General features: G+C 42.9%; 3 protein-coding genes across 3 annotated transcripts; 2 read left to right on the top strand and 1 right to left on the bottom strand.

The window, feature by feature from the left end:
- Positions 1 to 15020: 15020 nt before the first annotated feature.
- On the bottom strand, positions 15021 to 19926 carry LOC124691226 (survival of motor neuron-related-splicing factor 30-like). The gene is made up of 8 exons (XM_047224500.1): positions 19763 to 19926; positions 18582 to 18659; positions 17989 to 18051; positions 17774 to 17856; positions 17586 to 17661; positions 16214 to 16393; positions 15683 to 15811; positions 15021 to 15426 (listed from the first exon to the last, which is right to left on the bottom strand). Exons 1-8 carry the CDS (start codon positions 19826 to 19828, stop codon positions 15256 to 15258), a joined length of 846 nt encoding a protein of 281 aa, XP_047080456.1. The 5' UTR covers positions 19829 to 19926; the 3' UTR covers positions 15021 to 15255.
- Positions 19927 to 36451: 16525 nt separating this feature from the next.
- LOC124683296 (acyl transferase 5-like) lies at positions 36452 to 37573 on the top strand. The gene has a single exon (XM_047217845.1). It carries the CDS (start codon positions 36452 to 36454, stop codon positions 37571 to 37573), a length of 1122 nt encoding a protein of 373 aa, XP_047073801.1.
- A 20568-nt stretch (positions 37574 to 58141) lies between these two features.
- Positions 58142 to 60389, top strand: LOC124655801 (obtusifoliol 14-alpha demethylase-like). The gene is made up of 2 exons (XM_047194645.1): positions 58142 to 58680; positions 59275 to 60389. The coding sequence occupies exons 1-2, from the start codon at positions 58198 to 58200 to the stop codon at positions 60274 to 60276; spliced, it is 1485 nt and encodes a 494-aa protein (XP_047050601.1). The 5' UTR covers positions 58142 to 58197; the 3' UTR covers positions 60277 to 60389.
- Positions 60390 to 72089: the final 11700 nt, after the last annotated feature.

Genomic DNA, 72089 nt, shown 5'->3' with positions numbered 1-72089 from the left:
GCTTGTCAAACTTGATGACCGCCACGAACTGGTCGCCCTGCTCCGCGTCCCGGATTGGCTCCACCTCAATGTTGTAGAAGCCTCCCCCGGTGATGGCGAAGCCCATCGCCTGCAGCCTAAGCTCTTTCCCACGGGTTGGACAGTTGGCGGAAATGTGGCCCTCCTTGCTGCACAGCACACACAGGGGGTCAAACTCGCACTCCGACTGGAAAAGCCCGGCGCGCCCGCACCGGAAGCACTCCCCGCCACTGCCCTGGCCCGGCTGACCGCCAGCTCCCTTAGCCTTGTTCTTGCCTTTGTGCTGCCCGGCCACTCCCTGCGCCGGTAGCTTGTTCCCAGCAGCCGTCGGTGCGCCGTGGGAGGCTCCCTGCCCACCCCCGGCGCCGCCCCGCGCCCCCGCCGGCTGTTGATGACTCCTGTCGCGTGGCCCCTCATGGGAGCCCCTTCTCCCGCCATCCCTCACCGGAGCCCTGCCGCGCTGCTCCTCTTCACCCCAGCGGCCGCCGTCCTGGCGACCCTCAGAAGATTGCCACCGCCGATCCCCCTCCTCGAGACGCCGCTTGTGCCCTCCCTGGCCGGCGCCGCCGTGGTTGCTGTAGTCGCCGTAGGAGCGCTGGCCGCCATTGCCGGAAGGGTTGTTGTTGCTGCCATAGGATTGGCGGCCGTCGCCGCCGCCGCCGCGGTCCGCTCCGCGCTCACCGCCCGCCCCGCTACGCGCGTCGCTCCGGTCACCCCTCCAATCGCCGCTGCCTCCGCCGCGCCCCCCGCCCCGTCGATCCATGCGGACCACCTCCGCAAACGAGCGCGAGAACGGAGGAGGTGCAGGAATCTTCCGCAGTTGCCTTGCCCCTTTTCGCCGCCGCCGCACTTCCGAAGCTCTTGCTGGAAAACCTAACTCTGGCGACGTGCAACCCCTAGCCAACCAGAGCCACTTAACCCCGGAGGACTGGGCCAGGTGGGCTGGGCCAGGCTCCGCCCGGGCCGTCGTCACCGAAGCCACTCTCCCCACGGGCCTCGGCTGGCCAGAGCATTCCCCCTCCGGCCCAGACACAAAAGGCCTTAGGAGCAGCAGCGGATGGGCCTCAGCATCCAGCTCCAGGCCCAACACGGGCGCTTCCTCTGGAAGGCCCACTGCAGCGGCCCGGCCACCAGCGACCGTCGTCTCCCTTGGCGGCGCCGAGCACCGGGCAGCCGCCAAAGGTTGGCGGCACTCCCTGACCGCCGGAGCCGAGCTACGCGCCATCCCCGAGCACGCCCCGGCCGCCGGCAAACGTCGCGCCTCCGGCCGTCGGCCCGCAGCATCGCCCAGGCGCCAAAAGCGCCCTGCACCCCGGAAAAGGGATCCCTTCCCGCCGGGGGCGAAGGCCGCCCGCCGCCGATGGCGGAGAGAGCCCCCCAGCTCTGCTGCCCGCGCAATGAAACTCCCCAGCGTCGCCCGCGCCGGCGGAGAGGACGGCGGCGAGGCCAGAGCAGGTCCCTCCTCCCCGGAAGCACCCGCGAATTGGTCCGCCTCATCCTCACTCTCCAGATCTGAAAAAGAAGACCAGAACCTTCCCAGCGGCTCCTTCCGCACCAGCTCCGGCGTCCCGCCGCCGGCGACCCAGACCACCTGCCCCGCCGCGTCCGGATCTCTCGCCGGGGCGTCCCCAGCGCCGCCGCAAAACTCAACGCCCGTACCGTCGCCATTTGAATCACCCACACCCCTACGGACGGGTGTAACGGTTCGCTCCATGATATCTACATTTTCCCAAATACAACATACAAAGATGTGGATCTGATTATCTACAAATGTCAAAATAAAAAAAATTACAAAAAAAAGTTGTGTAAAATGGTGAGATGAAGCTACTGGTCTAAGGAAATTTCAAACGGTCAATAAAGTACGGTAAGTTTAATAAAATTTGTATAAAAAAGCTTAAGACATGACCAAAAATAGAACCTCTCTTGAATGGAAGAATTGTTGGACCCAATCTTATTTTCTTGGGAAACATTGCATGCATGCATATACGGGAACAGATTGCATGATCATTGTCCTCGCAAGGACTGGGTCCATTTAATTTAAACTCGAGATTTCTTCTAAATTTATAAAAAAATTGAACAAAAATGCATCTGAGGCCCTAAAAGTTCAGGTTTCTCAAGTAGGTGCTAGTTCTATGAAAATGCATATCTAAGTCCTAAAATCGGATGTCACATGGCCTACCTAGGTCCGATATTAATACATGGAAGGCTGAGTCAACTCCACGTAGGCACTATTCAAAAGAGTCTCTAGATCGAACAGCCTCTCTTCTATCCCATTCACTCTCGCCATCATAGCCCCGAAATAGTTTTAGGACATCCAATGTATTTAGTTGAAATTAAATGCATAATGTAAGATCAAATAACGTGAATTATGAACACTTATATTCGATATTTTGCTACTATGGGGTTTAAGTTATATTTAAAATTCAACTATCTTTTTTTAAAAAGAGGGATCCTATGCTTTGCATCGACTAATGCACACAACCATATTTGTTGCGATGTATGAAGTATTGCAAAAAAAAAGCAACATATATTGAGTTTAAAACCCATCATATTTCAATTAACTTTACCAACTTTTAGTTTTATTAATTAAGCATTGTACTAGCTAAGTAGCTAGCAGGGGTGTACCTAATCCTCAAAGGAATAGGATCATACTCTACGATTCACTAGCGAAAAACAAGTTGCCTATCAAAAAAAAAAAACGTATGATGGGTTTTTTTTCTCAAAAAAGAATTGGAGATCGTCGACTAGAAGTGCGGGAAGCAAGCGAAGAATCAAACCGATCGAGATTCATGTATGGAAGCTTTGCTTCCATTTCTTGAGACGTCGTTGGGGTCGGTCGCTAGCTAGGCGAAAATGAGCAAGTATAGGTAGATAGACTCGAACGGTTGACATTGGTCGATCTACCAGGCAAAGTCAATCAAAGCTAGGTACCTGTTCTCGCTAGCAACTTGTTCGATCGATCACACATCGGCAAGGAAACTTGTTAACGCGTGCGTCAACATTTGTTGCTGGATCGTAGCGTTTCCATTTTCTACTGACCAAGCTTCAACAAAAAGTGAAACGGTCCGTCCCTTTTGTATAGGACGTACGTACCGTTCGACATGTGTGCTAGTTGCCTAGTTTGTCAACTGTTTGACATCGCAGTCTTGAGCGCAACGTTTACCTGCTACCACTCATCTCCAGGTTCACATACATACATATGTGTACAATGTGTATATTATATGCTACGTGGACACGCACGTACGATTATGTATTCCGGGGACAACTTTATGGAGAAATAAGTTTTTTATTCATTGGCCCATTTTTTCTTCTTTTTCTTCTTACTCTTGAATATGCCGTCCCTATGAGCCAAGCAGCGGTGGTGTTACGTTGTTGTGCTCGACTAGCAACAGAGTTCGTGAAAGCAACCTCATGTCTTAGAGATCTAAATAGAGTGGCGGATAAACTAGCTAAGCAAGTACAAAATTATAATTGTTGGCTAGATGAGCATCGATCCCCATTTATTCTTGAACACCTTGTTATTAGAATATGTATAGGATACTGAATTAGACTAAGACTCTAGAGATAACATCTTGTACTTCAAGTCTCCTCCCTCTTGTACTTCTATATATACCCATGAGAATCACCAAATAAACAATGAAACAAAATATTAGGGTTCTATACTTTCACATGGTATCAGAGCGGTTAGCCTCGCGGCGCCGATCCTAGGTTCCTCACCACTTCCGCATTGCGCCGCCCCCAGGGAGATCTTCTCCTGGAGAGAGTGACACCCGATCAAAATCATAGATTAGATTAGTTCTTAGTTTAGATTAGATCCAAATTTCGAAATTTCCAATTTCATAGATCAGATCCAGTTTAGCCAAATAAATCCCTAAATAATCAGGACTACAACTTTTTACATGGTATCATAGCCAACGCCAACATCTGCACTGCACCGACCCTCCCGACATCAAGATGTAGGATTACGCCAGGCTACGAGCCCAGATCATTGTCGAGCACATCTACGAGAAGCGATATCAACCACACACAAGCCGTTGTGGAACATGACTCGCCTACTTCTCCAGCAGCACGGCATCGACAAATCGTCGCCACAAGGGAAGCCTTGAGGCGACGCACTACATCACGCCAGCTGCTCCGACATCACCGACACAACATCACCAAGGTCTAGATCAACATGGTCTTATCTCGTCAATATGCCGCCGCCGTACAACATCGTCCACATGATGGACACAAAACTACGACGGCCTCTGACAGTACAATTGCAAGGCACGACGCCGGCATTGACCGCGTTCCATGACACGACACGGACGCTGGCATTGACCGCGTCCGATGGCTAAGTCTGCATCAAAAAGGCGGCGTCACAATTGTGATGCCCCTACAACCGCGCATACGGTTATGTGCCCGGTGGGTTTCCTCCAGTTCTGGCAAAACTGGTGGTCTCACTTATGACCGCGTCCTCTGATATCTGCAAGACGCCACCGACAGTACCTTTCAAGGTGCAAAACGTTAGCCATGACAGCAGCACCATCCAAAAAAAAATCAGCGCATTTTTTTTGCGCCTCCGGCGAAGGCGGCTACACCGCGTACGACGACTACATCATCGACCACGACTACCTTGACCACGGCTACATCATGTTCGACTACCTCGACAAAGACATCACGACAACATCTACAACTACACATCGGCAACAACTTCAGCCGACAGCGTCCGTGTCATCACTTGCATCCATGACACTTCCGTTGTGACTGCGGGAGGGAAGAGAAGGAACCAGAAGGAGATACCGATGATGACAAGAAGGAGAAGAAGACGGAAGCGTGAGACTTCAAATCCAATCGCAATCGTCTGTTTCACTCCCGCTAGGACTGATGATGAATGTTAGAATACGTATAGGACACTGAATTAAACTATGACTCTAGAGATAACATCCTGTACTACAAGTCTCCTCCCTCATGTACTTGTATATACACATGAGGATCACCGGAATAAACAATGAAACAAAATATTAGAGTTCTATACTTTCACACTTGTATCAGACTTAACTATTATTGAGTAATAAACGTTTGATTTTCATTGTAAAAAATCGCCCGAGAACAAGCAATCACGCCAACACAATACCTAGATATGTGAAGGAAGTTCAGTGTGAACACCTACATCTTCATAGCATGACTACAGGATCTCATATATCCACGTATTAAATTGACACGATACATCTAGCATAAAGCCTGCCAAAACCATCAAATAACATCTTCTGCGCTGTGAGGACCTGATTTTTTTTTTTTTTTGAATTGGCCCCGACTAATGAGAAATAATCGCCTGACAAGCATATATAGACATGTGGTACGGTGCAGTTTAGTATCTGTGACGTGCAAAGGAATGACATGAAAAGGAATAAAAATTTAAAAACAATATCATGTTTATGGACAAGGGAAACTTCGTCCACGATTCAGGGAAAAGCTAGCTGCTACAATTGCGTGTAGTGTATTTCTCCTGCTAAAAGCTAGCCAAGATTCATACGTAGACAGTGACAGTGGCACTGACAGACGCGCAGCTAGCCCCTGCACCCTGATCCGTTTAGTGAAGCTGCAACTGCTTCGTACTGCCAACTTATAATTTTCGAGCAGATGTATCAGCGATCAAGCTTTGGTTATTAATTTTATTTGTTTCAGCTTTCTCCTTGTAAGACTGCTCAGACTGGTCATAGTGGGAGTAACATAGCAAGTAACTAATAGGAATAGACAGTTTGTATTACCAGGGTTCCAAGGCCACAATATATAGTACATTTACATGCGCAAATATGCAGGAAGCCCCCTAACATATGGGGAAACTACAATATACAGATATATACTCTAACAAGAGAATCAAGCTGACGCCAAATAGCAGCACTCTGAGTGTAGAACTCATCAATAGTAGAATCACCCTGCTGAAGGGCATGCTCCTGGCGGACCACAGACAGGTAAAGAGCATCCCCAGACGGCTGATAGCGCTGACGAAGAAAAGCCCACTGAGCAGACAGCGGTGGGAAGACACATAAACTCAGCAGACATGCGAGGCGGAACAATGGAGGTGAGAACAAGCAGCAGCACGAGCATCCTCATCTATCCACTGAGTGTACTCAGTCAGATCCAGCCGGTAATTCGCAACGGCAGTAGAGTGGTCATGGACCTTCCGGTCATAATCAGCCAGAGTAGCATCATCAACACTCTTGGCTGCATCCTTATCTGCCTGAGTAGCATCAGGGGCAAGGGCAACAGGTGGCGGTGCAACAGGCACCGTAGGAGCAACGGGGCGCGGCGGACAGGAGACCTCGCCAGAAAGCACACCCCAAAGACGAAGACCGCGCATGTGGATGCGCATGAAGGCAGCAAAATCAGGGTAATTCGCGCCATCAAAGATCACCGGGCAGCGAGGGGTCGCAACATAGCCCGAGGAAGACATAGTTGTATCTTTTTTTTCTCACAAACTCAGGAGATCAGGAAATCAGAGGGCCTGACGTGGGCTTGGCGGGAGGCGGGCAAAGACCGGGGTGAGGCAGGAGGCCTGACGTGGGCTTGGCGGGAGGTGGGCGTCGACCTGGAAGGAGCGAAGACCAGGGCGAGGAAGATCGAGGCGTGGGGCGAGGCAGATCGAGGCCGTGGGAGCGTGCGACGAGGACTGGATCTTCGGGCGAGGCAGATCGGGCGTGGGGCGAGGCAGATCGAACCGGACGAAGCGCCTGCGTTTCTTGCTCGAGATCGGAACAGAATTCGGCGGCGGAGGAAGAGCGAGGCCGGCCGTCTGGTTGTGGGGAACAAGGAGAGCGGGGCGACGGGGCCACGAGGCGACGGGCGATCGAGGAGAGCGAGCGGGCGACAAGGCAGGTAGCGGGCGGCGACGGGAAAAGAAAAACAGCGGCCAGATCGGGACCGGCAACGAAGACCGGGGCGAGGTGGCGGCTGTGACGAGGAGAAAAGAGGGGCTAAACCTTCAGCTCTGATACCATGATAGGAATAGACAGCTTGTATTACCAGGGGCCAAAGGTCACAATATATAGTATATTTACAGGCGCAAATATGCAGGAAGCCCCCTAACATATGGGGAAACTACAATATACATATATATACTCTAACAGTAACATCACACGTCTCAAGTCATTTTGGTGACATGGCATGTCAATAAATGAAGAAAGAGAGTGAGATGGTAACTAGCCATGTTACCATAACATCACACACCCCAAGGCAAGATGAGTCTACAACATAATAAATGACACAATGCATGACACCACATATAAGTTACTACCCACTATGAAGGTAGTAACCTAGACTAGTAACATGGCATATGTTACTAGTCCCCACTATGACCAGCCTCATAGTGGGAGTAACATAGCTAGTAACATCACACATCTCAAGGCATTTTGGTGACATGGTATGCTAATAAATGAAGAAATAGAATGAGGTGATAACTAGCTATGTTACCATAACATCACACACCCCAAGGCAAAATGAGTCTACAACATAATAAATAACACAATGAATGACACCATATATAAGTTACTACCCACTATGAAGGTAGTAATCTAGACTAGTAACATGGCATATGTTACTAGTCTAAGTTACTCCCCACTATGACCAGTCTAATACAAACCGCACGCTTTTGGTGCGTGTTGTGTTGCTCCACCCGATCAACAAATATATTATTGTAGAAGAAAAGATGTACTTTTCCTAGAGGGGCGCCTAGTTTCATTATACTTGTGCTATTTGTATGTGTATAGGTAGATACGAAAAGTCACTCTCCCTTCTGTTTACAGCTTGTTGTAGACAACGCCTGACCTGCGGTCGTTTGTGTTGTTCACTACTAGGGTTCACGACGCTACTACTATAACTGCGGAGAGTGTTAGTGATATTTTAGGTAGCAAGAGATATCACAGGATTTTTATCTTTGAGAGTGTCTTCCTAATCTCCAAACTTTTTACCCTGCATATACTCGCTCGTGAGGCTTAGTACAAGATCCATCGCATTACGTTAATTCTCGTACTGTTTCAAAAAGAAAGAAGAGTGAATTCCACTTTGCAACCTAGAGTTGTGCATTTGGCACATATTACTTCATTTAGTGAAAATTCTACCAAAATACCCCGTTCTAGTAAATTTTAAACACAGGTTTACCCCCAATATTAGCATCATGCATGTTTTGCTAGATACCACCCTTCTCTTCACCATCTGTTGCATTCCTCGTCAACGTCCTAACATTTTCGAGTCACAATCATAACTTTGCATTTTTTTTCCTACGGACATCCATCAAAATGGAGGGTCCAAAATATCTGAAGGGGTAACCTAGGCGATGGGGGGTGCCTAGTTTCGTTATATTCGTGTTATTTGTATGTGTATAGCTAGATACGAAAAGTCGCTCTCCCTTCTTTTTACAGATTGGTCTAGATACAATGCCTGACCTGCGGCTGTTTGTGTTGTTCGCGACCAGGGTTCACGATGCTACTACTACAACTGCGGAGAGTGTTAGTGATATTTTAGGTAGTTAGAGATATCACATGATTTTTATACGATTTGTAATCCATCTCCAACTTATCTCTGAGAGTGTCTTCCTAATCTTCAAGGTTTTTACCCTACATATATTCGCTCGTGAGGCTTAGTACAAGGTCCACCGCATTACGTCAATTCTCGTACTCTTTCAAAAAGAAAGAAGAGTGAATTCGACTTTGCAACCCAGAGTTGTTCACATACTACTTCATTTAGTGAAAAATCTACCAAAATACCCCGTTCTAGTAAATTTGGAACACAGGTTTACCCCCATATTAGCATCATGCATGTTTTGCTAGATACCACCCTTCTCTTCACCATCTGTTGCATTCCTCATCGATGTCCTGATATTTTCGAGACACAATCATAACTTTGCATTTCTTTCCTATGGACATCCATCAAAATGGAGGGTCCAAAATATCTGAAGGGGTAACCTAGGCGATGGGGAGGGGGGGTCTTGGTTTCGTTATATTCGTGTTGTTTGTATGTGTATAGCTAGATACGAAAAGTCACTCTCACTTCTGTTTACAGGTTGGTGTAGATACAACGCCTGACCTGCATACGTTTGTGTTGTTCACGATCAGGGTTCACGACGCTACTACTACGACTGCGGAGAGTGTTAGTGGTATTTTAGGTAGTTAGAGATATCACAGGATTTTTATACGATTTGTAATCCATCTCCAACTTATCTCTGAGAATGTCCTAATCTCCAAGATTTTTACCCTACATATACTGCTCGTGAGGCTTAGTACAAGATCCACCGCATTACGTCAATTCTCCTACTTTTTCAAAAAGGAAGAAGAGTGAATTCCACTTTGCAACCCAGAGTTGTGTATTTGGCACATATTACTTCATTCAGTGAAAACTCTACCAAAATACCCCGTTCTAGTAATTTTGAACACAGATTTACCCCCATATTAGCATCATGCATGTTTTGCTAGATACCACCCTTCTCTTTACCATCTGTTGCATTCCTCACCGATGTCCTAACATTTTCGAGTCACAACCATAACTTTGCATTTTTTTTCCTACGGACATCCATCAAAATGGAGGGTCCAAAATATCTGAAAGGGGGTAACCTAGGCGATGGGGTAATTAGTGTCACAGATACATCATTAGGAGGTAAAAACTGAAATTCACTTAAATGAAAAACAAGTACGGTGGTGAAATAGGTGATCCATTGTTGCCTAGCATGGCTGAAGGATTGTGCATGCATTGCTATCATGGATGATGTTTAATGTGTGCTGGGCATGGTGTAGTCTTTTTCAGGTTAGGAAATGACGAGAGGCGCTGATGTGTTTATTTTTGAAGGAAAACATTAGCATCCTACTGCTAAACCTTGGATGGAGATGGTGACCAATTTGTCAAAGCTAATTAAATAGACATCGTCATTGGTTCTACCTTCTTTTTTCAGATCATCATTAGTGCTACCGCTGATGCACGCGTTCAAATTCAGTTTCTCTCTACCTGTTTCTATCAGAAACATAAACTTGTTGTGTTTTCGCATGACTTGGATGCGCGTGTCTATCATCCATAGAGCATGCATTCTGAAAGGAACCATGCAGCAGAGCACAGCCATTTTCATCGATCCTGGCATGGGGACAAACTCGATGGCTACATGTTAGACTTTAGCTGGCGTCGTTATCACCTATAATTCCTACATCACTTGTATAATTATGATAATATTTTTTTCAATAAAGAGTATATATTAATATCGTGGAGATACCAATTACATCTGGCCTCTGCAACAACGCACTGTCCTAGCGGCATTACGGATGCACACAGCATAAAAAAGAAAAGAAAATTACAAAAAAAAAAGTCCCGCTGCAGTGATCTAATCCTTTAAAACAACAACACTAACACCACCAAGACAGCATTAGAAATTCAGCTTCTCCAAAAGAGACACCTCCAAGAAGGTAACAGTGTACAAGCGTTGTCGTCACCCGATCATAGATCTTAGGTTTTCACCCTGAAGAAAGTCATCACTCTCAAAACAATGTTTTCAACAAGGATATTGCCAGACACAACCAATTAAAGGCAGACCTTGGATTTTCACCCTGAAAGGTAAGACTTTGAACTTCTCATGTACAGTCATCCCCACTCGCATGCCGCTGCTCCAAGTCACTGATCACCAAAGCCGATTCCTCCTCGGCACCAAGACTCGATTCACCATTGCAAGACCTGAGATCTTGGCTTCCATGTCATTCTCCGCCAGCACCACGGAACGAGAACGTGTTCCATGATAATAACCGCCAACAGAGCTTCGAAACGCTCCCTCTGGAACCAAACGGCCAGAGAAAAACATGGGTGCGCACGACCGAATTCCACCCGATCCGGAAATCTCTAGGCTTGATTTTCCCAGCGGAGCGCCGGTGGAGCCTTCCGGAACACGACTCATCCGCCATATTGATGAGGACAGGCATGGGAAAATCAACATCTTGGCGCGAGAAGAAGTCTTAGGACCGCCACCATTATTCGCAAGACTAGCAGGTCCCCACATGGCTGGTCCTCTCCTATGTAGAAAAGGCAGAAGAGGGAGAAAAGGGGACCAATGCAGGACCGGCCTAACCCGACGGTCACCGGATTGGGCCGCAGCCCACCACCAGATCTCGCGGGTCAGGGCGCCGCCACAGGTGCCTCACCCCTCCTCCTCGACGCCTCCCGCCGGAGAACCTCAAGCACCGGCCAGGAGCAGCCGCGCTGCCCTGCGCCCCCGAGCCGATCTCCCACCTCCTCCCGTGAGAAAGCCCCCAGGATGCGCCTCCCCTACCCACCATCGGGTGGGCGCCACCACCGCCGCCGGTGATGGCAGCAGCGGTGGCTAGGAGGGCGGTGGACGGCGGCCTTGTAGGGCGGAGGGCGCGGTCCCCCGGAGTCGCTCGAGAGGGGAGCGACTCGGAACGGGAGATAATTATGATAATATATGTGATGTCATCTCTATCTTGTTCAGGGGTACACTTTTTACTTAATAAGTTAATATTTTTTTGAGAATACACCTTGAAAATGTGTATCAATCATATAAAAAAGAGCCAAAAAAAAAAGGCTAAATTTGTGCCGTCAACAAGGGATGGCAGCTCGCTACATAAGCCTACTCTCTGTACTGCCACGGTAAATCGAAAGGAAAAAAGGATGCCGCGAAAAAGTTTCGTCCGACGCCAGCTATCATACTCCACCTGTTTGGGACCGCAAGAATCCATATACAGTTCTTAATCTGTTTGGGGTACTCAAGTTCTTCCAAGTTAGAAGGTTCCACTGTTGCCATCCAGGAGTTGAGTTCAGACATATGTATAGTACTAGTGCTATAGTAAGTTAGTTGACAAATCTCAGAAATACAAAGACGTTGCGTTGATGTCACATTGCAGCTGCATTGCATCAGGATATGGATGGATGGATCATGATCCATCCCAAGTCTGAACCCTGAAACGTATAGTACTATACTGCATGCGTCCTGCTACCGTGGAAAACAAGTTAATCCATGCGACTTTGACTTGATTCTTCAGCTAATATAATTGACGATCCATTGGACACGCGCTACGAATTTTACTAAGTAAACATATATAAAGTCAGTAATAGTGGCTGAGTCATCGATGAGGCTCACGAAGCTAGTTGGCCACTTGATTCAGATTACATAAACCGGAAGTCTCCTTCCAGAAAATTATAAATACGAGGCAAAGCTACGAGACGACCATGTTTGTGGTTATGTCTGTGATCAGTGTGTGCCAACTAGAGGTTGCGTAGAGTTGAGATGAAATTGAATGGACTGATCTTGCAACTTCATGCATGGCATGATTAATTGATCAACTAATACTGCCTTAACAGCAGCAGGCAACGAGGCTCTGTCGCATTTACTTGTGCAAATACAATTTCTGCTGAAAAAGTGCATCCATCTATATATCCATGGGTGGGCTTACGTAGCACATGCTACTTTCAAGGATCAACAAATAATCATTACTATTTTGATTTTCGGCTTCATCACTGAAACTGCTACCGCAGGAAATTTTGCACCAGCATGTTCAATCAATTTGCAGAACAAAGAAAAGGCTAGCCTGGTAATTTCAGTGAACTGAGATCAGTTGTCATGTTTTTTTACGGAGAAAAGCATGCAATCTTTTCCCCCGCAAGAAATAAGACAACATGTTGTTTCAAGCTTTCAGATATGAGCAGAGATGGTGAACAAATGGGCATAAAGGTAATGTTAGGTAGGTTGAACCAATGCAAGTTCCTGGCGGCACACGCTTGTTGGGAAATGAGCACACGATAGCTGCACCTGTCAAGCATCCATCTGCAGTTTGAGAAAAAATAAATCCTCACCAAACTAAGACCTATCAGTCCATCTATCTAAATCACAGCTTTTCCCTGCGCGGCCGTGCACACATGCAAACAGTGCATGGCGACCGGCCACCCAACCAGTCAGCCAGCAAATTTCATCAAACCGCTACCCAAACCAAACTGAAAATAACCTCCCTGATGAAGTTGGTGAATCGAGCATCATGCATTTTTACACATGTGAAATATGAAACGAAAGATCGAGAGATGGCCATCGTGTGCCAACAAGCGACAGCTTTAGTTTTAGATCAAACCGGTGGTGGACTCCCTTTTTTCTGATGTCAAGATCATGAAAAGATTTGACGGACGGGAGCAGCATGATGGGAAAGTGGAAAAGTTTCTCTAAGCAAGTGATGTGTCTGTGAAGTTTCTTCTTCGTGTCAACTCTTGAAACACAGGCATCACCAAAACAAACCAGCAGCATTTCACAAGATTCATATGGCGGACAGTGATCGAATTGCATACATGGCTATCAAGCTTACTGTGGGTGTAAGTTGACAGCCAAGAGAAACAAAATGAAATGAAATCAATCAATACATCTATTCTAGAAGCATGGGGCATATATGTTACTAGCACATGCAGGAACTAATCAGCACTTTTTGTTTGTTGAAGAAACTGAAAAGGAAAGTAATGCATCTTGTTGTGAGGAATACATGAAAGATATCACTTGCCTTTTTTCAAACTAACAAAGTAAGCTGAACCTGAAGAAGATGCACGGCCCACCAGCAATTGATCTAGAAAAGGGAGACAGAAAAGAAAACGCTGCTGCTAAATGACCTGGAAAAAAGGGTGCAAGTGGCGTAAGATGAGAAGGAAACAAGGTTTCAGACAACTTAACTTTCCAGGTTATTAGGAGGGTCACATCTCAAGGGTAGGTGATACTCCGGGATTGCCTTACCACCTCATAATAAGGGTAGGTAAATACTAAATAACCTTCCCTGATCTGGAAGCAATGCACGAGTAACTCGTTGATAATAACCTAGAAGGAAATGAACCAAGCCTCACAAAGATATTTGTTTATCAGAACAAGCACCTTGACCACTTCAGGTTCCATCTTTCATTCATAGCCATATAATTCTTCACTGATGATGCATGGCCAGAAAATAAGCAAGTAATATCGATACTCTGTCACCTGATCAGCATCCTGATTTTATGTATGCCAACCGACATCATGTAAATAATGTTAATCTGAGATACTAATTCTTCCTCGAAGCTAAATCAGGGACTGAAGACGTTTTCTTTCTTTCCTCCCTTTTTCTCTGCAGCATATCTTAATCCACACGGCCTCCTGAATTGACATGCCAACTTCTCAAACCTTTCATGGGGATCATGTGTGCGACCAATTTAAACAGGAAAATGGGAACCTTTTTATTTTCCTTTCACGACATCATCAAGTTCATTTTTTCGCCGAATTTGTGGGGAGAGCTGATCTCAAGCTTGACAGCATCAAACGTGTGCCGCATGCGGCAACTTTTAGTTGTTCTGAGACATCATCAAGTTCAGTTTTTCGCCGAATTTGTGGGGAGAGCTGACCTCAAGCTTGACAGCATCAAACGGGTGCCGCATGTGGCAACTTTTAGCTGTTCTGATCGGTAATTACAGCTAGAAGTAATAAGCTGCAAGTTGGCTTGAAACGGAAGAAAATTCAGAACTGTATAGTGCTTCCTACGTTCCATATTAGCTCTTCGATATTTTATTAGGAAAAAAAATCAGGAACTGTATTATACTCCCTGTGTTTCATTTGTCTTCAATATTTTATTAGAAAAACAGAGTGAAGACAAGACATAAATAACACCTGCTGAGGAGAACAAAAACGAAGATAAGTAAACAGTATGGATGACAAAAGTCTCATTTCCAGATTTGAGCAGCAGCAAGGTTAAGTGCTGACGAATTCTCTCACAAGAAAAGGAAAATTAAACATTACAAGGCATCATCATAAAAACTTTTTTAGTTTTGTCTAGGAATTGCTGGAAAAAATTTATCGTCTTTGTTGGTTAAGACATTTGATTTTTTTTTTTCTAGACACCTCCAAGCCTAGTATGATGACACCTTTCCAAGTCTAGTATGATGACACCTTCCAAGTTTAGCATGATGAATGTTCAGAAGCAGCATTTCAACGTAAAGAATAGTCTGGTTCAATGTACACAGACATGAGCCCACGACAGTTGTGTGACAAAACTTGTTCTGCCAATAAGTTTTTTGTATTAAACTCCACCAAGGGCTGAATAGTAAAACCGTAATGAAACTGTGGTGTAAACTTAGGCAGTAAAAGACGACATGAAAACAACATTCATATCTATGTGATTTCTAGCCTCAACAGGTTCAGCATACAAACTACAGAGCCTCTGGCGGAGGTCAGTCCGGCATTAAGTGACGGACATGGCAGCATCTCCGAACCCTGATTTATTCCTCATCGTCCAGTGTATCTCCAGAACCATCCTTGAGATGCAGGTGCTTCTCCCTCCTCTGGAAGTCAGTCAGGCCTTTCCCGCTACCTGTGACACCAACCTTACCTCTGTGATCCTCCGGTGACTTGAAGATGCTCTCCTTTTGGCGGCCAGAAAAAAATCCAACCTGAGAGCAAAAAAAGAAAAAAAAAATCAAAGGGGCCTAAGTGGCCAATCTGATCAATAAAAAGGAAGCAGCTCTAGACTAGGCTAGTTAGTGAATCATTAGAATGCTGTGACCAAAATGTAAGGGTCAGCAAGCACTTCTGAGCATATGTTCGCCATTATAATAAGAATGTTTTGAAGGATGAGCTGGTAGATTCACTTGCTTCTAGGGTAATTCCAGAGGGCGCCCTAGTAGCAGGTAGGAGCAGAAAATGTACCTTTTTAGCTTTCCCCTTGGTTGTTTGAAACTGTTGCCATGCATTCTGCCGCTTATTCTGAGCAAATTCTAGTTGCTCAAAGCGGGCTTTTGACTTGAAAGCATGGATCTTCTTACGTTTCGCTGTTTTCTGCAGATACAAAGGTCAGTCAGAAAACATGACCCAATAGAAGTAGCTTAAAATATACAAGGCATTCTATCTGCATGTATAATACTTTGCATGATAAGGTTGGGTTCAACATGTGAAAGCACAAATGAGCCGCTAATTAAAACAAGACAAACTGAGCAACACTAGCTGTGGAAACTCCGAGGTTTATCATAAGCTATACCTGAGGATTTCGTGGACATGATGTACATGAGTGTAAACAATATTAGCATTCAATCGTCAAAGTGAGGAGCAGTCAACTTTATTCCATTAAGCGCAAAATGTAAGGTACATATTTGTAGCACAACTGGAACAACACATGCTGAATGGTTGTACATGGAGATATTCAAGTAAAAAATATATTGAATAAAAGTCTAATTCACTTACCACATCTTCAGGATCGTTTGGATCAATCTTAAGTTTGGTGGGCAAGGTTTTAATCTGATAGTCAGATGTTGCGGCTTGCTCAATTTTTCTCTTTAGTGCCATTTTGGTTGCTTCAGCTTCCTTTTCAGCTTGTCCCAAAGCATCAGCAGCTTCAAGTGGTCTGACATTAGCAGGGTCCACCTACATATGGGAGAAAACTTAACACTTTAACAGTCCGCGCACTGACATACAGAAAGAAGTGAAGGGTAATTTGGTTTTCTTCCACAACTGAAAAGACTGGAATACAACATTGAAGCCTTCACACACCAGGTTAAATTTCCCAGTGGCGATTAGGCCCCAAGAACAATTGGTCAATGGTTATTGAAAGTCAAGAAAATGAACACGAAATAACAAATTCATTTGTAGGACACTAGGACAACAAAAAGGATTCTGAACAGGAAGAAACATCAAAAGGTGATAGGTTCATGGATTTAGAGTCCAACGACTAGTCGAAACTAGTCAACGACTAGTCTACGAGTCCCATTTGCAAGGTCGACTCGGCCAGTCAACTCGACTTGATGAGTCGATCGACTAGTCTTGACTAGTCCAGGTTTGTGAGTCGGTTGACTTAAAAAATGACCCCACATGTCATATTTTTTCCCATTCTTTCCTCCCCTTCCCATTTTGTAACTACTGAATCAATAGAGAATATGCATTCTGGCCAGATCTTGATGATAGATTGAAGTTGGAATGTAATCTGTGTGGCAAAAAAGTTGGTTATGGGCCTTATAGGATGAAGAAGCATCTTGCTGGGGGGTTTACAGTGGTCAATATGTGCACCAAAACAACCCCTGCAATTCAAAAAGAGATGCATGAATTGCCCAGGCTTTTCCCAACTCCCCTGTCCCCACCCAGCCTTATATTATATCCTACATTATACATATTAATAATTTAGTATTAAACATGAGTCTTGCTGAGTCGAGACTAGTCTTGACTAGTCTCTGAGTCGCTACCCCAGAACGACCCGTCGACTCGAAATCCATGGATAGGTTTGGCCATAATAATGCATTCGGATTCTTTTAGCTGCAGGGAAGGTTTGCAAATGGAAAGCGTATATGATGATGTATTGGTGACAACTCAATCACTTGTGCACAAGGCAATAATATCATGTTGGCAATATATATCTACTTTACGATAATCACGAATGTGCGCAATCCAATTTCTTTATGAAATGCAAGGACACCCTGCCTTTTCGAGCTTCTCGAAAAAAGAATGAAGCCCAATCACATTAGTACTATATGAAAATGACATGTTTTGCTAGGAAAGCTGTCAAAAATAGGGACTTAGTCGTAGAGAAATAGTTTTAAGCCATAATATGGTCAGATGAGCATACCTCCTCCTTGTTTCCCCAGTTATCATAGGTTACATAATAGCCAATTGGTGTCAGACCTTCAATTGTTGCATTGTACCTAACAATTCAGCTAATCAAACACACTGCAAAGGAACTACATATATGGAAGAAAACAGAAGAATATAATGTATAATTGCAACCATACAAAGGTACATCAAAAAGAAACTTACCACTCTCCATCATCACTATACACAGCTTGCACTTTGGTACCAACTGCAAACTTTTCATGGGACTGTGAGAGGTCATCCAGTGCCTAGAACCAGGTAAAACATATTCGTGTGATGATACGGTTAAAAAGAACAAAAGTGCACTTCTAACGTCGAGGTGAGTAATTCAGATGTGAAACAAAACTATATCTAACTGCACTCTGGCTTGATAGACCTACATCGTTCTGGGCACTTTCACTTTGATTTGCAGTTGCCAAAAGCTCTTCAGTCAATGTAATGACCTGAAATTCATGCAGAAAATACATTTAGCACATTTAACAAAACCAGACTCCCGATATGATTTAAACTGCCCAAATTTTGGGATTCACTTAGAACAGCAGCATCGACACCCAAAATCTGAAGGAGGTACTCTAGCATGACACACACCTGCAATGAATCAAGATAAAGGGTAATGGACACCTTGAAAGCCATGGAATTTCATATTTAGTGTTTCATTACTTATATGGTTGCTCAAACTGTCCCTACCATTGTCATAATCAACCTTCTCACCTTTCAAGATTACAATAAAATCTAAATGGCCCAAAAACATAGCCACTGTTCCAAGCTGCCTTTGCATGGCTCCTTGTAACAAAGAAGAGAAAGGGATTGATAGCATAGGCCCCAAAATAGAAATAAGAAAGCAAACATTCTTTTCAACAAATAGTTACTACTGATATTACTAGCATTGGAGTAACAGAAACAGCATCTGGTGATAAGCTGGCACCAACATAAGCACACAATAGCATAAGATAGAACATGCAGGATAACTCGCCTCTTGAAGCTCCTTTTCCATATCAACATATTCAGAAATTCCAGCATCATCCTTTTTCTCCTTGATAAGCTTCCTAACCTGCAATGAGACGGAAAAGATTACCCACAATGCACATGGATTAAGTTTCTCAAAAGCTTCACAACAACAAAGTGAATTTTGTAATAGGTAAAACTAAAAGGAAATATCTCAAAACTGCAGTAAGAATAAGGAATGTCAATAGCAATTGGCTTGCCTTCTGCCATAGTGCAAGCTCTTGGCTGTTCAATGATCAATTGATCACCAATTGCACGCCTTTGTTAATTTTCAGACAGATCAAAACATGTATCTTATTTATTTGTCGATCATGCGCTCCATTTTCAATCTAAATCAATCGTCTAAAACAGAAAAGGATGGCAAAAACATTAATAAGAGTAGGTACAATCTAACATTAAGCATTTGACTGCAATGACAAAAGATCAAGATTGGAACATACACCAGCAATTCTAGAGTTAAATTTCAACCACCATGTACGTTCTAACGAGATAACCACATGAATATATAAAGCAGCATGATTTGATTTGCGAATCAGTGAACTATTTGTATGTTCAACAAGCAAAAGCACTTAGTGAATCAAATGGGCTGATAGACATGAAAACATTTTCATCCACCAAGCAGCACTACATAGTCCAAGAGAACTCTTAAATACACCATGGAAATCAAACTACAAAATGCTATCGAATATGTACCTGTACCTCTAAGAACTACCACTACCAGAAGCCTGAACTGAATCAAACAAAAGGAATGCCTAACAGGATTTTCTGACTCTAAACTTCAACCTAAATTAGTACCCGAGTACTGGTTTTTTCCAGTACCCAGTGTTCCTTCAATGGTTAGAAACCTTATTTGCATGGGGGAAATAGGGATACGAGCATGTGATTCCGGCGTCTCCGATGGATTTTAGTCCCGAAACCGCAGTAGACGTTGTCCTCCCCAAACCCTAGAATCAGAAATACTTGCGCCAAATCCAAAACCTAATCCCCGAATACACCAGCATCCGAAACTCGGGAATTAAACAGGACGCAGCTGCGCCCCAGTTCTGGCCCTAGCACATAAAACAATCCAGAAACAACGAAATACAGAGAGTAATCGCTGCAGAAAGCAAAACGGGGATTGGATGAGAAGCCGAGATGGGGGAGGGAGACCTCGCGGAGCTGGTCCTTGTAGGTGGTGAGGTTGGAGGCGAGCTCCTCCACGCTGAGATCGTCCATGCCCGCCGCCGCCGGCTACTCTGCTCTCCTCCGATTCGAGCTCGATTCGTCTCGTCTCGCGCTCCCCGAAGTATTTTTTTTTCTCCGTTTGTTTTGGGGATTTTTTTTATTTGCTTGTTCATGTGGGGTTTTTTATTCGGAGGAAGAAGAGGCCGACTCGATTTGCTCGCCACTTGAGCCGGGCCGTAAGAATTGGAAATTTCAGCCCGTTATTGATTTGCCCCACCTGATTGATTCTGGTTGATGAGCCTAGTAAGCCCAACAGTTGTTAGACCACGTTCTTTCCCTGATTTATCCTTTTTTTTATCACAATGGTGTCATTCACGTGCACATGAAGCCGCACTTTTTTTTTTTTTTTGAATTTGATCTGAGCTGAGCTTGTTTAACAACCGAGTCTAGATTTGAAACTCGGTTTGATTCATAAACTTACGAGTAACTCATTAAAACTGTCAAAAGAAACATTTTATAATGTATGATGTAGTTTTTCTAAATATTTAGGCAAATAATAATAATAATAATACACAACAATAATTATAAAATGTTACCAGAAAAATACAGTCCATAAACAACAACAATCAACAATTGTATCACAAAAATAATATTGATAGATCATTAGATAGGGATGTAAACTAAAGTGAAATAAAGTGGAGGTGCACTTTTGTGTATGGAGAGCCTAAAACACACATGAGACATCTAATGTGGGACATGGTAAAAATATTAAAACCTATCTTGAACCTTCCTTGGCTTATGATAGGTGACTTTAATGAGGCCATGTGGCAATGTGAACATCTTTCAAAAAAGAAGAGAAATGAAAAACAAATGCTTGATTTTAGAGAAGTCCTCTCTCACTCTGACTTACATGATCTAGGTTTTAAAGGAACACCTTGGACGTTTGATAATAAACAAAAAGGTGTAAATAATGTTAAAGTTAGATTGGATAGGGCAGTAGCCACACCTAGTTGGACTCATTTGTACCCAAATTGTAATGTTACTCATCTTACTTCTTCCCGGTGAGATCACTGTCCAATCCTCCTGGACCTTTGCAAAGAGGAGATAATGAATGCCGATGCTAAACCTAGAAGATATGAAGCGGTATGGGAATCTGAAGCATCTCTGATGGAAGAGGTTAAAACGGCGTGGGAAAAGCACTCCAAGCCGAAAGACCTGGATGTTGTTGCATCAAATCTTTCTGGTGTAATGGATTGCTTGCAGGCTTGGGGAAAGAAGACGGTTGGGCCGGTAAATGGCAGAATTGGGAAGTTAAGAAAGAAGGTGAAGAAGATTAATATGAGAAATAAAACTGAGGAAGAAGAGAAAAAAAGATTGAAAGAGAACTTTATAAATTGCTGGGGCAAGAAGAACTGTACTGGAGACAGAGACCAAGGATTAGTTGGCTAAAAGAAGGGGATCGTAACACAAAGTTCTTTCACATGAAAGCTACTTGGAGAGCAAAAAAGAATAGTATCGAAAAGCTTCAGAAATCTGATGGGTCTAATACAGATGACAAAGCACAAATGAAGGAGATGACGACTAAATTTTTTGAGGAGCTTTACAAAGCAGATCAAAATGTGAATCCGGATATCATTTTGGAGGATGTTGAACCCCAGATTTCATAGGACATTAATGAGAGATTATGTGCAGATTTCACTGACAATGAGATTGCAAATGTGTTATTCCAAATTGGACCCTTGAAAGCTCCTGGCAGAGACGGGATTCCAGCGAGGTTTTTTCAAGAAAACGTCATTGCGGCTGTTAAAAACTTCTTTGCAACTAAAAGTATGCCTGAAGGTGTCAATGACACGGTTATTGTCCTAATTCCAAAAAAGAAGAACCCTGTTTGCCTTAGAGATTTTAGACCAATTAGCTTATGTAATGTCATCTACAAAGTGGTATCAAAATGTTTTGGTGAACAGAGGCTGATTCTTGAAGGTATAATTGCACCGAATCAAAGTGCTTTTATCCCAGGAAGAATGATCACGGACAATGCTTTGATTGCTTTTGAATGCATCCATTCTCTTCAAAAATATCAAGATAAAAAAGATAAATTTTGTGATTATAAGCTTGATTTGGCCAAAGCTTATGACCGTGTTGATTGGAATTATCTTCAAGGTGTTCTGGGTAATCTTGGTTTTGCGGATAAATGGATTAGTTGGATTATGGCTTGTGTTAAAACAGTTACCTACTCTGTTCGGTTCAATGGTGACTTGCTCAAGAAATTCTCTCCGTCTAGAGGATTGAGACAGGGTGACCCTCTATCCCCGTATCTGTTTTTATTTGTTGCAGACGGACTTTCAAGACTTTTACAGAAGGAAGTAGATGAGGGAAAAATAAAAGAAATTAAGGTTTGCAGAAGAAGCCCAGGTATCTCTCATTTACTGTTTGCTGATGATAGTCTATTATTCTTTGAAGCAAATTCAGACCAAGCAAATAAAATTAAAATTGTTTTGAATAAATATGAAGGAGCAACTGGCCAATTGCTAAGCTCTGAAAAGTGCTCCTTGTTGATTGGTAACAAATGCACGTTGGAGGAAGGCCAATGTGTGGCTAACATTCTGGACATACAAACTGTGGGCTTCGAGGAGAAGTACCTGGGTTTGCCAGTGCCAGGACGGCGCATGAAAGATGGTAAATTTTAACCGATTAAAGAGAAGCTAAAAAGGAAATTCTCTAACTATGCTGAAAAATATGCGTCCAGCGGAGCCAAGGATGTGCTGATCAAGTCGGTGATCCAGGCTATACCTACCTATCCAATGAGTGTCTTTAAATTCTCTGAAGGCCTCTGTGAAGAGTTGATGAAACTAACAAGAGATTTCTGGTGGGGAGATGAAAAAGAAAGAAGACGGATGCATTCGATGAGTTGGCAAAAAATTACGAGAAGAAAAGGTCAAGGAGGAATGGGGTTTAAAGACCTCTATCTTTTTAATCAAGCCTTATTAGCCAAGCAGGCCTGGAGGTTGATCGCTTATTCGGATAGCTTATGCGCAAGATTAATGAAAGCAAAATACTATCCAAATGGGGAATTAATGGACATTGCGTTCATCCAAAATACCTCTCATGGATGGCAAGGAATTATGCATGGGCTGGAGCTGTTGAAGAGAGGTGCCATGTGGCGAATTGGTAACGGGGGAAATGTGCGGATTTGGAGGGACAATTGGATTCCAAGAGGGAATCTAAAAATCTCATGCAATATAAATAATTCGAGATTGAGAAGGGTGTCTCATCTTATTGACCACCAAAACCACACTTGGAAAGAAGAGTTGTAAGAAGTATTTTTCTACCACATGATGCGGATATTGTCCTAAGCATCAGATTACCATCTTACAATGAGACAGATTTTATCTCCTGAACTTTGGAGAACCATGGCATGTTTACTGTCAAGAGTGCTTATAATTTGGCTATAGATTTAAAGCTTGCGGAACCTCCTAGCTTGAGTGTTAGCACAAATAGAGATAGGAATATTTGGAAGGTGATCTGGAATACTAAGGCCCCTCCGAAGGTAAAAAAAATACCTGGAAATTAGCTACTAATAGTTTAGCTGTGCAGGCAAATCGAGCTAGAAGAATTCCTAATGTCCTTCCTACTTGCTCGATTTGTGGTATGCAAGACGAGACAGGTTACCATGCAACTATGGTTTCACAAGGGCTCTTGCTCCAAGACATGGGCTTAAAAAAGTGTGAAGCCTGCCACCTGAGCCAGTCTTGGCCCAATCTGGTAATGACTGGGTTCTTGTTCTGTTAGACAGGCTTGATCATGACATGAGGTGCAAGATGATGTTCTTGTGGTGGAGAGCATGGCATCACAGAAACAACATTATTTTTTATGATGGCCTTGCGTCTGTTCAAACCTCTATTTCCTTTCTTCAGAACTATTTAACTACTACCCAAAGTTTAAATGCAGGTTGTGGTTCTGTGGATAGGAAAGGAAAGGCTTGTGTTTTCCCAAATCAAGACACTAGAAAAAGAGTCTTTGGCTAGCTCTGATAACAAAGTGAATTACTGGGAGAAACTGCAAGAGAGCTGGGTAAAATGTAATGTTGATGCTAGTTTTCTGTCTGATACCAACAATGGCTAGTGGGAAGCGGTGATTAGAGATTCTATGGGAGCCATCGTCTGTTCTGCGTGGGGATTGATTCCTCATTGTCGGTCTGTTGTGGTCGTTGAAGCAATTGCTTGTCTCAATGGGCTTCATCTTGCGATTGATAATACTTCTTCACACATCATTGTTGAGTGTTACTGCTTGACAGTGACTGAAGCTCTAGAAGAAGAAATCCTTAACATATCATTGTCAAAGAGTTTAGGAGGAAGAAGCCTCCGGACAGATTTATGCAAATTTCCAAAGTTGACCGATGCCTTAATGAAGTGGCTCATGGGCTTTGTCAATTTAGTCGTAGAGACTTGAGTTGTGGCGAGTTTTGTGGCGTGTTGCCGGGTTCAGGCCCGACCTGCGTGTCGAGGACGGTCTGGAATGATTGTAATCCAAACGTTATTGTTTAATCTATATATTTAAAATTTCAAAAAAAAGATAGGGATATAAACGGATCATATATTGCTCTTACCATATCATTTACCATATTTTTGTAACGGATTCGGATTGGAGCGAATAATGGTTGGATGTAGATTTGGATGCGGCTTATATCGGATTACGGATATGTAGCGGATTCGGACCAGACTCGGATCGAAAGCGGATTATTAAGAAAATATACACATAAAAAAATAGAAGTATGCTTTTTTATGTAAAATACGTTTGTAATTATAGACTATAGTTAAATGTACACACTTGTTCATACAATAAAGCAAATTGCGTCCTAGCATACATATTTTGGCCGATGAATTAACTATATTGTCTAAATATTTAGGGTTGGGCTAATTTTCTCGGATTATTCTCTTTGTGGATCTCGGATAATCCGCAAAAACTGATGGATAATCTGTATCCTTCGGATAGTATCAATACCATATTCTCTACTGTATTCACCGGATATCCGCTTGATCACTATCCGTATCCATATCTGCATACCATATCCTCAAAAATGGATACGGATCCGGATTCGGAGCGAAAATTATCCATACCATTTACATCTCTATCATTAGATAATCTTTGCATGCAGCCTACCCCACACTAGTTCTCACTCCCATTGTTTAGTACGTGGACTTTATTTTAATATTTGATTTGAAATAACCATATCTATTAGAATATATGTCGGATTAATATTTTGTTTCAATCTGTGTATTTGTTTCAACTATATTTTTTTAACAAGTTTAAAAAATGTTTTGTTTCGTTAAATTTAAAATTTAAACACATTGAAACATGGCGATACGAAATAAAACTCAATAAAAGTAGAAAAATACGTCTTCAAATTGGACTCTAAGATAATTTTCAAATATTTTCTAACTTTCATAAAGCTAGTTTGAAAAGAGTGAAACAAAATGTTTTCAAGAAAACTACCAAGTTTCATGAAGTATCAATATGTGTCATGAAGTTTCAGAAGTTGATTTTCAAAAACTATGAAAGATTATTCAATATTGATGTCATTCTGAAGCTCCTTTCACTAGGAATTTAAATATGCAAATGGTTTGCAAACTGAATTTGCGATACATAATCCAGGAAGGTTTTAAGTTTTAGAAATAGACGTAGTAGTATTGATGAGAGGGAATCTAAAACTAGAAAAAAAAGGAAAAAATGAAGAGAGAGGAGGTTGGAGAGTATCATTTCTCATAACTTGTGAGACCCTAGAAGGGGAGCACCAATTAGAGCATATCCACTCGGGCGTCCCATATAGTGTCCAGCCCATGCGTTTTTTGGTCTATATGGGGGGTCGTCCATGCGTTTTTTGGTCTATATGGGGGGTCGTCCGCATTCATGGAAATGGGGGTCAGTTGGCTCCCAGCCGTAGCCCCCATACAATCGAAAGAATAAATAATATTTTATTGCATATGACATTTTTAAAACTAGTTGTACTGTAATACATGTCTTTGAAGTCGTCATACTCGCCGCCGCCATCGTTGTCGTTGTCGTTGTCGTTGTTTAGATGTGCATCGCCAATGGCGGGGGCTATAATAAGGAGAGAAAAGGCGGAAGCAGTGGAAAGTGTGGAAAGGGTGGAAAGGAAAAGGTGGGAACGCGGTGGTGATGCGCATTTTTGCCGCTGCATGGCCGTCGATGGGACATGGCGCTGACCACCTCGAGGGACGAGGATGTCCATCTGGCTACCAAGGCTAGCACACCTCATCTTCCAGTCCGTCTGCCGCCCCCGGCCCCCGCTAGCCCTCCTATGGATTAGGTTTGGCCAGGAATACCAGATTACTAATTGTACCCGGGTTTTTTTTTTGATAATCAATATCACATATATTCATAGTAACAAATAGTACATAGTAGAGATACATGAACTGACACCAACGATTACAAAATAAAGTTTAAAAGATAGTAACAAAACTTCGAGGTCATCAATTTCTTTCTTCTTCCAGAACATAATCTTGTACTCTTCCGAAGGCAGCCAAAGATAGATAACGAACCATAAACCTGTAGATACCGACGAAAGTACTCCCATAATTTTTTGAGCCGCAATGCCAAGGCTGCGTGCACGCACACAACCATTAAAGCAGTCATACAACATCGGCAAGAGTACCAATACCAGTATGTCAGGGAATAATAGCCGACTATCTTTGTCGTCGTCACTGGAGAGCCGATAGTACGAATCACCATTGTCGAGGACGTAGCAGCCGGGACAAAAACTGCGAGGGTAATCCTCCTCGCGGCAACAACGACAAAAGATCCAAAATCGATCTGGCGAAGCAAGATCTGAAGGCCCATACTTAGAAAATTGTGATCGTTCAACACCACCATTGACACCGGGAAGAATATCTCGTCGCCGAACAAAAGGCCGAAGATCACTTATTGCAGACGATGCCATCTCCATTGAGGGGAATCCAACAAGAAGACGGCTACCAAAATCCTAACATAATCTAATGAAAACAATACTTTTATTGGAAACTCCACGCATAGATCGGGTTCCCCACTCCTCCCGACATCGGCGAAGCCGACCGAAGAAGGGGGAACCGATCTATGGAGTAGGATGAACTGGAGGTGGCTAGGGTTGAGGCGGCGGCTAGGGCTGGGTTTCCATCGGCTTGGTTGTGGACTTGTAGCAGCGATCTAATTGTACCCGGTTGACACTAAAATAAAATTAGGAAAACCGGCTAGACGCGTTTTTTTAGCGCCGGCACCTCTATAACTCTTTGTGGGGAGCTTTGGGTGCCCGAGTGAAGATGCTTTTACTCCTTTGGATACATGCATCTGCAGCAATCGGAAATTCAGACTAGAACCTTTGGTCACCTAAGACGCGCCTCGGTCGCTCCCCGCGGGCGACCTGGGCGCTAACCGTAGTTGTCGGGAGAAGCCCCGCCTCCACCTTCCTCCCTCGCCGCCGCCGGCAAGCGTCGCCGGGCAAAGCCCGCGCGGCGTGGGCAGCGGCGGGATCTTCCTTCTCCGCTCCAGAGGCGGGCTGCGCGGGGCAACTTCGTCGACCGGAGGCGCGGACCGGTGCTGGCTTTGGCGCAGGGCGGCGTGGAGCTCCCGATGCTGCGTCATGGGCGGCCACGCTCAAGCGAGCGCTGGTGCGGTTGCTGCCGGCGGCGCTCAAGTGAGCGTCATGGCGGGTCGCGGTCGCGCTCAAGCGAGCGGGCGACTTCAGATCGGCGCCGCGGGAGCGGACTCGGGATGCGGCGGCTGCGGCCTGCGGTGGTTGTGCGCGGCCTCAGGCGGGCGTCGGCGTGGTGGCGGAGGCTCCAGGCAGGGCGACGGGGGGCGGCAGGCGCGGGCGCGCTGGCGTTCTTCTTGCGCCTGGCGGCGCGGGCCCAGATCTGGGCCGAGCGGGCCGTGGCCATTGCGTGGTGGCGCGAGGCCCTGCCCCGGTTCTGCGCGTAGACGCGCAAGCGCGCTGGCGGCCAGGGTCCCTCATCCCTGGCGTGGTGGAGGCGTCGGGGTCGCTGCGGCCGGCCGATCTGGGCCTTTGCGGCCCCATGGCGCGGCTCCTCGACGGCGCGGCGGCTGGGGAACGGATCTTTGACGGCTCCCCTCCCGATCTGGTGCTCCGGCAGTTGTTTGAAGCGGAGTGTGGTGCTGGTTTTGACTGCTGCATCGGGTGTGGGCGTCTGGTGGTCGGCGGCAAGGTCACATGCTCTGTTGGCTGCGCTCCTTCAACCCGAGCTTCAAGAGAGCTCGATGGCGGAGATGGCATGCCAGACGAAAGCTTTGCACCTATCCTGAGTAGGTGCCGATGACGACGATGCCCACGGGAGCCGTACTCCTTCTTGAAGGCGTCTTCGTGAGCTACATCTCCTGCTGTCGCGGGTGTCTGGTGTTCTCCTGGTGAAAACCTGAGCTCCTCGTGAGCGGGCGACGGCGAAATTTATGCCGCTACCTTCTTGAAGGCGCCGCCTTTGGAGGCCTCGACACTTGTGGTGTGGTAGGTTTGCATCAACTAGGCATGGTTGCCTTGCGGCCGAAGATGGTGGACTTATACATCTCAAACGTATCTATAATTTCTTATGTTCCATGCTAGTTTTATGACAATACTCACATGTTTTACATACACTTTACATCATTTTGATGCATTTTCCGGTACTAACCTATTAACAAGATGCCGAAGCGCCAGTTCCTGTTTTCTGCTGTTTTTGGTTTCAGAAATCCTACACAGGAAATATTCTCGGAATTGGACGAAACAAAAGTCCATGGTCTTATTTTCCATGGAGCATTCCAGAACACCGAAGAGGAGACGAAGAGGGGCCACGAGGCGGCCACACCATAGGGGGGCGCGGCCCCACCCTGGCCGCGCCGCCATATGGGGTGGGCCCCTCGGGCGTCCCCCGACTCTGCCCCTTCGCCTATATAATCCTTCCGTCGCGAAAACCCTAGTACCGAGAGCCACGATACGAGAAAAGTTACTGAGACGCTGCCACCGTCAACCCCATCTCGGGGGGTTCTGCAGATCGCCTCCGGCACCCTGCCGGAGAGGGGAATCATCACCGGAGGGCTCTACATCACCATGCCCACCTCCGGACTGATGCGTGAGTAGTTCATCCTTGGACTATGGGTCCATATCAGTAGCTAGATGGTTGTCTTCTCCTCTTGTGCTATCATGTTTAGATCTTGCGAGCTGCCTATCATGATCAAGATCATCTATTTGTAATGCTACATGTTGTGTTTGTTGGGATCCGATGAATATGGAATACTATGTCAAGTTGATTATCGATCTATCATATATGTGTTGTTTATGATCTTGCATGCTCTCCGTTGCTAGTAGAGGCTCTGGCCAATTTGATACTTGTGACTCCAAGAGGGAGTATTTATGCTCGATAGTGGGTTCATGCCTCCATTGAATCTGGGACAGTGACATAAAGTTCTAATGTTGTGGATGTGCTGTTGCCACTAGAGATAAAACATCAATGCTTTGTCTAAGGATATTTGTATTGTTTATTACACACAGTATTTAATGCAATTGTCTGTTGTTTGCAACTTAATACTGGAAGGGGTGCGGATGTTAACCCGAAGGTGGACTTTTTAGGCATAGATGCATGCTGGATAGCGGTCTATGTTCTTTGTCGTAATGCCCTAAGTAAATCACATAGTAGTCATCATGATATGTATGTGCATTGTTATGCCCTCTCTATTTGTCAATTGCCCAACTGTAATTTGTTCACCCAACATGTTATTTATCTTATTGGAGAGACACCACTAGTGAACTGTGGACCCCGGTCCATTCTTTTACATCTGAAATACAACATGCTGCAATCATTGTTCTTTGTTGTTCTTTGCAAGCAAACATCATTCTCCACACCATACGTTTAATCCTTTGTTTACAGCAAGCCGGTGTGATTGACAACCTCACTGTTAAGTTGGGGCAAAGTATTTTGATTGTGTTGTGCAGGTTCCACGTTGGTGCCGGAATCCCTGGTGTTGTGCCGCACTACGCTCCTTCACCAACAACCTTCACGTGGCCTTCATCTCCTGCTGGTTCGATAACCTTGGTTTCTTACTGAGGGAAAACTTGCTGCGGTACGCATCACACCTTTCTCTTGGGGTTCCCAACGGACGTGTGCTTCACGCGCCATCAAGCATTTTTCTGGCGCCGTTGCCGGGGAGATCAAGACACGCTGCAAGGGGAGTCTCTCACACCCAATCTCTTTACTTTGTTTATTGTCTTGCTTTATTTTATTTTCTGTCTTGTTTGCTTTCTTTATATCAAAAACACACAAAAATTAGTTACTTGTTTTACTTTACTTAATTCGGTTTTGCTTTATTTATTTTTATTATTACTAAAATGAGTAATCCTGAAGTTGAAGTTCGTTCGTTTAAGCAACAAGGGGGAGAAAGTTTTAAAGATGCTTGTTATAGAATTAGTGATGCTCATCATAGGTGCACTACGAAACACTCCACTATTATCCTCCTTAGGAACTTTTATGTTGGTATCTCTAGCTGGAATAGGTATGTTCTTGATACTCTTACGGGGGGTAATTTCCTAGGCACTCCTGCTTTAGAAGCTAGTTGTATTATTGAGAGTCTAGTTGGAATACCACCTGTTAATGAAGCTAAAATTGAAATCTCTCTTGAGGATGTCATGAAAAAGTTGGAGGCCATAGAGAAAAATCTTCCAAGCATTGAGACTAAATTGGGCATATTACTTGATAACACTGATAAACTTGATAAATCTCTAGGATGAATTAATGAAAGAATTGTTGTCTTAGAAACTTGTGCTATCCATGATAATCAAACCCATAGGATTGGTGAACTTGAAGAAGCTATGGGAACCTTGGGTTCAACTTTTTCTTCTCTTAAGTTTAAGGAGAAAGCTTATGTGGGTAAGGAGCAAAAGTTCATGTATGTCTCTAAGATGCCTAAGCCAAAGAATCATTATAAGCTTAAAATTGATAAAACCCTTAGTACCACTATGGGAAATTTAGATAATGGAGCATTTAAGATACCTATTGCGACAAGTTGTGTTTTTAAGAAAAATTATGATGTTGATGCTTCTTCTCTTGATGTTACTTGATTTACACTTTCTGCGCCTAGCTGAAAGGCGTTAAAGAAAAGCGCTTATGGGAGACAACCCATTATTTTATTTCTGCAATTTTTGTTTTATATTTGAGTCGAGGTGCTTGTTACTACTGTAGCAATACCTTTGTATCTTTACTTTATTGCATTGTTGTGCCAAGTAAAGTCTTTGATAGTAAAGTTGATACTACATTTGGATTTTTGCGCAGAAACAGATTTTTAGGTGTCACGAATTTGAGTTGATCTCTCTGTAGGAAACTCGTAAAATGCTGAAAACATTCATGCGTGATCCCCAGATATGTACGCAACTTTCATTCAATTTGAGCTTCTTCATCTGAGCATGTTAAGTGCCTTGAAAAAATTCGTCTTTACGGACTGTTCTGTTTTAACAGATTCTGCCTTTTATTTCGCATTGCCTCTTTTACTGTGTTGAGTGGATTTCTTTGCTCCATTAAATTTCAGTAGCCTTGGGTAATGTCCAGAAGTGTTGGGAATGATTGTGTCCTCGCTGAACATGTGAATTTTTGATTATGCACTAACCCTCTAATGAGATTGTTTTGAGTCTGGTGTGAAGGAAGTTTTCAAGGATCAAGAGAGGAGGATGATATGATATGATCAAGAAGAGTGAAAAGTCTAAGCTTGGGGATGCCCCCGTGGTTCATCCCTGCATATTTCAAGAAGACTCAAGCATCTAAGCTTGGGGATGCCCAAGGCATCCCCTTCTTCATCAACAACTTATCAGGTCACCTCTAGTGAAACTATATTTTTATTCCGTCACATCTTATGTGCTTTACTTGGAGCGTCTGTGTGCTTTTATTTTTTTTTGTGTTTGAATAAAATCAGATCCTAGCATTCATTGTGTGGGAGAAAGACACGCTCCGCTTTTTCATATTGAACACTGGTGTTCTTAGTTTTACTTTTAATGTTCATGGCGAAAGTTGAAAGCCGCTTCATTTATTGCTATTTGGTTGGAAACAAAAAAATGCTTCATGTGGTAATTGGTATATTGTCTCGAATAATTTGATACTTGGCAATTGTTTTGAGCTCTCAAGTAGATCATGTTTAAGCTCTTGCATCATGTGGTTTAAACTTATTAGTGGAGAACTACCGTAGAGCTTGTTGAAATTTGGTTTGCATGATTGGTCTCTCTAAAGTCTAGATATTTTCTGGTAAAAGTGTTTGAGCAACAAGGAAGACAGTGTAGAGTCTTATAATGCTTGCAATATGTTCTTATGTAAGTTTTGTTGTACCGGTTCATACTTGTGTTTGCTTCAAACAACCTTGCTAGCCAAAGCCTTGTATTGAGAGCGAATGCTTCTCGTGCATCCAAAACCTAGAGCCAAAACTTATGCCATCTGTGTCCACCATAACTACCTACTATGTGGTATTTTTCTGCCATTCCAAAGTAAATTGCTTGCGTGCTACCTTTAAAAAATTTCATTCCTTGTCTTTGCAATACATAGCTCATGGGAAAGTAGCCTAAAAACTATTGTGGTAAAGAATATGTCGCTTATGTATCTTAGTTCTTATAAGTTGCTTGTTGAGGGTAACCATGTTATCTGGGGACGCCATCAACCTGTTACACCTTTGTTGAATATCATGTGAGTTGCTATGCATGTTCGTCTTGTCTGAAGTAAGGGAGATTTGCCATGAGTTAAATGGTTTGAGTATGCATATTGTTAGAGAAGAACATTGGGCCGCCAACCAAAGCCATGTATCATGGTGGAAGTTTCAGCTTGGACATTAATCCTCAAATATCTTATGAGAATATTATCTATTGTTGAATGCTTAAAGCATAAAAGATGAGTCCATTATCTGTTTTCTATGTTGTCCCGGTATGGATGTCCTCAAGTTGAGATCTATCAAAATTGAGAGATCAAATATGATCTATTTCCTTGGACCTTTGTACAGGTGGCATAGAGGTACCCCTTTGTGACACTTGGTTGAAACATATGTAATGCAATGATAATCCATGGAAATCCAAGCTAATTAGGACAAGGTGCGGGCACTATTGGTATTCGATGCATGAGGCTTGCAACTTATAGGAGGTTTTATGCATAACACATATGAATTATTACTATCGTTGACAAAATTGTTTCCATGTTTTCAAAATAAAAAGCTCTAGCACATGAGTAATCCCTGCTTCCATCTGCGAAGGGCATTTCTTTTACTTTATGTTGAGTCAGTTTACCTACTTCTTTCTATCTTAGAAGCAAACACTTGTGTCAACTGTGTGCATTGATTCTTACATATTTGCTTATTTGCACTCATCATATTACTTTGTGTTGACAATTATCCATGAGATATACATGTTGAAAGTTGAAAGCAACTGCTGAAACTTAAATCTTCCTTTGTGTTGCTTCAAAACCTTCTATTAAGAATCTATTGCTTTATGAGTTAACTCTTATGCAAGACTTTTTGATGCTTGTCTTGAAAGTACTATTCATTAAAAGTCTTTGCTACATGCATGATTCAGTTGTTTAGTCATTATCTATTTGTTAACAAACTATAGACCATTGCTTCGAATCACTTCATTCATCTCATATGCTTTACAATAGTATTGATCAGGATTATGATAGTAGCATGTCACTTCAGAAATTATCCTTGTTATCGTTTACCTACTCGAGGGCGAGTAGGAACTAAGCTTGGGGATGCTTGATACGTCTCAAACGTATCTATAATTTCTTATGTTCCATGCTAGTTTTATGACAATACTCACATGTTTTACATACACTTTACATCATTTTGATGCATTTTCCGGTACTAACCTATTAACAAGATGCCGAAGCGTCGGTTCTCGTTTCTGCTGTTTTTGGTTTCAGAAATCCTACACAGGAAATATTCTCGGAATTGGACGAAACAAAAGCCCACGGTCTTATTTTCCACGGAGCCTTCCAGAACACCGAAGAGGAGACGAAGAGGGGCCACGAGGCGGCCACACCATAGGGGGGCGCGGCCCCACCCCTGGCCGCGCCGCCATATGGGGTGGGCCCCTCGGGCGTCCCCCGACTCTGCCCCTTCGCCTATATAATCCTTCCGTCGCGAAAACCCTAGTACCGACAGCCACGATACGAGAAAGTTACTGAGACGCCGCCGTCGTCAACCCCATCTCGGGGGGTTCTGCAGATCGCCTCCGGCACCCTGCCGGAGAGGGGAATCATCACCGGAGGGCTCTACATCACCGTGCCCGCCTCCGGACTGATGCGTGAGTAGTTCATCCTTGGACTATGGGTCCATAGCAGTAGCTAGATGGTTGTCTTCTCCTCTTGTGCTATCATGTTTAGATCTTGCGAGCTTCCTATCATGATCAAGATCATCTATTTGTAATGCTACATGTTGTGTTTGTTGGGATCCGATGAATATGGAATACTATGTCAAGTTGATTATCGATCTATCATATATGTGTTGTTTATGATCTTGCATGCTCTCCGTTGCTAGTAGAGGCTCTAGCCAAGTTGATACTTGTGACTCCAAGAGGGAGTATTTATGCTCGATAGTAGGTTCATGCCTCCATTGAATGCGGGACGGTGACGAGAGAGTTCTAAGGTTGTGGATGTGCTCGTTGCCACTAGGGATAAAACATCAATGCTTTGTCTAAGGATATTTGTATTGTTTACATTACGCACAGTACTTAATGCAATTGTCTGTTGTTTGCAACTTAATACTGGAAGGGGTGCGGATGCTAACCCGAAGGTGGACTTTTTAGGCATAGATGCATGCTGGATAGCGGTCTATGTTCTTTGTTGTAATGCCCTAAGTAAATCTCATAGTAGTCATCATGATATGTATATGTATGTGCATTGTTATGCCCTCTCTATTTGTCAATTGCCCAACTGTAATTTGTTCACTCAACATGTTATTTATCTTATTGGAGAGACACCACTAGTGAACTGTGGACCCCGGTCCATTCTTTTATATCTGAAATACAACCTACTGCAATCATTGTTCTTTGTTGTTCTTTGCAAGCAAACATCATTCTCCACACCATACGTTTAATCCTTTGTTTACAGCAAGCCGGTGAGATTGACAACCTCACTGTTAAGTTGGGGCAAAATATTTTGATTGTGTTGTGAAGGTTCCACGTTGGCGCCGGAATCCCTGGTGTTGCGCCGCACTACACTCCTTCACCAACAACCTCCACGTGGCATTCATCTCCTGGTTCGATAACCTTGGTTTCTTACTGAGGGAAAACTTGCTGTTGTACGCATCACACCTTCCTCTTGGGGTTCCCAACGGACGTGTGCTTCATGCGCCATCATGGACGTCGGGGCAACGGCTCCGGACGGTGGATGGTGCGTCAAGGCGGCGGCCTCGAACGGCCTTGCAACTACATGCACATGGGGTGTGGTTGTGGTCTAACAAGGCAAGGGTGGCGTGCTCGTGCTACGTGGGTAGCGAGTCCGTCGGCTTGGTCGGCGCGATCGGATGGTCGGCCTGGCTGGCATGTCGGGGCGGCGGCCCCGGATCTTTTGGCGCGGCGTTCATGGTCTGCGGATGATCGTCTAGTGTAGCCTGGGCTACGAGGCGTCTAATCCGTGCGGCGTTGCGGCTCGAAACCGAGCAGGGGAAGCCGGAGTGGCGGCACCGGGCACGAATGTGTTTGTTTTGTGCAATGGTGGCTTTATGTCATGTGGGCGACGAGGCCCTGCTGTTTGTGCGGTTTTTCGACCCTTTTTTCCTAAAAATGGGATCATTTTGTTCGGTTTTTGGGTCCGGTTTTCCTCATAAACTGGGTCAACCGATCGTCTTGACCTTGTCCTGTTGTTATTCAAAAAAACAAATATCTGCAGCAATCGGAACAGTAGCCTTTCCGCCCGAAACTGCACGTACGTCACGCCGGCCAAAGACTTCCAACGCGCACACTCCCGCTCTCAAGGCAGCAATATGCCTCACGTTTATTGAGGCGGCGTTGTCGCTCAGTATTTCACTGTCAAATGAAGAGTGTTCAAGCTATCAGATATGGGACAAGGATTTTGTACTCCCGAGCACCAGTGATCCTATTTTTATTTTATTTTTTTGTAAATTGCACTTTTTTGTTTCAAAAAATCATAAAATTTATTTCGTGAATACATATACATGTATGGAACACCCGTGTGAAGTTTCGACAGAAATTTCGTTCTATTTTGAGCTAGGGAAAAAAGACAAATTCTTGGCTGTATATAGAGGTACATAACAAAGAAAACTGTCAGAAATTTATCTTTTTTGTGTGGCCTAAAATAAAATGTATTTTCTCCTATTTTTTTTGGCGTGCCTTTGTAATGTACTCTCACGCTACCATATTTTTTTTGTTGATTTTTTCGAATCTTAGAAATGTGTTTTTGAAAACTTGTAATTATAGGGATCACTGGAGCTTGTGTGCTGTTACCCTCTGTTTGGTTGCATAGAATTGAGCTTGGAATTAGAGGTTTTCGTCATGCTCCATTGTTGTAATTGAAGAGAACTTCTAATGATGCATCCAACGCGAAGTACACTAGCTCGGCCGTGCTCTTTTCCTAGCTTTCCTTATCTTAGCTCCACCTTGTTCCAATCTTCCTCCTTTTATCGATCTTGTCGTCAAGGACAACCGAATCCTCACACATGGCCCGCACGCCCACCGTTGCCAAGTCGCCGCCGGAACTTATCCCGCCGGCCGGGCCAACCCCGGGTGGCACACTCCCGCTCTCATGCATCGACAGGGCATTCGGTGGTTCGGGTTTCGTGAGCCTCATCCAGGTCTTTCCCCCGTCCTCGCTCTCCGCCGCCCACGATGACCAAGGCAACGCCGCGGTCGTGGCAGCGATGCGCAGCGGGTTCGCGAGGGCGCTCGTGCCGTACTACTCAGTGGCAGGTCGCGTCGCCCCGTCCGGCCTAGCGGTGGACTGCACTGGCGAGGGCGTCTGGTTCGTGGAGGCCGCCGCGAGTTGCACGCTCGCCGACGTGGGCGGCCTTGAGTGCTTCCCTCTGCTCATCCCCGGGGAGCTCCTCCTCCCGCGCCCTCCCCCAGGCGAGAAGCTCGACGGCGTCATCTTCATGGCTCAGGTGACGAGGTTCACCTGCGGTGGGTTGGCCGTTGCGATCAGCTTCAACCACGCCGTGTTTGACGGGCGCGGCGCGGCGCAGTTCCTCACGGCGGTGGGGGAGCTAGCGCGGGGTCTCCCGGCGCCGTCGGTGGCTCCGGTGTGGGACCGCGACGCGATCCCTGACCCGCCCAGCCCGCCGGCGCCGCTATTCAAGTTCCTCACGGAGTTCAGGCTCGTGACCCAGGTGGCGGACATCTCGGCCGCGAGCATCCAGCGCGTCAAGGATGAGTTCAGGCAGGCCGCCGCGACATCGTCGGGGGAGGACTGCTCCACCTTCGACGCGGTGACGGCCGTCGTGTTTAAGTGCCGCGCTCTGGCACTGGAGGCGGCGCTCCCGGACGACGCCGAGGTCCGGGTAAGCTTCGCCGTCAGCACGCGGCACCTCCTCCGCGGCGTGCTGCCGGCGGTGGACGGCTACTACGGCAACTGCGTGTACATGGCCTGCGTCGCTAGGACCAGCAGGGCCGCCCGGGAGTTGGCGCTGGCGGAGCTGGTCGGAGCGGTACAGGTCAACTTCGCCGCGACGCTCCTATTCGTCAGGCCGCCGGCGCCCAGGCGCGAGGGGATCCGGGTGCTGCTCCGCTGCGTCGAGGAGCCGCACGCCGCCATGTTTGCTGCCGAGCTTGCCAAATTCGCCTAGGGGCAATGCATGCATCGTTCTTGGTCTTGGGCATCTCCATGTTCATCTGAGATAAGTTTCAAAAAGAAATGCTCATGTGAGATGAGACGAGACGTCTTAAACTGGAAGTTGCCCTCATCTAGAAGTACGTCTGAATAAATGAGTGAATAATACTGGGGTTATAAGAATGAGGGCAATTACATTCATGATGATTTCGATGGCAGCACTGCAGTTCCAAGAGTAATTCATGTATCTCTAAAGCTAGAAGGATACCCCACGCGTTGCAGCGGGAATTTCTCCGATAACTCTATTTTGTAAAAGAATAAAAGGATATAAGTTGATTGGAATAGGATGTTATCTGTAGGAACATGCATGATTCAATTGGCGTAAATAGTCAAGATGCTAACTTAAAAAAAAACTGACTTGAAATGGTTATGTAGTTGGCAGCTAAAAGTTGATGACGTGGATAATTGGATGGCTTAAAAATAGATGATGTGGCTTGCATGTAGAGTATTAATGAATGTTAGTGGGGGATCACATGTACAATTGGATGGCTAATAAAATGGATGATGTGGATAGCTTGCATGTTGAGATAGACAACTTAAATGACCCTCTAGTGGGGTTTTGCTTTATCAGAGATATAGATCATACTCAAGCTTGAAAGACCCATCACATAATAAATAGAGCCATCACGTTAATCTACATAAGCTTGGAATATTATATATACTAAAATTAAGATACATATCTAGTATCATAGCTAGTATCATGCATCCTAACCCCACTAAAAATGCTGATGTGGCAGGTAATTATGAATGAGAGAGGAGATTAGAGTATCATAGGTAGATACTGTATCATAGCGCATATCACGAGAAAAGTTAGCATCAAATAAATCTTGTACACAAATTTGTATTGAGATTCTACAAATCAATTAATATAGCAAAACTATGATACTAATCTATGATACTATGCATTATGAATCTAGTATCATACAAAAGTATCATATACATAATACTACTATATGATACTAATCACTATGGTCAGTCTAAAACAGAGCCATCACGTTAATCTACATATGCTAGAAATAAATACACCGTTGATTTTACACCTAACTTTTAAGATTTAATAGATCTAAGAATTGCACGAAATTATAGCACATGACAAGTCTAATCATTTAATCAAAACGATGTGTACTCGAACACGGCCTCATACACGTCTAAAAAAAACTCGGCCTAATACTCCTTTCCATATTTGGTTGACATGACTGTGAAAATAAAGGTAGGCAAATCCGTCTATCTGGCGATGGACTCCCCGGTTGGAAATATGGCAGAGATGCACTAATAAAATTGTTTATTATCATATTTTATTGTTTATGATAAATTATATATACTCCAGGCTAATATTGTGTATTAACCAGAAACATAAGACATGTGTGGTTTCATAAACAACACGAAGTGTCTATAGGCCTCATACCATTAGGAGAATGGTGCGATGGACAAACCCAATTTAACAAAGCAATAAGATCAAGTCACTATGTTTAAATTGCCTAAGTTTTAATGTCAAGTAACCTATTCATTCCACATTGAGATTATGTCACCCTACTACCGGAAGAATACTTTAAGGGCATCAAACATCGTCACTTCATACTTGGGTGATCATAAAGGTGTCTTTGCGTACATCAGAAAGTACTTGTTGGGTTGAATGAATCGAGAGTGGAATTTTTCCATCCATGACAGAAAGATATTCTCCGGGCCCACTCAGTTATGCAATATCTAAAGAGCTTGCAAGCAAGTGACAAATGAGTTATTCACATGGATATTATGTTATGGCATGAGTAAAGAGTGCTAGCCGGTAACAAGATTGAAGTAGGTATGGTGATACCGATGATCTAGTTTCGGGCTAGTAATATATTGAGAGACAAAGGGAATTGGATACGGGGTTAATTGAATCGCTGACATTGTGGTTCAACCGATAATGATCTTCATTGAATATACATGAGCCAATATGGATATCTCCGATCCCGCTATTGGTTACATATTAGAGAGATGTCTCGATCATTTCCGCATATTTTTGAACCCATAGGGTCACACACTTAACGCTCGGCGTCGCTAGGGTAGTAATGAGATATTAAGATGGTGATATCAAATTTTGATTCCAAATCTTGCATGGGATCCAGGACATCACAAAGAGCTTCAGAATGGTATAGAGATAAAAAGTTTCATATAAGGGGAAGCTATTTTTTAGGGTTTCAGAGAAGTTCAGAATTATCCATACCGGGGTACTCTAGAAGGTTCTGGAGGGCCACCAGTGGTCGCACTTGTCCCAAGCAGGGCCACATGGGCCAAGGAGGTTCGAGTTAGACCCACATGGGCTAGGCGCACTAGCCCGCTAGGCCTAGTCGGCCAATCCCAAGGGATAAGGCCATATACCTGCAAAATAGGGGCTAAACTTGAGGGGCAAGTTACCGCGGCTGCACCTTTCCTCCTACCTCCTCCGCCTGGTAGCGCTTAGGAAAAGCCCTGCTGGGAATCCACCATATCTCCACCACCACGCCGTCGTGCTGTCGGAGTTGATCTCGTCTACCTCTCCACCTTGTCTTACTGAATCAAGAAGGAGGAGACCGCATCAAGCCATACGTGTGCACATCTTGGATGTGTCGTTCGTGAAGTGCTTGATCGGATTGGATCACGAAGAGAGTACGACTATGCGAACCATGTTCAAACTAACGGTTCCGCTTTCAATCTACAAGGATATGGCTCCCTCTCATTGATTTGCATCTTGTAGATTGGATCTTGGCTCTCCAAGATTGGATCTTGTTTTTGTTCGTATCCGTAGGAATATTTTGTTTTCTATGGTACAAATCTTTTTTGTTGCGAAATACAGTACATATGTAGACGCTCACATAAACGCACATACACTCACCCCTATGAACGCGGGCACTCGCACACCCTACCTCTATGAGCACCTTCGAGAGACTGCGTCCAGAAAATTTCATCCGATGGGTCTTGAAATTGAGGAAGTCACCACATGCGCCTCGTTGTCGACGGGAACGTCGCCTTCCACTGAATAATATTCTGCTTTTAATGAGATACCAAAGTGTCAAACCTGGGGTTGAACTCCGGTGGATTGAGGGTGCCACTGCCCTCCTAACCATCCAACCACAGGTTGGTTCCCCTCTATGCTACAAATCCCATCACCCCCAAAAGCACGGACTAATGCATGTTCCGTCTGCCAAAGAAAAATATAATGTTTGGTCTCTCTCCACACAAAAAAATGTGTAACAATGTATTTTTTTCCTAATAAAATGATTAAAGACGGATCTCCCACGAGATGTCTGTTAAAAGGAAAATACTATGTACTTGTAATATCCTAGGTTTATAGGCTACAAATAGAAGGGAAACAGAAGTGTGTATTGCATTCATGCATATAAAATCCCGATTTTTTTTTAAAAAAATTGATAGAACTTGTCAAAGTGATTGAAGTTTCACTTGGGTAGATAATTTAAGACTAGCTCATCCATCTAATGTTAAAACTTTAAAATAATCCTTGATAAACTTCTACATGTTAGGAAATGTAGAAGTAAGAGTCATAAGTAAAATTGAATCAACACAAAATACGTACTTAATGAGAAGTAATAACTTGATACTTAACTTGTCCTATTTGACCATCATTTAACACAAGTGCTGAATAATCCTCTAGCACATTTTTCGAAAATAGGCACTTTATTACTTTAAGCAATAGACCCGGCCTCTGCATAACTAGGATGCACACAGCCGTACCAATATGTGTTACAAACCGACTACAATAGTTCCAAGATCAAAACACAAAACTAAGTAGGTGGACCCAGGCGAAGATCACGCTGCCACCCATGTTGGGAAAAAATATCCCTCGTTGCATCCTCCAACCGTGAAAACACCTCCGTAAAGAGGTCTCGATGCTCCAACCGTTGAAGTGGCACCCATGAGCGCAGCGTATCTGTAGACCGGTATATGACCTGCATAAGAGAAGAAGAAATATTATTTAAAATCTTGTCATTTCTACATAGCCATAGCGACCAAATAATGGCAATCGCTCCCATCCTCCTAATAAGATGCTTAAACCTAACCGCCACAGCATTGAGCCAATTACCAAATATATTGGCAACACTACTCGGGGGGTATAAGGTAGACCCTATTTGGATAGCTTACCATATAGATCTATCAAACTTACACTTAAAGAACAAGTATTTAATAGTCTCGTCTTTGTGACAGAAGACACACTTCTTACTTTCATGCCAGTTGCGTTTGGCAAAATTATCTTTAGTGAGTATGACCCCACGACAAAGATACCATGCAAAAACCTTTGTTTTGAGCGGTATCCTCATCTTCCAAATCTTTGAATTATTATCGACTGGAATATCAGGCTGAATCAAAGCATTGTACATGGAAGCCATAAAAAATGCACCATTCCCGGTGAGATTCCAACGAAACTCATCTGACCCCTGCGTCAATTGAACTATCTCAAGACGCTGTAGCAATTCATGCCAGGAGTTTTGTCTAGGACCGATGAGACTTCTTCTGAACGACACATTCGGTGGGAAAGTTTCCAACACCTTAGCGATAGTATCACTTTTGTGTCGCACAATATTGTACAATGCCGGGTATTGTTCTCGGAGCGTGGCATTACCAAGCCATTTATCCTCCCAGAAACGAATCTCCGATCCATCCTTAATAGAGAAAGATCCATGGAAAGAAAAATTTCTTTGTATCCATAAGACCTGCCCAAAAGTGAGAATCTCCCGGTTTCCAAAAAACCTGAGATAATGCCTTTGAGCCAATATACTTTCTCTTGAGAAGTGTTTGCCAAACTCCCTCCTCGGTTAGTAACATAGAAAGCCACTTACCAAGTAAGGCCCTGTTCTTGACCTGGAGATCTTGGATGCCAAGTCCCCCCATGGTCTTTGGGACGGCAAAGCACACTCCACTTAGCCAATCGATACTTACGCTTATCACTATCTCCTTGCCAAAACAATCTAGATCGGAAATAATCCAATCTTTCTAAGACTCCTTTAGGAAGTTGGAAGAAAGAAATCATATATAGTACCATATTACTTAGTACCGCGTTTATGAGAACTAATCTTCCACCCAAGGATAGTAATTTGCCTTTCCAACTACTTAATCTAATTTGTGGTCTTTCCTCGGCCATTTTCCATTCGGCATTGGTTAGTCGCCGATAATGAATCGGAATACCCAAATACCTAATCGGAAATTGACCTTGCCCACAGCTCGAATAGCTCAAAGATATTCTCGCAATGTTATCTTGGGCCTCACCGAAACAAAACAACTCGCTTTTATGGAAATTGATTTTTAAACCCGAAAGTTGCTCAAAAACTGAAAGGATTAACTTTAGATTTGGAGCCTTTTCGAAGTCATGTTCCATAAAAAGGATTATATCGTCAGCATATTGAAGAATGGACAATCCTCCATCAACAAGATGAGGAATAACCCCTTCAATTTGGCCCTCTGATTTTGTACGTTCGATCATAACAACGAGCATATCCGCCACTATATTAAATAGCACTGGCGATAATGGATCACCCTGTCTTAGCCCCTTCTTGGTATGAAAGTAATTGCCCATATCATCATTGACTTTAATGGCAACACTCCCACCAGAGACGAAACTATTGATCAACGCACACCATTCACCAGAGAAACCGAATAAAATAGCTCTAAACCATTTCCAAATAATGCTGAGGGATGTTAAATAACTATTAGTAATATTCCAAATAATCCAAGCCATTGAATTATTTAAACTCTTCCCAGATCAGAACCAAAATTCAATTGAGATTTTGAATCCATTTGAACCCCACATATAGGTGTGTGAAGAAATAAATACCTAAAACTAGTATAAAATTATTATGAGGGATGTTACATGCCTCTCAGATAATTCCAAAACCATGCAAATACTGGAGATATTCAAATAACCTACAAAACAACACTACATTAGAAAACTAAATTCAAAATTGAAGTGAAACTAATAATAGAAAGACTAGAGAAGAAAAAGTCTAACAGCCAGCCATGCCGAAGCGCAGCTGACCAGACCAACCCACGACCCAGTTAAAAACTTAACCCATGTTTGCACATAAGTTCTACGCCAATGAGGGGGTTTTGCAAAATGGCGATACAGCTGGAAGCGGTTCGCCATCGTCTTCTCAGTCCCCGGTGAGTCGATGTCGCGATATCACCTTAGTAGTGTAGAATTGATGCCACGGAACCTCCATTTGACCCTATAAATAGCCTCGGCAATGCTCGTTCAAACCCTATCATCATTCTTCTCCGAATTCGCTCTCAGTCCGAAACCCTAACCGTGGAGGAGCTCAAGCTCACTGTCGATTAGGACCGCACCGAGATACATGGAGTAGTCTAGGAGGAGCTTCGTAGTGAGGGGAGTGTTCTAGAGCAAGGAGGCATCAAGGGGAGGCGTCAATCGATTGAATCGCGCTAGTTTTCTCTGTCACCGGCATTCAGAAACCTAGATGATTAACTCATGCATCCCCGGCATAGCTGAGCATACCAATGAACTCAGGGAAAGATTGTGCATCTTCGGGTACCACTAGCTCCTCCTGGGTTGCGTAGATCATTGATACGTCTCCAACGTATCTATAATTTCTGATGTTCCATGCTAGTTTTATGACAATACCTACATGTTTTGCTCACACTTTATAATGTTTTTATGCATTTTCCGGGACTAACCTATTAACAAGATGCCAAGGTGCCGGTCTCGTTTTCTGCCGTTTTTGGTTCCGTAAAAGCTGTTCGGGCAATATTCTCGGAATTCGACGAAACAAAAGCCAAACCTCTTATTTTACCGAGACGGACCCAGAACACCGAAGGAGAGACGGAGAGGGGCCAAGGGGGCCCCACACCACCTGGCGGCGCGGCTAGGAGGGGGGCGCGCCCAGCCATGGGGTGGGCCCCTCGGGACCCCTCCGACGCCGCCCTTTCGCCTATATATTCCTCTCGACGCGAAAACCCTACATCAATCAATCATATCCAGAAAGACTCCAGGGGCGCCGCCGCCATCGCGAAACTCCGTTTCGGGGGACAGAATCTCTGTTCCGGCACGCCGCCGGGACGGGGAAGTGCCCCCGGGAGTCTTCTCCATCGACGCCACCGCCTCCATCATGCTCCGTGAGTAGTTCCCCCATGGACTACGGGTTCTAGCAGTAGCTAGTTGGTACTTTCTCTCCCATGTACTTCAATACAATGATCTCATGAGCTGCCTTACATGATTGAGATCCATCTGATGTAATCGGTGTTGTGTTTGTTGGGATCCGATGAATTGTTACATTATGATCAGTCTATCTATAAGTTTGTGAAGTTATTGTTGCTGCAATCTTGTTGTGTTTAATGCTTGTCACTAGTGCACGAGTGGCATGATCTTAGATTTAAGCTCTATAATTATTGCTTAGATTGTATCTACAAGTTGTTTGCACATGTCTATGTCCGGAACCCGAGGCTCCGCAGTGACAACGAATCGGGATAACGGGAGGGGATGGCTTAGATATGAGGATCACATGTTTTCACCAAGTGTTAATGCTTTGCTCTGGTGCTCTATTAAAAGGGGTACCTTAATTACCGAGAGATTCCCTAGAGGCCCGGCTGCCACCGGCTGGTAGGACAAAAGATGTTATGCAAGTTTCTCATTGCGAGCACGTATGACTATATAAGGAAAACATGCCTACATGATTAATAAACTTGATGTTCTATCTTAATGCTATTTCAATCCTGTCAATGGCCCAACTGTAATTTGTTCACCCAACACTTGTTATTGGAGAGTTACCACTAGTGTAGATAGCTGGGAACCCCGGTCCATCTTTCATCATCAAATACTCACTCGGTCCTATATGACATTAGAAGTAGTATCAACTATTTCCTGGTGCCATTGCCTCTGTGTTACTGCTACTGCTGCTGTGTTACTGTTACTATTGCTCTCATATTACTTCTCGCTTTCACATCACCCCCGTTACTAGTGCTTTTCCAGGTGCAACTGAATTGACAACTCGCTTGTTAAGGCTTATAAGTATTCTTTGTCTCCCCTTGTGTCGAATCAATAAATTTGGGTTTTACTTCACTCGAAGACTGTTGCGATCCCCTATACTTGTGGGTTATCAAGACTATTTTCTGGCACCGTTGCCGGGGAGGCATAGCTCTACTCATAAGTTCACCTGGGGAGTACACTCTAGCTCTCTCTGCTTCTATTTCATTTTGTTTTGCTAGTTTACTTTTGTCTAGTTTATTTGTGCTTAGTATATTTCTCTCTAGTATTATTTTGCTTAGTTTACTTTTGTCTAGTTTGTTTTTGTCTTGTTTTATTTTTCCTATATACCCGAAATCCATAAAAATTTGAAAAACCGAAAAATTAAAAACTGTTGTTATGGAAGAACCCACAACCTATTTGGAGCTTATAGAATTATATATGAATTATAGAGAATCAAGAAAGGGTAAAGTCATGAGTGCTGTGATAGAAAAATTGAATACAATTGCTAAAATCTTGCTTAAACGCCATGATATAAATTGTTGCTCTAAACAGGATACTAAACATCTTAAATTCCAATGTGGCTTTAGTGAAGAAGTTTTAATTATGAACTATCAGTGGAATAACTATATTCATCTTGGGTTCGAAGAAGTAGAACAATTTGTTTTATTTATGGGAGCTTCTGAAATAGAATCCTTCATGCCTAAAAATTATGAAACCTGTGTTGCTTGTAAGGACCTTAAAGATTATGTCTCTTCTATCCTTGATTTTTGCATAGAACATTACAGCAATAATCTTTATGTCATTGATTATAAAGAGAGACTCATTCATGCACAAGAATGCACTCACAATTTGCAGGAACCTGTGAAAGAAGAAATTGATGAACCTGAAAGCTCATTGGATGAAAAAGAGGAGGAGAGTGATGAACAAAAGAAGGAAGAATGGATTAGCTACCCAAGCCAACCTTCTAAGAGAGTAACTCTTTATCTCTTACACTATTTGATTGTCCTCCATGCTTACCAAAGGAGGATGAATGTTATGTTCCTCTGGATTCTCTTGAAATATTCCCTATGAGTAAAACTTGTGAGAATAATTATGCTACTGTTATCTATGATAATCCATGCTATTTTGATAAATTTTATGATAATGCTTTGTTTGTGCCTGATGTCGAAATGCATGGTACTAAAGAGTTTTGCTTAGTAAACGTTTATGATAAAGCTCTAGATGATGGTCCTATTTTACTTGATAATATTAATTGCACTACTAATGAAAATGGGATTGGAGAGGTCTTGACTTTATCTAGGAGTCCCATATCTTTTGAGATTGATCAATCATCTTGTTATATTATTGATAAAAGTGGGTTTGAAAGTTTTAATCCCATTATTTTTGAGTTTGATAAAAATTATGTGTTTGTAGATCATGGAAAGCATGCTCTATGTGATAGTTATATTGTTGAGTTTGTTTATGATGCTACTGAAAATTATTATGAGAGAGGAAAATATGGTTGTAGAAATTTTCATGGTACTAAAACACCTCTCTACATGCTGAAAATTTTGAAGTTACTCTTGTTTTATCTTCTTATGCTTGTCACTTTGTTCTTCATGAATTTATTTGTGTACAAGATTCCTATGCATAGGAAGTGGGTTAGACTTAAATTTGTTTCATACTTGCTTTTTGATGCTCTCTTTGCTTCAACTCTCATCCTTATGTGAGCATCATTAAAATCACTGACATCTTAATGGCTATAAAGAAAGCACTTCTTGGGAGATAACCCATGTTTTATTTTGCTACTGTTTTGTTGTGCCTTGTAAGTTGTTACTACTGTAGCAACCTCTCCTTATCTTTACTTTATTGCATTGTTGTGCCAAGTAAAGTCTCTAATAGAAAGTTGATGCTAGATTTGGATTTTTGCGCAGAAACAGATTTTTAGCTGTCACGAATTTGAGTAGATCTCTCTGTAGGAGAACCTAAAAATTCTGCAAAAATTCATGCGTGTTCCTCAGATATGTACGCAACTTTCATTAGTTTTGAGTTTTCTGATTTGAGCAACGTAAGTACCTCTAAAAAAATCGTCTTTACTGGCTGTTCTGTTTTGGCAGATTCTGTCTCTGTTTTTTTGCATTGTCTCTTGTGGACTTTAAGTAAGGCTTTCTAGACGTGGAGAGCTGTAGCTAATGTTTTATTGAGTTCTTGCAATGTGTCAGTACAGGACTAAAGTGGATTAAAGTTTTTTTAGTACTAACCCCTCTAATGAAGTTTATGAGAAGTTTGGTGTGGCAGAAGTTTTTAAGGGTCAAGAGAGAAGGGTGATATAATGTAATCAAGAAGAGTGAAGAGCCTAAGCTTGGGGATGCCCCCGTGGTTCATCCCTGCATATTTCAAGAAGACTCAAGCATCTAAGCTTGGGGATGCCCAAGGCATCCCCTTCTTCATCAACAACTTATCAGGTCACCTCTAGTGAAACTATATTTTTATTCGGTCACATCTTATGTGCTTTACTTGGAGCGTCTGTGTGTTTTTATTTTTGTTTGTGTTTGAATAAATTCGGATCCTAGCAATCCTTGTGTGGGAGAGAGACACGCTCAACCTTTTCATATGAACACTTGTGTTCTTCGCTTTTAATATTCATGGCGAAAGCTGAAAGCCGCAGCACTTATTGTTATTTGGTTGAAAACAGAAAATGCTTCATATTGTCTTGAATAATTTGATACTTGGCAATTGTTTTGAGCTCTCAAGTAGATCATGTTTAAGCTCTTGCATCATGTAGTTTAAACCTATTAGTGGAGAACTACGGTAGAGCTTGTTGAAATTTGATTTGCATGATTGGTCTCTCTAAGGTCTAGATATTTTCTGGTAAAAGTGTTTGAGCAACAAGGAAGACAGTGTAGAGTCTTATAATGCTTGCAATATGTTCTTATGTAAGTTTTGCTGTATCGGTTCATACTTGTGTTTGCTTCAAACAACCTTGCTAGCCAAAGCCTTGTACTCGAGAGGGAATGCTTCTCGTGCATCCAAAACCTTGAGCCAAAACCTATGCCATTTGTGTCCACCATAACTACCTACTATGTGGTATTTTTCTCGCCATTCCAAGTAAATACTTCATGTGCTACCTTTAAACAATTCAAAACTTTATTACTCCTTATTTGTGTCAATGTTTTATAGCTCATGAGGAAGTATGTGGTGTTTATCTTTCAATCTTGTTGGACTTTCACCAATGGACTAGTGGCTCATCCGCTTATCCAATAATTTTGCAAAAAGAGCTGGCAACCGGGTGCCCAGCCCCAATTAATTAACCTTCACTAATAATTCTCTCCACATGTTTTGCCCTGATTCATCAGTAAGCAACTTAATTTTGCAAATAGACACTCCTTCATGGTATGTGAAATGTTGGAAGGCACCCGAGGATTCGGTTAGCCATGGCTTGTGAAAGCAAAAGGTTGGGAGGAGTGTCATCTATAAATAAAACTAAAATACAAGTGTAAACAAAAGAGAAGAGGGATGATCTACCTTGCTGGTAGAGATAACGTCCTTCATGGGAGCCGCTCTTTGAAAGTCTGTTTGACAAGGGAGTTAGAGTGCCCACTACCATTCGTTGACAACAACAAACACCTCTCAAAACTTTATTTGTGTGCTCTCTATATGATTTCAAAACTTAAAAAGCTCTAGCACATGATTTAATCCCTGCTTCCCTCTGCGAAGGGCCTTTCTTTTACTTTATGTTGAGTCAGTTTACCTACTCCTTTCTATCTTAGAAGCAAACACTTGTGTCAACTGTGCATTGATTCTTACATGCTTGCTTACTGCACTTATTATATTACTTTGTGTTGACAATTATCCATGAGATATGCATGTTGAAAGTTGAAAGCAATTTCTGAAACTTAAATCTTCCTTTGTGTTGCTTCAAAACCTCTTATTAAGAATTTATTGCTTTATGAGTTAACTCGTATGCAAGACTTTTTGATGCTTGTCTTGAAAGTACTATTCATGAAAAGTTTTTGCTATATGTTATCTATTTGTTAGAAAACTATAGATCATTGCCTTGAGTCACTTCATTCATCTCATATGCTTTACAATAGTATGATCAAGATTATGTTAGTAGCATGTCACTTCAGAAATTATTCTTTTTATCGTTTACCTACTCGAGGGCGAGTAGGAACTAAGCTTGGGGATGCTTGATACGTCTCCAACGTATCTATAATTTCTGATGTTCCATGCTAGTTTTATGACAATACCTACATGTTTTGCTCACACTTTATAATGTTTTTATGCATTTTCCGGGACTAACCTATTAACAAGATGCCGAGGTGTCGGCTCTCGTTTTCTGCTGTTTTTGGTTCCAGAAAAGCTGTTCGGGCAATACTCTCGGAATTCGACGAAACAAAAGCCAAACCTCTTATTTTACCGAGACGGACCCAGAACACCGAAGGAGAGACGGAGAGGGGCCAAGGGGGCCCCACACCACCTGGCGGCGCGGCCAGTAGGGGGGGGGGGCGCCCAGCCATGGGGTGGGCCCCTCGGGACCCCTCCGACGCCGCCCTTTCGCCTATATATTCCTCGCGACGCGAAAACCCTACATCAATCAATCATATCCAGAAAGACTCCAGGGGCGCCGCCGCCATCGCGAAACTCCGTTTCGGGGGACATAATCTCTGTTCCGGCACGCCGCCGGGACGGGGAAGTGCCCCCGGGAGTCTTCTCCATCGACGCCACCGCCTCCATCATGCTCCGTGAGTAGTTCCCCCATGGACTACGGGTTCTAGCAGTAGCTAGTTGGTACTTTCTCTCCCATGTACTTCAATACAATGATCTCATGAGCTGCCTTACATGATTGCGATCCATCTGATGTAATCGGTGTTGTGTTTGTTGGGATCCGATGAATTGTTACATTATGATCGGCCTATCTATAAGTTTGTGAAGTTATTGTTGCTGCAATCTTGTTGTGTTTAATGCTTGTCACTAGTGCACGAGTGGCATGATCTTAGATTTAAGCTCTATAATTATTGCTTAGATTGTATCTATAAGTTGTTTGCACATGTCTATGTCCGGAACCCGAGGCCCCGCAGTGACGAAGAATCGGGATAACGGGAGGGGATGGCTTAGATATGAGGATCACATGTTTTCACCAAGTGTTAATGCTTTGCTCCGGTGCTCTATTAAAATGAGTACCTTAATTACCAGTAGATTTCCTAGAGGCCCGGCTGCCACCAGCTGGTAGGACAAAAGATGTTATGCAAGTTTCTCATTGCGAGCATGTATGACTATATATGGAAAACATGCCTACATGATTAATAAACTTGATGTTCTATCTTAATGGTATTTCAATCCTGTCAATTGCCCAACTGTAATTTGTTCACCCAACACTTGTTATTGGAGAGTTAACACTAGTGTAGATAGCTAGGAACCCCGGTCCATCTTTCATCATCAAATACTCACTCGGTCCTATATGACATTAGAAGTAGTATCAACTATTTCCTGGTGCCATTGCCTCTGTGTTACTGCTACTGCTGCTGTGTTACTGTTACTATTGCTCTCATATTACTGCTGCTTTCACATCACCCCTGTTACTAGTGCTTTTCCAGGTGCAGCTGAATTGACAACTCAGTTGTTAAGGCTTATAAGTATTCTTTGTCTCCCCTTGTGTCGAATCAATAAATTTGGGTTTTACTTCCCTCGAAGACTGTTGCGATCCCCTATACTTTAGGGTTATCAATCATCGATTTGATTCTCGCTGGTAGGAACTCACTGCATTCAAGCATGACCTCATTGTCTCCGGCCATGTTAGGTTTTGTGGAGTAGGGTAATATCTTCGTTAGGTTCGTGCGCATCTCCAGGGCCCACTAGTTCCTCTTGGCATGGCTTGTGCCGTCGACTTGATCATCAACCGGTGGAGCACCGCCGCACTCGCCGACGATGTTTCTGGCCACCTCTAGACGCGTGTGATAGCTTGTTTGACTTAGTGGTGGGTTGTGCGTCGTCTCGTCCTCGTCGTTCTTCCTGGCGTGCCTTAAATCGGCCGCGCCATCGCGATTGATAGTGGCTAGAAAGAGACACAGTGAGGAAAGATAGTGTTGAAAGTTTTGCCAACATGGCCTTGGCCAGCCCTGGAACCCACTTGTATGTGTCTTTAGCTAGATTAGGCACTTTACAAAAAGTTAAAACCGAATAAAAATCAAAATTCAAAAAATTCATCCAAACCTGGAAAATTGGTAACTAACTCATAAAAATAATAAAAATACATATAATATACCAAAGTTCTTGCAAAAAATAAACCCTATCCATATATATCAAACTTTGAATCCATTGAATTGGAAAAAACCTAGAATTCATTAAAACCTATTAATATGTTTCTTGTTTCTCATAATTTAAGAAAATTAAAATGAGAAGTTAAAATTCCAAGTATGGCTCAATTGTGATTTTTTCTTGAGGAAGGGATTGAAACAAAAATTCCTATCCTTTGAGTTATGTAAGATATAATAATTTCAAATAAAGTAAATACTAAAAATAAATTAATAAAATAATTGAGTGATGAATTCTCTGAAAGATGATTGCTAATTGTTTAACTTAATAAAATAATTGAAATAAGATTTAGCTTCATGTGGTAATGATAAGATTCCAAGTAGAAATGACGCTAAAACAAAATTTTACTTAATAATAAAATAATAAACTAACTGGTAATAAAATTAAACCAAAAAGTAAATAACGCAAAAGTATCATTTTTAGTAAATAGAGTAAGACCACACCCTAATAGCTTAAAAGTGAAAGAAAATTCCTAACACATTAGATTCTTTTCTTGCATAAGTGAAATATGTAAAATAGGGAAAGTAATGAACTAAGTAGAAGCTAAATGGAATTTGACTAGAATTGAAAAGTCATTTAGTTCCATTCTTAGACACCAAAAGTAAGAATCACCTAGATTTACACTTTAACTTAAATATTAATCAAAGGAAAGTTAAAAAATATCGTTAACCCCTAAGGGCTTGTTTGGTACTAGAGTTTTAGTGGGGATTAGCGGGGATAATCTGCTCCAAACTTCAAATCCCCACTTATCCCCAATACATGTTTGGTGCTAGAGTATTAGCGAGTTTAATCCTCACTTATCCCCATTTTTTCCCAAATTTTAGTGTAATTTTTTCAATCCCCAATACTCTACCCCTACCTAGTGGATTGGGGATGGGGTTTTGTGGGGATTGGGTGACAACAGTGATTCACCCAATACTCTAGAGTATTATTCCCACTAATGCCCACTAAAACATTAGTACCAAACAAGACCTAAGAGTGAATTATTAAACTTCAACTCAAAGCTTTGATGACAATTAATTAAGACAAATCCAGGACCTTAAGAAGTAATCACCTTAATCCATGGCCATTAGGGATTATCAAAATGGTTATTGAAGGGAAATAGAAGTTAGCTTCCACCTAACCCTAGAGTTATTATAAAAGTGGTATTGCACGTAAAATTGTGAAACCCTAATTTCTTAGCATTAAAATGAAAGTTAATTTAAGAACAATGTTCTTCAAAAGTTATTATTATTTTTGCCATATAAAGAAATTCACTTAGACGTGTTTTCTTCAAGCAACTTAAAAGAGTATTGTTTCTGGGCGATGGTTGTTACTAATTAAAGTTAATTATGCCATGCCTCGATGATCGTGTTTTATGCCTTGAGTGAAAATCTTGATTCCTTGGTCCTTACTTTATGCGTGAAGTAAACTCTAACCTAAACCAAATCCGTAAGAAATCCCAAATGGGGGTTAGTTTCAAGGGTAGAGGGCTTGCGTGTCATATATTATGCATTTCAACATATTGACAATCTTTCAAATTAATGTTAGTCCATAATGGACCATTGCTACTCTTCCATCTAGATCCTACGATGATTAGAATCACGCTGATTGCATAATCTGCTTGCACTCAGGATGCAAGTTCAGCACTTGCATCTCTTTGTATTATTTAACTTTTTGATGAAACTATTTTCAAAAATAAGTACACTATCACCTGCATTCAAAAAGAAACAGTATTTTCTAAATATAAAATGAGGGTTACCAGGAAAAGCCTCGAGTAATCTATTGGGTGGGTAGTGGCACCATGTTTGAGAGTGAAACTCTATTGTGGAGGTTCAACTGTACTAACAACACCATTAGGATTGAATAATAAATGTCGTCAGTCATTCTAAGCGCCATATACACAGGATTGTCAATATATCCTAGTGTGAGACAGATAACTCAGCTAGACCTTCTTCCTTCCATATATACTCCAAATACTTAGTTGGGCTTGTTCAATGGAGGAATTTAGCGGGTAGGAGCCCGAAATGTCCGCTTTTGTGCTGTGGAATGACAACAACTGTATCGTAGAAGGGAGGGTAACGAGGCGTAAATCTTGTGACCAAAACTCATTATGCTGGATTTACTAAGGCGTCACAGAGAGGCTAGTGATTGGTTAGTATTTATACTAGGCCTCAAACCAAGGAAGTCTGAACGGGTAGGCCACTCGGTTGTGCAACATGACTAAATACGTTTGTGAAAAAAGTAGCGCATCTCTCGAGAGTGTATAGAATATGTGATGATACTCCTAGTTCTGGGAAAGAACTATAATCGCGACGGGAAAGGAACTCCATAAAGCTCTCATGATCCTTGAAAGATGACATACATAGTTTTCATGATCTAAAGCTTAAGGTAAAATGTCTTAAAACCTTTTTTCGAAAACCTTAGTGCTAAGAATTCAACACACTTAAGCTCACTGTGCTTTTGCTTTTCCGCTGGTTGTTTTTTTATGAACACCTTGTGGTAAACTTCTGAATATGGCAATAAATGCTTATGTGCATCGATTGATGCATAAGTTGGAGCGATGCTCCTATTTCGAAAGAAGAAAACATGCGCACAAGCAATAGCCAGTTAGAGAAGTGATGGCAGGAGTTCTGGCGAGCGCTAGGAGAGGGCCATGGGTCCGCTCTTGGAAAAGGTTGGAACAATGGTGAAAGGCGGTCAACGAAAATGGTGTACGCTGTGACGGCCAAGGGTTTGCTCTTGGGAACGTTGGGCACAATGGTGAAAGCCAGTAAGCGAAAAAGATATTGGTGAGCGTCAAGATGAGCGGGGGAGGGGGTGGGCATGTGTTCGCTCTTGGGAAAGTTTGGCACAATTCATACTGGCCCTGGTTAAGGGTGTTTGCTGTCAAGCTTCGTGCACATGATAACGTAATCAAATGTATAAACTTATAGGAATGGCTGCTCAAGGGTGTTCGCTGTAAAACATGCCAAGGTAGCATTTAGAAAAAACCCTCTTGACGCATTTTTATTTATTTCAAAGCCAAAAAGGTTACAACATCTATTACAACTGGAAGTATAAACCGATGAAGTTTTCTATTCCAGCTCACTACTGAATTTGTTTCATAAGAAAATTTTGCTAGACGGTGCCCCACAGTATTTGCCGCTTTCAGGCAATATTGCACATGTTGTGAAGTGTACAAGTAGATTGCCTAGCCCTTTGCATCAGTTCGGACTTTTGGTTCAAGTGGCTAGTGCATGAAGCTTAACATGGTATCAGAGCCCCAGGTCTCGAGTTCAAATCCTGGCTTTCACATGGTTTTCGCAATTAAACCTAAAAATTGCTGTTGTCCCCCTCTTTAGCCACCGCCGATGCCCTGTTTCGGTGTGCTCTTCTTCTTTCACGTGTTGACTTTCTCTTCTCCCGTCACACGCGAGTGGGGGTGTTGTGAAATGTATATGTGGATTTCCTAGCCCTTTCCATCAGTTCGGACTTTTGGTTCAAGTGGCTAGTGCATGAAGCTTAACAGTTGCCCCCCTCTTTAGCCACCGCTGATGCCTTGTTTCGGTGTGCTCTTCTTCTTTCACGTGTTGACTTTCTCTTCTCCCGTCACACGCGATTGGGGGTGTTGTGAAGTGTATATGTGGATTTCCTAGCCCTTTCCATCAGTTCGGACTTTTGGTTCAAGGGGCTAGTGCATGAAGCTTAACATGGTATCAGAGCCCCACGTCTCGAGTTCAAATCCTGGCTTTCACATGGTTTTCGCAATTAAGCCTAAAAATTGTTGTTGTTCATGGTTTTCGCAATTAAGCCTAAAAATTATTGTTGCCCCCTCTTTAGCCACCGCTGATGCCCTGTTTCGGTGTGCTCTTCTTCTTTCGCATGTTGACTTTCTCTTCTCCCGTCACACGTGAGTGGGGGTGTTGTGAAGTGTACAAGTAGATTGCCTAGCCCTTTCTTCAAGTGGCTAGTGCATGAAGCTTAACAACACAAACTCGATCTATGGAGTCAAAAGAATGAGCCAGCATGAAACATTCGTCGCCGGGTATGGGCTCCAGATTTCGATTATTGCATTACATGCTTAGGCCAACTCCCGCTAATCAGTTTCAACAGTTACCTTCGTGACTCCTAATTTTTCCACAAATTTCAAACCTTCAAGCGATGGCATAGCCTCCGCGGTACGTAGCTGCAATTCCTACACGATATAGAGGGCATCAGTCATTTGTGAGTACCATCCTTTCTTTTGTTTCAGGCACCCCGGCTAGGTTTCTTCCGCGCGATATCTTTAACTACTGATTTATTCGATGGCGCTGATTGATAATTAGCCGTCAAGGAACTAATCGAAAATGCAGTACGTGCAGAACTGCATACATGATCTGCTACCTTGTCAACTTTGACGAATTCTCTTGGCTGCCACCAGGCAGGCATCTGCCAAGTTTCTTGCAAATTTAGCAAACCCTAAAACAGTTGTTGTTCCATATCCAGTGTACACAGCAGCTCCTCAAGTACACGTACGTGAGCCTCGATCGATCAGAATTCAAAGGTTGTTCGATGTACCCGTCCCCAGCCCAAACGACTTGCAAACTTTCTCTTTGGTATCTTCCGGACACACATGGCAATGATTGCTCATCCTGGAACCAATCCGTGCCATACAAATATTGAAACTTTTCCAGAAACTTTCAGTTTGCACTCTTTATCCCATACCGAATTAACGTCAGCTCATCTCCTCGCCGTGAGCAGTTACCAAATTGACGTCAGGATAGCTATAGTAGACCGTTGAGAGCAGCATGTACGCAAACAAATATGATATCATGCGCATCCTACGCACATCTCAGCCAATGAGTAGGATGCACACGGATAGCGTGCTTTCTTTGAGAGATTGGGAGGTGGGAGCCGTCGGATCGGGCACACACACCCAAAGCGGAGCGGCAGTGCACTCGAAGCAAAACGATAAACGCGTCGCTCTCATTTTCCGTTCAATCAGGACGATCAGACGAATAGCTTTCAAAAAAAAAGGACGATCAGACGCATTCATTTTCCTTGTCACCTTACAATCCCACGCACAGCTCAGCCAATAATCGCACATGGCTATTAGCGGGTGTATACATACTCTCTAATGGGGAAAACTGCTTAGGAAAGAGGAGGAGCAGGTTCCGCCACTATGCTCCGATGCCTCAGCTTCAAATTTCCGATGTCTTAGTTTCTATCCTCTAGAAGTTTATGTTTATTTTAGCGAAACACAGAAAAAACGTAGACTCACACACCCACACATATACCCTACCCAATGAGCATCTCCGAGAGATCGAGTCAAAGAAACTTTATCCGCCAGGTTTTTGAGATTAACGAAGTTACCACAGACGCCTTACTGTCGACGGAAACGCCGTCTCCCACTGAAGAATATTCCACATTTTTATGAGACATCAACGTGTCAAACATGGGATTTGAATTCTGATGTGCTAGGGTGCCACTGCCCCTAACCACTCAACCATAGGTTGATTCTCCTAGAAGTCTATGTTCTTACCTCTACAACATGTGGAGCATGGTGAATTCTTTACGAAAATGTCTACACAGTTGAAATATATGATGAGAGATACTTTTTCAACACATATGGCATCGTGATTTCTTAATCGACCTTCTTTCCCCTTACTTTTCTTTTTTAATTTTTTGAATACTAGTTGAGAACTACGGTTTTAATGATTTTAACTCGTGAATTGGTACAATTCTGTGCATCCTACCTATACACAGACCGAACATACTGTTTTATTAGGTAATAAAGCACCTATTATTCTAGTATAAAGAAGTCATATGCATTACTTTGATGCAGAGATTGGGTATGCCCCCCATTTCAAAAAAAGTTATCAAAAAAAAATGGGATAAGGCGATGATGGGACAAGAAGGAAAAGAGGGGATGGAGATGGCACCTCCTTTTTAGCCATGGCATTTTCTAATTTTAGATGACCTTTAAGCCTCCGCATTGGACAATGGGTAGCAGGCTAGCAGCACATGAAGATGATGATTTTCTAATTTAAATGAACCATCTGAAGTACTATAATGTACAGTATTTACTTTTTTTAAACAAAGAATTCCTTCAGCTCTAAATACTTAGCCTACATTTTGGCAAAATATGCGAAAGTATTTAGAGCCAGAGAGTACATTTTTTGCTTTAATTAACTGGTACACAAAACTAGGAAGGAATACATGTACTTAGGGCCAGAGAGTATCTCCGTGAGAGAGATCTGTTAGCTATTGCACTACTCGTCTATCTATCTATAAATAGCAAGCGACCTTCCAGGAGAGCTGCATCGTGCTTCCTCCCCTCCAAAACAACTCACTCAGCTTGTTAAAAAAAAACAACTCACTCCTATAGTAGTACCATGGAGTTTCCAGGTACCTGGTGCTGGTGCGGCGCTGTGGCTCTTGTTTCCATCATCATCACTGTGTTATCCACCAAGAGCAAGAACTCAAGGGCGAGGCATCCAGCAGGAACTCAGCTTACTCCACCTCTAGTCAGTGGCACCGATCTTCTCCAGCTAATACCCACCCTCCTGAAGAAAGGCGGCCTGCCGGCGGTGTTCACTAGTCTATACGTCAAGTATGGCAGTGTGTTCAGGGTCAGCCTCTTTGGGTTCAAGATGATATTCTTGGCCGAGCCAGAAGTCACGCCCCATTTCTATCATGGTTTGGATTCGGAGATTAGCCACGGGGATCTCTATGAGTTCACCGTGCCCATATTTGGCCCGGCGATCGGCTTAGGCAGGGACATCGCTACTCGGAATGAGCAGAAGCGCTTCCACTTTGATGCACTCAAGCCTTCGAGATTGGCCGGCGATTTTGCTCCGATGCTACAAGAAGTGGAGGTGCGTAGCTAGCAAACATATATACTCTCCTGAAATATCTATCAATCTATTTTTTTTTTCCAAAATGAAACCCCCAGTCTCTTCATCAAGTGATGCACATAGCCATTTCATTTATTACATAATTTAAGGTATTCAATTTAAATACAATCATGGATGAGCTAAGGTTGAGACAAGTATTAACCAAAGAAAAAATAAAAACGACAATGAGCTAGCCATTTGTAATTCTGATATATAGTATGCCGCCATTCCTGGAAAAAGCAGTTTTGTACGACCGTCAGCAATCGGTTGCACCCAATAACCGTAGTCTCCCGTTGATCTGCCAGGAGTAGAAAAGCCCATAGCTGTACCAATAACCATAGTCTCTCGTATGCGCAGCTCGAGAAATAACCTTCAATCTAGTTATCTATCGATTCACTACCTCCATCCAAAAGGTTAAGGCCTATTTGTTTCAGAAAGTTAAACTATATCAAGTTTGACCAAGTTTTTATCAAAAATTATTAACATGAAAAATACAAAATAATAAAGTACTATCAGCTTAATTAATTCCTACTCCCCTCATTCCAATGAATGACTTGCTTGTTTCTATGTACGCAGAGTTACTTTGCCAAATGGGGAAAGGAAGGCATAGTCGATTTGAAGTTTGAGTTCGACCGGCTAGTCATGTTGATGGCTTGCCGATGCTTCCTTGGAGAAGAGGTCCGGGAAAACATGTTTGATGAGATCGATGCGCTGTTCCGTGAACTCGCAAAGGGCATGAAGTTGGCTAGTATCTTGTTCCCATATCTCCCGACTCCACTAAACCGGAGCCGCGATAGAGCGCGCATCAGGCTAACTGAAATACTATCTGATGTGGTGGAGACCCGCAAGAGGTCTGGCAAAGTCCGGGACGACACACTCCAGAGATTCATCGACTCCAGGTATAAAGATGGCAGCTCTACAACAGTAGAAGAGGTAGTGGGAATGACCATAAGCTTGCTATTTGCTGGAAAACATAACAGCTCTGTCGCTACTATTTATAGTGCAGCTTGTCTGCTCACTCACCCAACCTACTTGAAAGCCGTCATTGAGGAGCAGGAACAAATCGCCAAGAAATACAAGGATGGTATAGACTTCAATGCCGTCATGGAGATGGAGATGCTTCATAATTGCATGAAGGAGACGATAAGGATGCACCCTCCGTCACTAGCGCTAGTTCGTAAGGCGCATCTGCCCTTCACGGTGCAAACAAAAGAGGGCAAACAGTACGAAATCCCAAAAGACCACCCGGTATCAACTCTTATTCATGTCAACAACTATATTCCTTATATCTATAAGGATCCTCACGTATATGACCCGTACCGGTTTGGCCCGGAAAGGAAAGAGGACATAGCAGGTGGCAAGCTCTCTTTCATGTCATTTGGCGCCGGTCGCCACGTTTGCATCGGCGAGGGAAACGCTTATCTGCAGATGAAACTGATATGGAGCCATTTGCTAAGGAACTTTGAACTCGAATTGATCTCTCCTTTCCCCGAGACAGACTGGAGCAATTTCGTGGGAAAGCCAAAAGGAAATCTGTTTGTAAGATACAAGAGAATCGGCTCTGCCAAGTCAGTTTAAATTATTTGCTTGTGTGCAACCTATATGCATGTAATATTTATGTAAGAGCTGGCTCTGTCCAGTAAATTTAAGTTTATGTAATGAATAATAATTCTTGAGGAATTTAATAATAATATAATGAATGCAATATGCATCATTCGATGAGGAAAAAAGTTGAAAAAAGCTAGGTTTTGTTGCTCCACCCCGTGACATCCGTAGGAATCGCTTCCGAGCCAAGATCCTCCTGCCCCCACCCTCCTCCGACAACTCCGCCGGTGCCGGCGACCAAGGCCGGTTGATCCCCATGGATCGGGACCGTTTCACCCGTGGAAAGAGGCCGTATGAAGACGTTGACCGAGATTACCCCCGCAGCCGCGACCACGATCTCCGGCAGAAGCTCGACCGCGAGCAAGAAGAGCAGAGGAGGCAGCAGCGGCAGCGAGACTTCTCCAACGATCGTGATCGGGACCGGACGGGTCAATCTTCCTGGCGTCATGAGGGAGGCCGTCCGAGGCACGATGCGAAGATTCCCCCTCCTCCCCCTCTTCCACTGGCCTCGCGTGGGCACGACCCGAGTAGACGAGCGGCGAACCGGCAGCCTCGCCAAGCTAGGGCACCAGCTAAGGGAGCTGGCTCTTCTGGCCAGGGCGCCTCCAGCACGGTCGCGACAGGTGGAGCGGGCCCAGCTGTCGCGGACACCAGCCACATCACCTGCTACAATTGTGGTAAGCAGGGCCACGTCCAAGCCGAATCGCCGTTGAACCCTTATGTGTCAACTACAATAAGGTCGGACACATGTCGGCCATGTGTGCTTTGTTCAATCAGTTGCCAGACCCTTTCTGGGCAGGATTTGGCGGCGGTCAACCGGGATTCTTCTGTTGTGAGGTTCAAGAGGAGGAGTTACAGCCTCATGCCAGTAACGCAGCTTTGGTCCTGATTCAAGAAGGAGGCCTCTCAGCAGTGGAGGTTGAAGAAGAATTCAAGGACCTCGTTGAAGAAGATTGGGATTGGCAAGTGAAGGAACTCAACGACACCGACTTCGCGCTCATTTTCCCCTCAAAAGAAAGTCTTTGCATGGCAATTAGGGGAGAGGGCCCGACACTGCCGAAGAGCAAACTGAAGACCATTGTGACCCTTGATACGTCCAATTTGCATCACTATTTTATATCATAATTTGCTGTTATTCATTGATATATTTCATATTTGGAGATGATACTTATGTTATTTCATCTATTTTGCATGTTTCATGACTATTGGAGGATCGCGCACCGGAGTCAGATTCTGCTGGAAAAAGAACCGTCGGAATGCAATATTTCGGAAGATCAACAGTTGACGGAAATTATATGAAAAATCCTATTTTTCCAGAAGACGAAGGGAGCCAGAAGGGGGAGCCGAGGGGAGCCGAGGTGGGCCCACCTCATAGGCCGGCGCGGCCTAAGGCCTGGCCGCGCCGCCTTGTGAGGAGGGGGCCCACAGTCCCCTCTGGCCTCCTTTTCTTCGCGTACATCTTCGTCCCGAAAACCTAAGCTCCAGAGGATAGTCGCGAAGAGTCATAGCCGCCTCTGCGGGGCGGAGAACACCAGCGAGAAAAGAGCTCTCCGGCAGGCTGAAATCCGCCGGGGAAATTCCCTCCCGGAGAGGGAAATCGACGCCATCGTCACCGTCATCGAGCTGGACATCATCTCCATCATCATCATCATCATCATCATCATCATCATCATCATCACCGCCATCTCCACCGCTGCACCTCGTCACCGCTGTAACAATTTGGGTTTGATCTTGATCGTTTGATAGGGGAAACTCTCTCGGTGTTGATTTCTACTTGTTATTGATGCTATTGAGTGAAACTATTGAACCAAGGTTTATGTTCAGATTGTTATTCATCGTCATATCACCTCTGATCATGTTCCATATGATGTCTCGTGAGTAGTTCGTTTAGTTCTTGAGGACATGGGTGAAGTCTAAATGTTAGTAGTGAATTATGTTGGTTAGTATTCAATGTTATGATATTTAAGTTGTTGTGTTATTCTTCTAGTGGTGTCATGTGAACGTCGACTACATGATACTTCACCATTTATGGGCCTAGGGGAGTGCATCTTGTATTCGGTTGCTAATTGCGGGGTTGCCGGAGTGACAGAAACCTGAACCCCCGTTAGTATATCGATGCAAGAGGGATAGCAGGATCTCAGAGTTTAAGGCTGTGGTTAGATTTATCTTAATTACTTTCTTGTAGTTGCGGATGCTTGCAAGGGGTATAATCACAAGTATGTATTAGTCCTAGGAAGGGCGTACATTAGCATAGGTTCACCCACACAACACTTATCAAAACAATGAAGATTAATCAGCTATATGAAGCGAAAGCACTAGACTAAATTCCCGTGTGTCCTCAAGAACGTTTGGTCATTATAAGTAAACAAACCGGCTTGTCCTTTGTGATAAAAAGGATTGGGCCACTCGCTGCAATTATTTCTCTCGCACTTTATTTACTTGTACTTTATTCATCTGCTATATTAAAACCCCCTGAATACTTGTCTGTGAGCAGTTACAGTAATCCTTCATCAAAACTTCTTGTCAACACCTTCTGCTCCTCGTTGGGTTCGACACTCTTATTTATCAAAAGTACTACGATACACCCCCTATACTTGTGGGTCATCAATACTATTTTTTGGCGCCGTTGCCGGGGAGTGAAGCGCTATTGGTAAGTGGAATTGGTAAGGGAAACTTTTTCTTGTACGTGCTGTTTTTATTTCACGCTCGTTGCTATAATTCATTATGGAGAGGTCTTCTCTTGAATTCCTCTTTGGAAAATCTACTACTACTGCAAAGGTAGTGGATGAGGCGCCAGGTGAGAAAGAGGTTCCATACAAAATACCTATGAAAATTATTGAACGTATTGTGGTTAACCGCTATGAAGGGGATAGAACTATCCATCCTGGTGATCATTTACTGTTTTTACATGAATTATGCGGGTTATTCAAATGTGCAGGTATTGCTATGGATGAAGTTAGGAAGAAACTATTCTCTATATCGCTGTCTGGTAAAGCAGCGCACTGGTATAAATTGCTGAAGAATAGGGATTCTCTTGATTGGGAGGACATTGTGCCTTTATTTTATTCCAAATTCTATCCTCCAAGTGAAATTCACAAAGATCGGAACCGCATATATAATTTTTGGCCTCATGATGGAGAGAGTATTGCCCAAGCATGGGGGAGATTGAAGTCTTTAATGCTCAAATGCCCCATTCATGAGCTTCCTGGTAATATTATTATTGATAATTTCTATGCAAGATTGTCTTTTCAAGATAAGACTTTGCTGGATACTTCTTGTTCTGGATCATTTACACGCAATAAAGAAGAGTTTAAAAGGGACCTTCTTGATCGGATCCAGGAGAATACCGAAGGATGGGAGAACGACAAAGATAGAGAGTCAGGTATAAACTATGATTATAAATGCATTGAAGTTTTTATGGATACTGATAAATTTCGTAATATGAGTGCTACTTATGGTCTTGATTCTCAAGTCGTTGCAAATTTTTATAAAGCTTTTGCATCTCACTTTGAATTGCCTAGGAAGAATTTTGATAAGTATCATGAACCGTATAAAGATAAAGTTGATTCATCTATAAATAAATGTGCTATAATTGAAACTGTTGATCATATTTTTCCTGAAGCTTATATTGAAAAAACTCCTTTCCCTGCTAAAATGAAGGAGTACTCTGTTATATCTAGTGCGGTTAATAAAAGTGCAAAGAAACCTATAGAACCTGAAGAACAAATTAAGATTGAACCTGCTGTTGCAATAGTTAAAGATCTGGTGACTGAAAATGTAGAAGATGGTCATATTATTTTCTGTGAAGATGCTTCTAATATTGTTTCGCATCCTAATAAGTCTAGGAAAGCCAGTGTTCCTATGCTCTCTCGTTAGAATTGGTGATCATTGTTATTATGGTTTATGCGACATTGGTGCAAGTATTAGCTCCATTCCTTATGAGCTTTATACGGAGATCATGCATGAAATTGGTTCTTGTGAACTTGAAGATATTGATGTGGTTATTCGGCTAGCTAATAGAGAAACTATCTCTCCTATTGGTATTGTTCGAGATGTGGATGTTCTATGTGGTAAGATTAAATATCCTGCTGACTTTTTGGTACTTGGTTCTGCTGCTAGTAAGTATTGTCCTATTATTTTTGGTAGACCTTTCCTAAATACTTGTGGAGCTATTATACATTGCAAGAAGGAAAAAATTATGACTAAATTTGCTGGTGAATCTTATGAGTTTAATTTCTCTAAATTTGCCAAAACTCCTTATAAAGCTGATTTGCCTAATAATGATTTTAGAGTTGAACAGTGTGCGTCTATTGCTCTTGCTCCTAATAATCTCTTGCAGCAACATTTAGAGGATAGTGAGAGTGAAGTCTTCAGGGAAGAAAGAAATGAGCTTGATGAAATTTTCCATCGTCAACCTATTCTTAAACATGACTTGCCAGTTGAAAATCTAGGTACAACACCACCACCAAAGGAAGATCCTGTTTTTGATTTAAAACCATTGCCTGATAATCTTAAGTATGCTCATATTGCTGATAAGAAAATATATCATGTTATTATTAGTTCTAAGCTTTCAGATATTGAGGAAGAAAGGTTATTGGAAATATTGAAGAAACACCGAGGAGCTATTTGCTATACTCTTGATGACTTGAAGGGGATTTCTCCCTCTATTTGCCAACATGCTATCAATATGGAAGATGATGCAAAGCCTGTTGTTGAACATCAACGTCGTATGATTCCGAAGATGAAGGATGTGGTAAGGAATGAGGTATTAAAACTTCTTGAAGCTGGTATTATATATCCTATTGCTGATAGTAGATGGGTTAGTCCTGTGCATTGTGTTCCTAAGAAAGGAGGAATGACTGTTGTGCCTAATGATAATGATGAGCTCATCCCTCAAAGAGTAGTTGTAGGGTATAGAATGTGCATTGATTATCGAAAAGTTAATAAGGTTACTAAGAAAGATCATTACCCTTTACCCTTTATTGATCAAATGTTAGAAACGTTGTCTAAAAATACTCTTTTTTGCTTTCTTGATGGTTATTCTGGGTTTTCACAAATTGTTGTTAAAACTAAAGATCAAGAGAAAACCACTTTCACTTGTCCCTATGGAACTTATGCTTATAGGCGTAGGCCTTTTGGTTTATGTAGTGCTCCTGCTACTTTTCAAAGATGCATGTCTGCTATTTTTCATGGCTTTTGTGAGAGTATTGCAGAGGTATTCATGGATGATTTTTCTGTCTATGGGAATTCTTTTGATAATTGCTTGTGAAACCTTGATAAAGTATTGCAGAGATGTGAAGAAACTAACCTTGTTCTTAATTGGGAGAAGTGCCACTTTATGGTTAATGAAGGAATTCTATTGGGACATAAAATTTCCGAGAGAGGTATTGAAGTTGATAGAGCTAAAGTTGAAGCAATTGAGAAGATGCCCTATCCTAGGGATGTTAAAGGTATTCGTAGTGTTCTTGGTCATGTTGGGTTTTATAGGAGATTTATTAAAGATTTCTCCAAGATTTCAAAGCCTCTTACTAATCTTCTTCAAAAAGATGTACCTTTTGTTTTTGATGATGATTGTAACGAAGCTTTTGAAACTCTAAAGAAAGCCTTAACAACTGCTCCTGTAGTTGAACCTCCTGATTGGAATTTACCTTTTGAAATTATGTGTGATGCTAGTGATTTTGATGTAGGCGCTATTCTTGGACAGCGAGTAGATAAGAAATTGAATGTTATTCATTATGCTAGCAAAACTCTTGATGCTGCTCAAAGAAATTATGCTACAACTGAAAAAGAATTATTAGCTGTAGTTTTTGCTTGTGACAAGTTTAGATCTTATATTGTTGATTCAAAAGTTACAATTCATACTGATCATGCTGCAATTAGATACCTTATGACAAAGAAAGATGCTAAGCCAAGGCTTATTAGATGGGTACTTCTTTTGCAAGAATTTGATTTGCATATTATAGATAGGAAAGGTGCCGATAATCCTGTTGCTGATAATTTGTCTAGATTGGAAAATATTTCTTATGATCCTGTTCCTATTAATGATAATTTTCCAAATGAACAATTGGCTGTAATAAAGGTGAGGTCGCGAGATAGTCCTTGGTATGCTGATTATGCTAACTTTATTGTATCCAAGTACTTGCCTCCAACCTTTTGAGCTCAGCAAAGGAGGAAATTCTTTTATGACTTGAGGCATTATTTTTGGGATGACCCACACCTATATAAAGAAGGGGTGGATGGTATTCTGCGAAGATGTGTTCCCGAATATGAACAACAAGAGATATTGAGTAAATGTCATGGTAGTGCCTATGGAGGACATCACGCCGGAGATAGGACCGCGCAAAAAGTTCTGCAATCAGGTTTTTATTGGCCAACTCTCTTCAAAGATGCAAGGAAGTTTATTCTATCCTGTGATGAATGTCAAAGGGTTGGTAATATCTCCAGACGCAATGAAATGACTATGAATTATACTCTGGTTATTGAACCATTCGATTGTTGGGGATTTGACTTCATGAGTCCTTTCCCTTATTCGGAAGGTAACACTCATATACTTGTCGCTGTTGATTATGTTACTAAATGGGTGGAAGCCATACCTACAAAAAGTGCTGATGGTGAGACCTCTTTAAGAATGCTTTTAGATATTATTTTTCCTAGATTTGGAGTTCCTAGATATATTATGACTGATGGAGGTTCTCATTTTATTCATGGTGGTTTTAGAAAAACTCTTGCTAAATATGGTATTAATCATAGAATTGCTTCCGCTTATCATCCTCAAACTAGTGGGCAAGTAGAATTATCAAATAGAGAGATTAAATCTATCTTGCAAAAGACTGTTAATAAATCTAGAAAGAACTGGGCTATTAAATTGAAGGAAGCACTATGGGCTTATAGAACTGCTTATAAAAATCCCATGGGCATGTCACCATATAAAATGGTTTATGGGAAAGCTTGTCATTTACCTTTAGAACTGGAGCACAAAGCTTATTGGGCTGTGAAAGAACTAAATAAAGATCCTAAACTTGCCGGTAAGAAGAGATTGCTACAATTGAGTTCTCTAGATGAATGGAGAAGTGAAGCATATGAAAATGCTAAACTCTTTAAAGAGAAAGTTAAGAAATGGCATGATAGAAGAATTATCAAAAGAGAATTTAATGTTGGAGATAAAGTCCTGTTGTATCGGTCTCGTCTCAGATTTTTGCAGGGAAATTGCTCTCAAAATGGGAAGGACCATATGTCATTGATGAGGTGTATCGATCGGGAGCAATTAAAATTAGCTCTCTGCAAGGTAATGCCACACAAGTGGTGAATGGACAAAGACTCAAGCATTATATCTCTGGTGATTCTTATAATGAAGATGTTGATGTTATTCAAGTGGTAACTCCGGAAGCCTTCATCAAAGGCCAAGTTGACAGTCCTGCAGAGTTCAACTTTGAATAGGTAATAGTTCTGGTAAGAAAAAGTCCGCGTTTAACTTTCCGAACAATGTTTTGCAACTTTTGGAAAATATGAAAAATTACGAGATCGAAACGGAGTGGAGGCGACGCACGAGGGCGTGCCCCCACAGGCCGGCGCGGGCCCCAGCCTGGCCGCGCCGCCCTGTGAGGAGGCCGCCTCGTCGCCCCTCTCCGACTCTGGTTCGACATGGTACTTCCCTTCTGTCGTGAAATTTTTTGCTATATAATCCCCCGGACCCCTGGAGGTCCGTATATTGTTTTCTCGACGTGTTTTGTTTCGAGCTGTTTCTGCCAGGATCCGTCTTTGATATAGAAGCACCATGGTCTCCAACAACAAGGACAAGGAGCCTTCGGAGGAAGATATTCAAGACCCCGAGTTGAAAGGAGAAGTCAAGGAGGATGAAGAGGAAGTTGAGGAAGTTCCGCGAGTACGCCCGCGTGCCACCGTCGCAAGCATCGGAGTGGTGTCAAACCCGTTCAACGCCAAGAAAAGCGCACGGATTAGCACCGGAGGAAGAGTTCCACGTCACTACCTAGCTCTAAGGACATCTCCTCCAGGCATCTACCACCCCTTCCACATTCTAATTCATAATAGTCAAACTGAAAGGGTTCCCAAAGCAGTGCTGCCCGACAAGCTCGGGATATAGATCATTCTAACGCTGCAGGAAGGATGAAGCCTGAAGCTGAAGAGTGGGGAAACAACTCTAAGAGTTGGGACTCGCCGTCGGACGTGCTTCTTAACCGCGTCGAGCACAATTCAGAGATGATCCGCAACCTCACGTACAGGATTGATGAGCTAAAGGAGCTCGTTGAGAAGCTTATCCGGAATTCACCATCACCACCACCGAAGGAGTAATTTATCATCGGTATTGGCATCCCCTTGGTTTGTTCCAAGCTTGGGGGAGTGCCGCGGTATCACATCATCACTATCTTTTAACTTTTTACTATCAAGTAGTGTCATATCATGAGTAGGGAAGTTATCATATAAGATGTGTTGCGGTATGGAAGTATCTCTCTTTAGTTGGTTATCTATGTATCCCTTGGTGTGAGCTATCGTTATGGAATATTAATGAGAAGTCTTATCATTTACATATTGCACATCTTATTTTAGTTTGCAATCTCTATTATATGATTAATCTTGTTGATAGTATCGGTATCACTTTGGGAGCATTGAGTAAATCTATTTGGTTTTGGCAAACTTAGCATTGGTCAATAGCAACAACACTTTGAGTTTTAAGTAGAGAAGAGGAAATACATGTAGATATGTTATTATCTTTCTTGTTAGTTCTTAGCTTAGTATTCTGAAGTTAAAATTGTTTGTGCTTACAAGTAAGATGCATGATTGTTTCTATCACATGTATATTTGTTTGTTTCCCTCAACTCTTATGCTTGCTAATTAACCTTGCTAGCCAAAGACCTGTACTGAGAGGGAATACTTCTCGTGCATCTAAACCCTTAAACAAAATCTATGCCATCGGTGTCCACCATAACTACCTACTATGTGGTATTTCCCTGCCATTCCAAGTAAATACTTCATGTGCTACCTTTAAATAATTCAAAAGCTATTACTTCTTATTTGTGTCAATGTTTTATAGCTCATGAGGAAGTATGTGGTGTTTTATCTTTCAGTCTTGTTAGGCAGCTTCCACTAATGGACTAGTGGCTTCATCCACTTATCCTATAGTTTTGCAAAAAGAGCTGGCAACGGGGTTCCCAGCCCCAATTAATCAACCTTCATTAATAACTCTCTTCACATGTTTTGCCCTGATTCATCAGTAAGCAACTTAATTTTGCAATAGACACTCCTCCATGGTATGAGATTGTTGGAAGGCACCCGAGGATTCGGTTAGCCATGGCTTGTGTAAGCAAAGGTTGGGGGGAGTGTCATCCTTAATTAAACTAAAGTACATGTGTAAACAAAAGAGAAGAGGGATGATCTACCTTGCTGGTAGAGATAACATCCTTCATGGGAGCCGCTCTTTGGAAGTCTGTTTGGCAAGGGGGTTAGAGTACCCACTACCATTCGTTGACAACAACAAACAACTCTCAAAACTTTACTTTTATGCTCTCTATATGATTTCAAAACTTAAAAAGCTCTAGCACATGATTTAATCCCTGCTTCCCTCTGCGAAGGGCCTGTCTTTTACTTTATGTTGAGTCAGTAAACCTATTTCCCTCCATCTCAAGCAAGCATTTGAGTTGTTGTGATCAAACCATCTATATTGTGATCTATTTCATCATGTCTTTTACTCTTCCTTGCTTAGTACGAGTTTTATCTGAATGAATACAGCTTTGAAAGTTATCAATGATTATGAGAAGATTACTATGATTGAGTATGCAAGTTTATCATAAGCTTTAATATGAGAACGCTGCTCAATAGATAAGTATGATCTGTTAACTGTTCTCTGACCAAGAACGAAGTTTGCCATCACCAATTATGATTTCCTATGCACCTTTAATTGTGATTTCCTTCTACTTGTTTCAAGTTGAATTATATGAGGAAGTTGTTCATTAGAATGTCTTGTGTGAATGAATATGATGCTTCTTGTCCGTATTTTATTTATTGATGATGCGTGTAGTTGACACGTCCGTTGGGAACCCCAAGAGGAAGGTGTGATGCGCACAGCAACAAGTTTCCGTCAGTAAGAAACCAAGGTTTATCGAACCAGTAGGAGTCAAGAAGCACGTTGAAGGTTGTTGGTGGCGGAGTGTAGTGCGGCGCAACACCAGGGATTCCGGCGCCAACGTGGAACCTGCACAACACAATCATAGAACTTTGCCCCAACGTAACAGTGAGGTTGTCAATCTCACCGGCTTGCTGTAAACAAAGGATTAAACGTATTGTGTGGAAGATGATGATTGTTTGCGAAGAACAGTAAAGAACAATTGCAGTAGATTGTATTTCAGATGTAAAGAATAGGACCGGGGTCCACGAGATCACTAGTTGTGTCTCTCCCATAAGATAGCAGATGTTGGGTGAACAAATTACGGTTGGGCAATTTACAAATAAAGAAGGCATAACAATGCACATACATATATCATGATGAGTACTATGAGATTTAATCGGGGCATTACGACAAAGTACATAGACCGCTATCCGAGCATGCATCTATGCCTAAAAAGTCCACCTTCGAGGTTATCATCCGAACCCCCTCCGGTATTAAGTTGTAAACAACGGACAATTGCATTAAGTATGGTGCGTAATGTAATCAACACAAATATCCTTAGACAAAGCATCGATGTTTTATCCCTAGTGGCAACAGCACATCCACAACCTTAGAACTTTCCATCACTTCGTCCCGGATTTAATGGAGGCATGAACCCACTATCGAGCATAAATACTCCCTCTTGGAGTCACAAGTATCAACTTGGCCAGAGCCTCTACTAGCAACGGAGAGCATGCAAGAACATAAATAACATATATGATAGATTGATAATCAACTTGACATAGTATTCAATATTCATCGGATCCCGGCAAACACAACATGAAGGATTACAAATAGATGATCTTGATCATGATAGGCAGCTCACAAGATCTAACATGATAGCACAATGAGGAGAAGACGACCATCTAGCTACTGCTATGGACCCATAGTCCAGGGGTGAACTACTCACACATCGATCCGGAGGCGATCATGGCGATGAAGAGACCTCCTGGAGATGATTCCCCTCTCCGGCAGGGTGCCGGAGGCGATCTCCTGAACCCCCCGAGATGGGATTGGCGGCGGCGGCGTCTCTGGAAGGTTTTTCGTATCGTGGCTCTCGGTACTGGGGGTTTCGCAACGAAGGCTTTAAGTAGGCGGAAGGGCAGGTCAGGAGGCGTCACAAGGGGCCCACACAACAGGGCCGCGCGGGCCCCCTGTTGGCCGCGCCGCCCTATTGTGGCGGCGCCTCGTGGCCCCACTTCGTCTCTCCCTCGGACTTCTGGAAGCTTCGTGCAAAAATAGGACCCTGGGCGTTGATTTCGTCCAATTCCGAGAATATTTCCTTACTAGGATTTCTGAAACCAAAAACAGCAGAAAACAGCAACTGGCTCTTCGGCATCTCGTCAATAGGTTAGTGCCGGAAAATGCATAATAATGACATATAATGTGTATAAAACATGTGAGTATCATCATAAAAGTAGCATGGAACATAAGAAATTATAGATACGTTTGGGACGTATCAATCGAATCTTCACTCCATAAACATGTGGTCTTGTTTACCGAGTTCAGTTTCGCTTGGGGACAAGCGAAGTCTAAGCTTGGGGGAGTTGATACGTCCATTTTGCATCACTATTTTATATCATAATTTGCTGTTATTCATTGATATATTTCATATTTGGAGATGATA

This window comes from Lolium rigidum, chromosome 1 (genome assembly GCF_022539505.1).
Source record: "Lolium rigidum isolate FL_2022 chromosome 1, APGP_CSIRO_Lrig_0.1, whole genome shotgun sequence".
In the NCBI taxonomy this organism is placed as follows: Eukaryota; Viridiplantae; Streptophyta; class Magnoliopsida; order Poales; family Poaceae; genus Lolium; species Lolium rigidum.
This window is presented reverse-complemented; position numbering and strand designations above follow the sequence as displayed.

Excerpts from the sequence above, each read along its gene's own strand:
- LOC124655801 (XM_047194645.1), top strand. The coding sequence starts at position 58,198 with ATGGAGTTTCCAGGTACCTGGTGCTGGTGCGGCGCTGTGGCTCTTGTT. Across the intron at positions 58,681-59,274 it reads CGATGCTACAAGAAGTGGAG|AGTTACTTTGCCAAATGGGG; the intron begins GTGCGTAGCTAG and ends CTATGTACGCAG.
- LOC124691226 (XM_047224500.1), bottom strand. The coding sequence starts at position 19,828 with ATGGACGATCTCAGCGTGGAGGAGCTCGCCTCCAACCTCACCACCTAC. Across the intron at positions 18,052-18,581 it reads TGGAAAAGGAGCTTCAAGAG|GTCATTACATTGACTGAAGA; the intron begins GCGAGTTATCCT and ends CATGAATTTCAG. Across the intron at positions 17,662-17,773 it reads TATAGTGATGATGGAGAGTG|GTACAATGCAACAATTGAAG; the intron begins GTAAGTTTCTTT and ends CTGAATTGTTAG.
- LOC124683296 (XM_047217845.1), top strand. The coding sequence starts at position 36,452 with ATGGCCCGCACGCCCACCGTTGCCAAGTCGCCGCCGGAACTTATCCCG.